This window comes from Henckelia pumila, chromosome 2, assembly GCF_033568475.1.
Source record: "Henckelia pumila isolate YLH828 chromosome 2, ASM3356847v2, whole genome shotgun sequence".
NCBI lineage: Eukaryota > Viridiplantae > Streptophyta > Magnoliopsida > Lamiales > Gesneriaceae > Henckelia > Henckelia pumila.
The window spans coordinates 154,021,978-154,094,066 of NC_133121.1; the positions used below are offsets into that span (position 1 = coordinate 154,021,978).

The following is a 72,089-nucleotide window of genomic DNA, read 5'->3' on the forward strand; positions in this document are numbered from 1 at the left end:
TGGAGAGGGAGAAAGCCTAACATTTCATATTTTCGGGCTTCGAATCAAAATTTTACATCCATAATAATGGTAAGGATAATCTCGGTAAGTTTGATGTCAAGTCCGACAAAGGTATTTTTCTAGGGTATTCTACTTCTAGCAAAGCCTATAGAGTTTTTAATAAACGTATTTTATTAGTAAAAGAATCCATGCACGTAGTCTTTGATGAATCTGTGTCTACTATTTCTTACACTAACATTGATGATGTAGAATTACTTGAAGAAGAGACGACTTCTTCAAGCCTAAATGATAAAGACACTATTGTTGAGGAAACTTCTTTTTCGAAGGAATGGACGCTTCACAAAGATCATCCTATGGATCTTATCATTGTAAGTCCTTCAAAGGTAGTAACCACTTGTTCATCTCTTAATAATATTTGCAATCTTCTTGCTTTTGTTTCTCATGTTGAACCTAAGTGTATTGATGATGCATTATTAGATGACTCTTGGATTATAGCTATGCAAGATGAAATAAATGAGTTTAAATGTAATGATGTTTGGTTTCTTGTTCCTAGGCCGCATGATAGATCGATTATTGGTACTAAATGAACCTTTAGGAATAAACTTGATGAGCATGGTACAATTACTAGAAATAAAGCTAGACTTGTAGCAAAAGGATATAGTCAAGAAGAAGACATTGATTATGATGAAACTTATGCGCATGTTGCTAGACTAGAATCCATTCGCATGCTAATTGCTTTTGCTTGTTCTAGAAATTTTAAGTTATTTCAAATGGATGCTAAAAGTGCTTTCTTGAATTATGAACTGAAAGAAGAGGTTTATATTGAACAACCTAATGACTTTGTTGATCATTTATTGTCTGATCATGTTTATAGACTAAACAAAGTATTGTATGGTTTGAAACAAGCTCCTAGAGCTTGGTATGATAAATTGTCTACTTTTATTTTTTCGCATGGTTTTTCGATAGGAAAAATTGATATTAACTTGTTTACCAAAAATATTAAAGATGATCTATTGATTGTGCAAATTTATGTTGATGATATAATTTTTGGTTCTACTAACGAAACTCTTTGTCAAGAATTCTCCAAGCTTATGCATGATCAATTTGAGATGAGCATGATGAGGGAACTTAATTATTTCCTCGGATTTCAAATCAAACAGTGCAAGGATGGTTTCTTCGTAAACCAAAGCAAATATATCAAGGAGATTCTGAAGAAGTTTGGCATGGAGAACTCAAAATCCTCATCCACACCGATGAGCACATCAATTAGACTCGACAAAGATGAAAGTGGTAAAAGTGTAGATCAATCTTCTTTTTGTAGTATGATTGGCTCCTTACTTTATGCTACTGCTAGTAGACCTGACATTATGTTTAGTGTTTTCTTGTGTGCACGATTTTAATCATGCCCAAAGAAATCACATTTGTTCGCCTTAAAACGCATTTTCAAATATCTTTCAAATACTCCAAATCTTGTCTTGTGGTATTTCAAAAATTCTTTCTTTGATTTAAAAGCTTACTACGATGCCTACTTTGGTGGATATAAGGTAGATAGAAAGAGCACTAGTGGAACTTGCTTTTTTTTAGGAAATTGTTTGGTTTTTTGGTTTTCAAAGAAGCAAAATTGTGTTGCGTTGTCAACGACCGAAGCCGAATATATGGCTGCCGGTAGTTTCTGTGCGCAAATTCTTTGGATGAAGTATCAATTGCTCGACTATGGCGTCTCTTTCTCAAAAATTCCTATTTTCAGTGATAACACCAGCGCCATATGTCTTACAAAGAATTCGATTCAACATTCACGTACCAAACATATTGACATTCGTCATAATTTTATTCGTGACCACATCGAACGAAATAAAGTTCAACTTCAATATGTTGACACGAAAAATCAAATTGCTGGTATTTTTACAAAACCACTAGATGAAAATACTTTTATTCGTTTGCGTGGTGAACTTGACATGATTGAGTTGTAATCTCTTGTGAACATAAATTAAATTTAATGTTATTTTTAGGGGGAGCTTAATATTAAATTTGAGCATTTTAATTTTGGATAATAAAAATTAATTGTATTTATTCAAATTTATAAAGCTCATATTTTATGTGTTTTACTTGTTAAGAGTCTTACTATTCATAAAACTAAGAGGAAAAATCCGAATTTTTCAAAACTAAGTCCGAACGTTGCTTCCGTTCCTAGAACGGATCGTCCGTTCTTTGCGAGAACGTTTCATACGTTCATAGAACGTTGCATCCGTTAGAAACTTTTCCCGCCTAATTTTAAAATTTTTTCATCAAAATTTACCGCGAATATTTCCCACTCAACCGAGAACGTTGCGTAGGTTTGGTGAACATTGCATACGTTCTCACTAAATCCCGCCTTATTTCAAAATTTCAATTCAAAATTGCCGTGATTTTCTCCCGCCTAGGCAGAACGTTGCATCTGATGGAGCAACGTTGTGTCCGTTCGGGATGCTGTCTATATATAAAAGCCGATCCCTTCAGAATTTTCACACCAAAATTCCTTCGTCTTTTTCCCTTTAGTTAGAAAATTTCCTCCCAAATGCCTCCTAGACGTGAAGGCGACCACGTCAATCTGAAGCGACGTGCTCGTGCTCGTGCTCGTGCTCGTACCCCATATCCATAATCCTAACCTACCGTTATCTCGATCTATATCTGCCGACTATCATGATAGGCAAATTCTCTCGGGTCGTATTCTTGATTGCACATATTTAGCGCAATCTCATCTTCGTGTGTTGGATTTTATTGATTTCCAACATTAGGAACATTTTTCCAGCCTTCTGATCCTGATTTTATTTATACCTCTATTATCCATGAGTTTTACGCCAATTTTGAACTTGAATTGGGCAGCGATGATATTTATGCTGTTAAAATTGTTCAAAATAGGTATATTCGTTTTTCTTCAGCCGATCTTTCTATTTGGTTCTCTCTTCCTAGAGATGGACGCAGTCAGTTTTTCTTGCTGAAATGGCCTAAAGACTGTCCTGATTTTATTCGAGCAGAAGCTCTATCTGTTATTCTTGGTCGACCAGCCCATGCTGGTGATGATCGAGCAACTCTTAAAATGCTCTGTTCAGATTTTCAAATAATCCAAAAACTTATCACTTCCTCTATCGTCCCTCGTGCTGGAGACCACTCCAAGTGCAAATTTTTGGATCTTTATGTTCTTTTTCATATTGTCTCTCAGCGATCTTTTAATCTTCCTCGTTTTGTCATCCTTGTTATGCACTATATTGCAAAGAATTCAAAGAAAGTTAGCCTACCTTTTGCTCGGTTTATTAACCGTATTTTGACTCATTTCGACATAGTTTTTGATGACTTGGATAGAACACCTATCACCGAGACACATACTCTTGATCATACCTTCATTCTTAAAATGGAGTTGTCATGGAATCCTATATTCTCTCGATGGGTGCATGATCCTAGTCATGATTTTGCTTGTTTTCATCCTGTTACTTATTTTCATATTCCTTTTTCATCCCTTTCTCCGTCTGTTCGAGAGCAAAGATTTCCTAGTGGTTATACTGACCCGGATATTCCTTTCTCTTCTACTTTTCCTTCATCTTCTTCACCTTTGGGTGATTTTGGTGATTTACCTTTTTCTCCACCTATGATGCCTCAGCCTCCGGCTATACCAGCTCCATCTTCCGATCGTCTTTTTGAGTATATTCAGCGGCTAGAACTCAATTTAGATCGCAACTTCTCCGTCATTCAGTCTATTCAGACATCTATCACAAACTTGTCTTCAGATATGCAAAACTCTTATGATGTTGTCAACGATAGACTCACTATGCTGGGAGATTCCTATTATAAAGACCCTTCGGATGGCGCTTCTTAATTTTATATCTTTGTTGTAATTAAATTGTATTTGAAATTTCTTTATTAATGAAATTTTTCTTACATTGTGATGTTTACTTATTAGATTTTTTATTATCACAAAAAGGGAGAGATTTAATTTGGTTAAATGTTTAATGAAACTACTAAAATATAAATGGGGAGAATAAAACTTGATTATGTGATAAAAAAAATTGGTTAAAATTGTAATTAACTTGATTTTAACTTAGGAGAACTTTTATGAGTATATTAATTTGTTTTAAAATATTGCATATTTATTTCCTATATAACCAAGTTTTGTGATTATCAAAAAGAAGGAGATTGTTACGCCTTAAACGCATACAAATCTCATAGACGAGATTAATGTTTTTAATGCGATAACTTATCTTGTTTTGATAATAACAAAACTAGGTTATTTTTACTAATCATTTACAATGAGACTTTGCAGATTAGATTTTCATTGACAGATAAAATCTTGGAAGTTTTTTTGAAGTCTTGTAATGCTCAAAGAACAAAAGCAATGAAGTCTATATCGGAAGCAACGTTCATGCCTAAAACAAATCACAAGAATCACGGAATTTGACGCCGAACGGACGCAACGAACTGGAGAACGGACGCAACGATCTCAGTCAGAAGCATGATCCAAAAATTAAGGAAGAAATTCGTTCGACCAAAGCTGCAGTACGCCGAACGGACGCAACGATCCGCCCAATGGACGCAACGATCTCAACCAAATTTGCACTATAAATAGAGGCATTCCGAGGTCATTTGGGATCAAGCAACTCATCTTCGAGTATCTCATCCTTCAATCAATCTTTCAAGCATTTGAAGATTATTTCAAGTCCCTCAAAATATATTTGTATCAAGTTGTAATAAACGCTTGAAAGTTGTTGTTGTATTCACTCGAGTGTGAAGCCCGAGTTGTTTCGAGTTGTGAGGCTATCCTTGGAGCGCTTAAGGCCAAGTGTATCGAGTTGTATCGACGCGGTGATTGTGTTGTTGTTGTACCGCTATCCTTGGAGCCATCAAGACCAAGACGTTTGAAGTGCTAGTGGATCCTTGGTTAATCTACCTTAACCAAGAAGGGAAGACGTGGACGATTTATCTTTGAACTTCAATAAACATATCCTATCTCTATTACTGTTTTATTTAATTTACACATTTATTTACCGCATTTATTTGATTTCTTTAAGTCTTTCGCTTGTGTACTTGTATAATCGCTTTAAATAGCTAAAGTTGCCAATAGAACCTAAATCCCCCTCCATTAGGTTCTAACAGTAGTTTTTATAAAACGAACAGTGTCCATAGTAGTGGCCAGGCGACGGAGCTCTAGCGAGGTGTCCAGGAGTCGTAGCAAGGCTGTTCCCAAGCTCTGGGGAATGCGACATCAACGGGATGACGATGGACGAAGGTATGGTTCTGGCTTCTTATAAGAAATAGGGAGTATGCTATAGTTTAATTCAGGCTTTTAGAGCATGATAGGTGATGTCTGACATGCTAGATAATACATGGTATTTATGTATTGTAGTACTGCAAGAGAGCTTCTAGGATCTGCCTTAGTAAAGTATAGAAGTATTATTCGAGATATCCAGATTGAGTATGCATGTATTATGTGATTGCATGTTTTATATGATACAGCATGTCATGACTGTATGTCGCATACATGAGCATATTGATCCTTTATCCTAGAGATATCCTGTAGTAGGGCGCTCACCCTACGATTTTGTGGATGGTTGGATACGTAAATCTTGTGTCAGGTCACCATTATGGTTGGACACTTGTACTAGTATCAGGTCACCATTATCCACTGTGTATATGAGCCACCTACTGAGGCGACGGCGCAACGTGCTATATACCCTGGGCTCGGTCTATGAGCTTGTTTCTTGACCTGGGTGTCTTGGTACCTAGTTCACTTGCATACATGCACGTATAATACCGTATACTTATACTCTTGTACTGAGCGTTTTATGCTCACTTCCGGTTATTTTATGTTGTCTGGATACCTCATTCAATGGGGCAGATTGCAGGTTAATCTCCTGAGGATGAGGAGATTAGGTGGTGAACAAGGCAAGAGTGCAAGGTTGACCACTAGATGGTTTTATTCTCGTATTTTATTCAATTTTTGCTTTTACTCTGCTTAAGATTTATTATTAAATTAAATGCATGCTTAAGTTCTGATTAGTAGGTGATCACGGTGCGGGTCACTACACTAGAGTGTAGGGGATCAAAAGTATATATATATATATATATATGTGTGTGTGTGTGTGTGTGTGTGTGTGTGACATAACACGTTATGGCACAAGGAAAAAATAAATATTTTTAATTTTTAAATTAAAGTTATCTATTTTTTAAATTGAAGTTATAGGAGATAAGAGGTAAGACGTAAATACATTTGTAAAATATGGTTAGCATTTGGACTCTAGTCTTTCTTGTGTGTCGATGTTAATTGAAAAACAAATTAATTATGTGTGGAAAGAGGCCAACTAACAGATTGAACCAATATCAAATGGCTTGACTGAATATGTGTGTGGGTGAGAGTGATTGACTGAAAGTAAAGAACATGGAGAATTTGTTTCTAGATGTTCGAAGACCGAAACTCCTACGTCATCCTTTCTTCCATCTCGGAAGATTTCACTCTAGAAGGCTTTGACTATTACAAGCACTTTGCAACAACATGATCCAAGACTAGGACTTACACTCAATTTTCTATCTCAAAACTCCTAGACTTAATTCAAGAACCGATTCCTCGACTGAATTCACTTATAAATGAAAGTTTGTGTATACAACAATTAAATGATCTATCACAAAGATTTTAAAACCGAATTAATTAGTAATCTTGTGGACTAGTTCAGTCATCTTCTTGTTTGGTTAACTGGTTGACTCCATTAGTTAAATACACGACTAATTAACTATTGAATATTCCAGTCATCTGGTTCAGTTGTCTTGGTTTAGTCATTTTTCTAGTTTAGCTTTGAACCAGTTTACCATTAATTTTATTTTTAGTTCTTCTGAGTTAGTTTGCCAAAAACCGAAACTTAGATAATTGATTTTCCAACACATATAACAGAACCTGGTTGGGGAGTTTTTGGAACTCAGGAAGGGTAGCATGATAGTGATCGAGTATGTGAAGAAATTTGAGACGGAACTGAAACATTTCATGGAGGGATTAAACCTTGATTAAACATGATGTTCGATTGAGTATAGGTGTTACTTACAATAAAGCATTGGATTCGGACTGACGTCTGAGAGAGACATTGTAGCGACCCAATCCGGATCCGCTATCTAATCAGAGTTAAAGCATAATTAAGTATGCAATTAAAATAATTTGTTGCAAAAGACTTAAATAAAAGCTGGTCGACGGAATACAATCGACTAAACAAATTTGATATACAACCCAATCGAATAATTATTCCTAAAGGCAAACAAAACCTATAGTTAAACCTATTTTCTTCACTGGTTGTTGGCCCCTCCAAGCTACCGTTCTAACTACCTGTACACCTACCCCGTCGAATGGGGTGTATAGACATACAGAAAATACTGGACGTGAGCAAATACGCTCAATACAGAAGCAATGATATATAAAATATATGCAACACATAAGTGACTTTAAAACAAGGGTAAATCAGTCTGCTCAGGGGCTCCATGAATATACAGTGTCGTGCTGGATAGCTAGTCCGCAGGGCACTCGTATATTCACCCATCAACTATAGCGTCTACTCCACCGTCGTTGTCTCTCCTAGTGATAAAAAAACCAGGGTCTGAGCCTCCCCAAAACCATACACGAATCCATAAGGAGTAACTCGTCACCGATGGAAACTGTCTTGACTCACATCTCACGGGATGCAGTCTAGTATGTATAAAAACATGCATGTACTAAAGCAGTAAAACATGGGAAACACATAGCACATACTCATGCAACACATATATCATATATCATGATGACCATCTCAGTCAGTACTTACGTACCTTACTAAAGACATTCTTAGCAGTCCCACTTTAGTTTCCAAGCCTAACATCAGCTCTACAATGCAAATACCCATGCATCATTAATTAATCTTTAAAAACCTTAATTAAGCTATTGCATACTCCTAAATATTTTTAAGAAGCAAAAGCTATACCTACGTATGTCGTCAGGCCGCTGATGGCGACTACCCAACCTCTTGGGCACACTCCTGCTGCCGCTCCGTAGCTCTGAGCACAGCTCCTCTACTCGAGCACTGCTCCGCTACTATGTCAGACACTGTCTGATTATACTAAAATATATATTATACTCCAACTCTAAATAAGAGTACCCGATATTGCCCTAAAAATAGAGTCATATGGGCGAAAGAGAGGATTCGGTGTGCTTGACAAATGAGCTCCTCGGCTCTTTTTATAGACAAGGGTTTGGACCGTCCGAACCCCCTTTCGGATCGTCCGATCTCTGAATGTCTTACACGTGTCCTTTGACAGCACTTTGGAGCGTCCGATCAAGACTTCGGATTGCCCGAACTCGTATATTACATCATCTGTGATGTCACCTACTCGAACACCTGTCTGGACTACTGTTCGGACCGTCTGATCCTGGATTTCAAATCGTCCGAACTCGAGTCTCAGCTAATAAAATTATTTTCCTTATCTTATCATATCTGATGGAGATCGGACCGTCCGATCCTTCTTCGGATTGTCCGAACTCCACCCTTCCGAACTTAGAACAGGCCCTCCGAACTCAACCACTTCAGATCATCCGATCCTAAGTTCAGAGCCTCCGATCCTGCCTAAGACTCGGAACCTTTCTGGCTATTTTCGAGTGTCCTGGGTCCATTTTTGAATTCCTTAGATCCTTTTGGAAATCCCTTAATCATGTTTTACTTAATCTAAACATGATCACTTGATTAATTATCCATTAATCAATAATTCTGGATACAGGTCACTACAGACATAATAGGTGTGGCCAAATATGGGAAAGTTAAGAGGCAGAGGTACCAAGGCCGTGACCAAGAGCGCTTGAACAAGAAAATACATGTGAATACGTGAGGATAACAACCACAGATGCAACAATAACAACAACAACAACAACACCCTCGGGAGCAATGAGCCGACGTCGCCCCTAAGACCGTGGATCAACCTTATTGTCAGCAGTGCGGGAAACCTCATGGGGGACAATGTTTGATAGGATCAAGGTATTGCGTAGGACCGAGCGCTTAACGTTTTACCAAAAGCTATAGTTGGTTGTAATTGTGTAACTCAAATATTTTAAACCGCACAGCAGCCCAATAGCCATGGTTCAATCGTTCTATCCAGGAAGGAAAATTATTGCACCCAACAATCTTTCTCCCAATAATTGCACTCCTTTATGACTCAACAAGTATAAAACATGAAGTAACGAAGGATACATAATACATGCACAACACTTTAAAATATTTGTACTCAAAATACTTTGAAACTTTTCTCGGAAAATGCTTGAAATTAAAAGAAGATAAGACTTGGAACTTTAAAGAAATCACATACAATGAACTCACTCAATTTTAACTCAAACTCACGCTTGAAACTATAACTTTACTCATGCCTTTAAACATAAACTAACTTTCAAATTTTCTCTATGAATTTAGATCCTCGATTGTGACCCTCTTTGTTTTGATCGATCAATAGCTATAGTACTATGCCGGCAAAGAAGCCAAAATTTCTCCCGGCCCCACATTGCCCTTCTATGGTAAGAAAACCATGATTTCTCTCGACCCCACCTTACACGTCTGGTTGGTAAAAAAACCATGATTTCTCTCGGTGCCTCCTTACACATCTAGTTGATAAGGAAACCAAGATTTCTCCCGGTCCCTCCTTACACGTCTGGTTGGTAAGGAAACCAAGATTTCTCCCGGCCCCTCCTTACACGTCTGGGTGGTAGGGAAACCAAGACGTCTCCCGGCCCCTCCCTACACATCTAACGTCACAATATACTTTCCTCATTCAAAAATTTTACTTTAACTCAACTTCAAACTTTTACTTTACTCAACAAGCATAAAGGTCTTTTACTCAACTTGCTTAAAACTTACTCAAATCAAATGAAAATTTCTTTGAAACCATTCACTCAAATATGCAACTTTAGAAGATGAAAACGTGATTTAAATCAAGGAAAAATAATGGTTAAGTGGCTGCCCCTAGGCTAAGCTAATCAACTACAACTCCCCTTTCACCTCAACCAAGGCTTATCACGAGCGTTCAAACCGAAAAACCCATAACTCGACCTTTCCTTAACTCAATTGACTTCCTCTTAAACTGACATCTTCTACACACCCTACACTAACCCAAGAAACAGACTCTAACCTCCGGAGTAAACCCGAGCAGCCTATTTCAATAGGGTTCCCAGACAGCCCTTAAACTCCATCGAAAATTTGCACTAACCACCTTAACTTAATTCACCCTTAACCTACTAAAACTTAACCGAATGGCTCCCAAATTGAACCGACACGACCACCACATCCTAGAATTGAGTTATGGCCAAGCCACACCCTTTCCAGACCTATTAATCCAACCACCAGGACCGAACTCTAGAGGCAAAACAAAGGGACGTCAAAAATATACACAAGTCCACTACTATCTTAATCACTTACGAACACTTCACCGAATGAATTTCCCAACTTTCAGCCTACAAACCGACTCTATTAACTACTCTTAGACCACATTGAATCCTCAAGCCAAATCCTCACACCCGAAGCCAGCTCAAAGTCAAATTCTTAGCCGATTTGCCCCAACCGGCAATCCTCTCCCACACGGCCACACTCCAGCCCTCAATCCTCTCACCTCCAGCCCTTCTAACCAACTCAGACCTCATCCAATACATCAATTAAACTCCAAAACAACTTGCCTAGGCAGCCACTTAAGCATTATTCAAACAAATTTCCAGAAATGAGCTCAAACAACAGATGGATAGGGGTTGAAATTTTTGAAACTTACAAGCAACATCAAGAACCTTTCAACACATTAGCTCATTTCAACACCAAAAACACACATGAATTTCGAAATATAGGCATGAACCCTACTGAAATTTTTGAAAATTTTGAAATATAGCAAAGCCCTTCCAAGTCTCAACTCAAAACACAACACATAATTCAATCCAACATCAAACATGCATGAGGGTTCGAATTTAACACATGAAACCTACTGATTTTTGAAGAAAAAAAAAATTCGAAACCTTTGAACATTAACACCAAACTCAAAATACATGAAGGAAATCAAAGCAAACACATAATATCTTTGCTTGGTGGCCAAAGAAAATGCTTATACTTGCCTCAACTTCAAAAACACACAAGAAAATGAGCAGAAAACTTCGAAAATGTTAAGCTCTAGCTTCCTTGGGACGAACTTCGGCTAGTGGGGAGGTGGCACGGTGGCGGCGACGGTGTAAAAACCTTAAAATTGCTACTTTAAATTACTTGAAGAAGTGCTACTAAGTGTTTTACAACTCTTGCTGAAAAGACCCCGAAACTGCTACTAATTTTTTTTTAATCCTTGCATGCAAGATTCGTAACATAAAAACTTAAATAATATACTCTCATAAATCTATGCATACACAAAACTCATGCATACGCAAAATATTTCAAAACCAATAAACTGTGAAAAGAGAAAATATTTAAACATATGCGAAAATAACTGCTTTAAATCTCAAAAAACCACTGAACATAAACTGAGCATCGGTCACGGGTGTACTAGCTGCACTGGATACTCATACGACTTCATAGCTAGTAGGGACCTCATCATCATCATCATACTCATAAATACCTGCACCATCTAAATCTAGTGAGCCTAGAGGCTCAGCATGCTCTATCCAGTAATAACAAATATGAAACCACATGCAAGCACATATCGTATAAAATATCGTGAATATATCATATACGTGCATGACCTTAAAATAATGCATCATAAGAAAATATGTCATCATCAGTCATACATACATCATAACTAATCATACATAACATAATTGAGCATGTCATAATCATAAAAACTGAGTATGGTCATATCCATGAATGTGACTAATAACTCACCTCTATGCCGATAGTAAACTACCTCTGTGCCAGTGGTAAAATCACCTCTATGCCGGTAGTAGAACTACCTCTGTGCTGGTGGTAAACCACCTCTGTGCCGCCACATCACTTTAATTTCCATAAAAATATTTTTCATGCTCAATTCTCAATCATAAACACATCATAAAAATATTTCATGTATGCATGTACTTAAAATTTATCATTATTTCTTTATTTCATGAAAATTTGCCCGCAAAATATATTTAATTATTTTTCATAAAATTCATACTTATATATATATATATATATATATATATATCTAAAAAAATACATGCACGAATTAAATATATATTTACGGACCATTTATTTCCATAGACTTGTTCGAGCTGCTGACCCCATTTACGTAAGCCCATAAATTGCTAGAATAACCCGTTATCAATTTAAAATGACTCATTAATTTAAAAATTGATTCATCAACTTAAGCTAGCTCATTAATAACTTAATCTAGCCCATTAACTCTTAATCTGGCCCGAATCATAACTTAGCCCAATTATACATTAAAGCTAACCAAGTTCATGATCCAATAGTTAATCACTTAAACACTAATAAAATTACTCGAACCCGGAATAAAAATAACCCGACCAATAAGGACCCTAATTCAAACTCAAACTCAAACTCATGGATCAGCAGGCTTGAACGAGTATATGGCAGAAATACATAATAACTTAAGTCATATGCATGCTTTCATGAGTTTGTTCTAAACCACATACCATGCACTCCCACATACCTTTAATGCATAAAACCTTGTACATCTGATTTAAATGGTGAGCAAAAATGGATAGAAATATGCCTTTGCGTTTCTAATTCACGAAAACTTAACCGGTTTCTTAGATCTTGACTCGGGAATCTCATAATTCTGGAAAGCTCAAATCCCTAACTGTTGATTTCTATCTCTTAATATCCTCAACTAGCTTTCGATCTGCGAAAAATTACATAATGGTCAAAAGTCAACATTAGTCAACTATGGTCAAACTTTGACCAAAAATTCATAAACTTTATTGCGTTCTCACCGCTTCACGGCTTTGAATCTCGACTCAAAACTTGGATATTTGGATCTATTACGTTGAGAGGATAAATAATGGTTAACTCATCGGAGGTCGCCGGAAAATGAGGAAGACGGCGGCGGCGCGACGGAGGCGATCCAAATGTGCTCCTAAAATTATGAAATTTTACAGGATTGTAGAGCTCGACGAGGCAATTCCAACGCCCTAGGACACGACCGGAATTGATCATCGAGGCGGCCGAGATATGAGAAAAACGTGGCAACTCCGGTGAACTTTAACAACTCCTATTAGCTCGATTTCTTCACCAAAAATACAACAATAAGCTAGGGAAATGTTCTACACATTACCTACTATCATTTAGCAATTAAAAAACTAACAAAAACAAGCTCGAATCGTGAAAATCTCGGCGAAGAAGACGATGAATAGTACCTTCTCCAAACTCGTATGTTCTTTGTCGATTTTCTGGCGATCCAACCGTTGGATTTTTGATTTATTTATATCAATAAATTCGTCTTGATCTTTCCTACAACCTGACCGTTCGGATCTTTGATCGAAGCTACGGTGAATGGCCGGAAAAATAAAACACTTGGACTGCTATAGTGAAACTGAATTCTGTGCAGAACCCTGTTCTAACTCGATTTCTCAACGATCCAACCGTCCGATCATCAATTTCTTTTTAGAGATAGTTTTGGCTTGATGTTGGCTACAACGTGACCGATTGGATCTTCGATCGGAGCTCCGGTGAACGATTGGTAATGGAAAACGTGGGACTGCTACAGTAAATTCGAAATTTTGGGAGAAAATTTTCTGATCTGTGTTTTCTTTATGGTGTTTTAGTGTGTGTTTTGCTATTTATAGCAACTCGATAATTTCTTGACCCGGACCAATTTATTTGATACTCAACTGGTAAAATTAGTCTCTAATCTGATATTTTTCCGGTACACACACTCAACATCTATTAATTCAAATTTCTGAAATTATTGACTTTGACCAGTCAGTTGGACTCATAATTTCTTAAATTAATTATTGAGTCAAAATTAGACTATGACCAATCAACTTTGTCAAATACTATTCTAAATTAAATTATCTGGTATAAATAATTATTTTTATTTCAATATCTCAATAATTATTTTAAAAATGCCAATATTCCAGATATCCAAAAATAGTCAAACTCATTGACTAATTGTCAAGTGTATTTTATGAATACACTCTATAACTCATTTGACAATAATAATTATTTTATCCACTCAATAATTATTTTAATTGCAAATTAATTCGATAATAAATTTTCGGGGCATTACAATTCTCCCCCCCTTAAATGGAATTTCGTCCTCGAAATACAGTCTCTGGATAACGCGTTCGCATATCAGCCTCGGCCTCCCACGTAGCCACTTCTGAATGATTTAGCCACCGGACCTTGACCAAGGAAAGAACTCGCGTCCTAAACCTCCACTCCTCACGTGCTAAGATCTGCATTGGCCGTTCCTCAAACAACAAGTCTGGTGTCAAATGCAGAGGTTCTTAGTCTAGTATGTGAAATGGATCTGAGATATACTTCCGCAACATCGATACGTGGAATACAGTGCACAGGTAGTAGTGATAGACAGTAGAATAACGTATCAATCATCTCCAGAATTTCGAAAGGACCAATTGAAAGAGTGGGTGCCCGGTGAGCCAACTTGTGGCTAAGGGCTTTGATGACTCTTTGTATAAACAATCTTTTGTTTAATATAATTTACACTTTTATTAAAGGCAATGACTTTATCTTTCTTCATATTGTTATATTGTGATATACTATTGTTGTTTTGATAAAGACCTTGAATATACTATAGTGTATGTAAGATGTGGTAGAACATGGGGATGTCTATCATGAAACACATCTTATAGTCACTGTATATTCTAAACTGTTCCTAGTCGATTGAGCCGTCCGATAATAAGGATAAGGATCGCTCGAGTTTGAGACTAGCATTTGCGATGCAGAGTACCACGTTTCATTGGTAAGGAACATAGAGATGTTCGAAGCATGCAAATGGATATTCATATGATGAATGATCGAACTACCCTATCCGGACTTTCCAAGTGGTTATCACTTATCGAGTGGATAAAGTCCGCGGTTTTGGTTGTACACCATTAGTCCTTACTACTTGAAACATCATTGAGACTCTATATGCTAGTACTGTGCTTTGACTCGTTTACCGACTCTATTGGGGTCATCAGGTGTCGGGATTGGGTACAGTTACAACACATATAGGAGTCGATGCTTTGTTGTCAAGGATTCACCACATACTTGCGAGTGTGGATATCCTATGCAATCTGAGGAGATATTAGTGTGACGAATCTCTGGCCAGAGTACATGATGTGTTTTAAGAAATGGTTTCTTAGTAGCACATGCGATGTCACTATTTGATCTTCAAGATGTATTGCATAGTTATCGAATCTCGAGCGACTCTCGATATACCAATGGTTGTTGATTCGATCGGGATATATGGATGAAGGGACCGTACTGTACGCTAACGAAAATCTATTGGTTCTTGCAGGCACTATCAGTGATACCTAGGGAATCATGGGGCGATGTTTCTAGGCGCTCTTACCATGATTCGATGGGCGAGTCGGAAATTGTTGTTCCGAGTCACAAGGAGTTGTGAGCCCACGGCTAGCTGTATCCCTGAACCATTGAGGGTCACACAGAGTAATGGATTTTTAATCCCCGTTGAGATAGTTAAATTTAAAAAGTTAAATTTAATGAACAAAGAAGTTGGACTTCTTAATTATGAGTAGAGGAGTAAGATTTCCTAAAATGACATAGGGATGGGAATTTTTGGAAATCACTGAATTCGGATTCAGAAAAATTTATCTTGACTTTAAAAGGTGCAGAAATGGTTTCTGTACACATTGGTGAAATCGGTTTATCAATCGGAGTCATGATGAATTTTATATTAATTTCTGAACATGCGGGCTTTGCTTGTCGGGCTTGAACTTATGACTAATGGGCCCTAAGCTGTTAGTGGCCTACATTATAAATAAGTTATTGCAGTACAGAAATTACACACAACAGGTCACAATTTAATCGTAAGGTTGATACCCATTATGGAATCGTTCCATATAAAAATTTTAAACTTCCGCTGCACCGGGTATCAATTCTGATTGATCTGATCGCCGCGTTCTTCAACAGAATAAACTTCAGAATGAGCTTTCCGCTCTTACAAAAACGCATCACGTCCTTCATAGGTGAATTCATCACAGAGACGTGGTCAACAATGGCAACTCGAGGTCTCTTTGTCGTCGGTCAGCATAAATCTTTTGATTCTAATGTCGAACTTAAATCTGATCAAAACATAACTTTCCAAGTCGGCTGAAAATTCGCTTTAAAATCTAATTCGGATCAGCAAAATCCTCAATATCTTCGGACACATTATTCAAACTCCAAAATTCAAAGAAAACGGTAGCCAAACGGCTGGTTGTCTCCTCATTTCGCCATATAAATATGACCACTCAACTCACTCTTCCTATCCTCAGTTATTTCCTCAAGATCTCGAAGAAGAAGATGGCATTTTCGATGTTTTGCATTATAACCATCTTGATAATCCTTCTCATGTACCTCCTATTTGCCGGTGAATATCCACCCCAACTTTTTTCTCTATTCTTGGATTTGCTTGTACGCATTGTTCTTCCCTTATATTGGGTTGTCATAATGAAAGAATTTTTCTAAGTTCAGTCAAATTCTCAGTTCTTGTCATGTAGTATGTTATAGATCCTTGTATGAATTCAGTGTTTCCGATAGTTTACCCTGATGCTACCCATGTAACATCCTCATGTTGTTTGATTTGATGTACGAGTAGACTAGTAATACCAGCTAAGTTATGTTTATATTGTGTTCAAAATGCAAACTTAACAACATCTTTCTCTGTGACTTGCAATAGATGGTATCCAAATAGCAAATCGATCTTGTCAAACCTTGAAACTCCGACAACTAATCAAATAAACCATCGATTCTAGTCACGACATAATTGTTCTTCACTATGACTGGATTCTTCATATAGCAATAGAACTCGTACTTGACTTTTCCACTTAGTAAAAATTATAGTCCGCATATGATAAATAATCAAAATCCTGAATCCGACAGTACAACTAGATCAACTCTCATTGTCTGCTCTTGTATCTCTAACTACATTCCACTGCGCACACATGTGGTAGAAAGAACCTCTCCAGAAAGCACGGTAACATTATAACATGTATTAGAAACCTCAAGTATAATGCATACTCTCCTAATAAACATATGTGATATGAACGAATGCTCAGTTCCAGATCATGCATCGGATAATTCGGCTCATGAATCTTCAGCTATCTCGACGCATAAGCAATCACTGTCACACTGCATAATTACGACGCCTAAACCCATCTTAGATGCATCTGTGTACACCACTAACTCCTCGTGTGCTACTGGAAATTGCCAACACTGACGTAGAAATGAGTGCCTCCTTAAGCTGATCAAAACTCCTCTGGCAATCAGAACTCCACACAAACTTTGCATTCTTCTTGGTCAAGGATATCAAGAGTACTGCAATAGATGAAAAGCCCTTAATGAACTTCCTGTAGCATCCTGCTAGACCCAAGAAACTGTGAATCTCTGACAACTGTCTCAACCTTAGGTGGATCCACTGCTATTCCGTTCTTAGAAACAATATGCCCAAGAAATGTCACCTGCTCGAGCCAAAATTCACACTTGCTGAACTTCACATACAGTGGATGCTCCGTCAGGATGTGCAAAGTTGTCTGCAAGTGCTGTCTATGCTCCTCCATGCTCATAGAGTAGATCAAGATCTCATCAATAAACACAATGATGAACTTGTCTAGATATGGCATCACCAAAAACTCATAATGCCCATCACGTGTCCAGAAAAAAGTTTTGGACACGTCAGAATCTTTGATCCTCAACTGATGGTATCCATGTCGCATATCAAACTTAGAGAATACCGAAGCTCCCTGCAACTGATAAAATAGATCCTCCAATCCTTGGCAGTGGACATTTGTTCTTCACTGTCACACGGTTGAGCTTTCGCTAATCAATGCAAAACCTCATACTGACATCCATCTCCTTCACGAAAAGCACTGGTGCACCCCATGGTGAGAAACTAGGGTGAATGAAGTCCTTCTCTATCAACTCCTGAATCTGCTGCTTCAATTATTTCCTCTCATTATGAGCAATACGATACAGTGCCCTAGAGATAAGCACAGTACCTGGTAGAAACACAATGTTGAATGCAACCTCTCCAACTGGGGAATTCTGGAAACATTCTCCTGAAAGTCGTCTGGAAAGTCGCATACAATTTCTATGTTCTCAGTAGAACTAGTAAAGAAACCCCTTTCAACTCCTAAGTAATAACTTCCTCGCACTTACATGAGAGATGATGTGCAGGGTACTGTTGCTCTGAGCTGCATAAAAAAAATAATTGGGTCTCCGCTCTTAGAATTCAGTGATACTGTCCTCTTCTGAAAGTCAACCGAAACCCTTTTGACTGTCATCCAGTCCATACCTAGAATAAGATCAAATCATGTCATCGATCGTACAACCAGATCAGCTTCCACGACATTCCTTTGTTGCTCTAACTCTAATCCACTGAGCACGCTGAAAGTGAATAGAATATCCCGAGAAGGTACGGTAACATCATAACCCGTATTAAATACCTCGGTTATAATGTCAACCATACTAATAAACTTTTGTGAGATAAGTGAATGCGTAGTTCCAGAATCTAGCATCGCAATTGTAGAAATACCTCTAACGTTAATCTTCCCTACACGCAGAAGATTTCTCAGCAGATAAAGACAATAGTTCTAGAGCAACTACTACGAACCAATTAGCATCTAAAGTCCGAACCTAAACATACTCGATTCCCAAATTTGGTTCGTCACTTACTAAAATTATAGTACTCATAAAATACATCATAAATCCTAAAAATCATGTCTTAAATATTTATATCCATAATGAACTTTACGTACAAATCTTGAGATCAACGCAACTTAGACCAAGCTTTCACCAAAGAAATTATTCTCGAAAACTATCAAACTTATAGGCAAATAAAAATTAAATCTCAAATTTTATATTGCATATGCAATATATAATAATAATCCCAAGTGGTTAATTCTCATTCTAAATTATAGTTTCCTCCGATCTATCGATCTCGCAGTCATCCTGACATCCTTCAAGTAAAAAATATTTCAAAGGCATACTGCAATTTTCATAAACTTCACACGCAACCGCTATGCATAACTAAGTATCTTAACTTAAAGTCCTTATAACATATTTCAGTGAAAACATAACTCATGTGTCTCATACGTAAAACATAACTTAAAGAATTTAAATCTTACAGACTGGCAGTGCGGCTTCTGAGCTCCACGTAGCAGGCTAGTCACCCTCCAAGGACCATGCTCTGATACCAATTGAAAAGACCCCAAAACTGCTACTATTTTTTTTTAATCCTTGCATGCAAGATCCGTAACATAAAAACTTAAATAATATACTCTCATAAATCCATGCATAAGAAAAACTCATGCATACGCAAAACATTTCAAAATCAATAAACTGTGAAAAGAGAAAATATTAAAACATGTGCGAAAATAACTGCTTTATATATCAAAAAACCACTGAACATAAACTGAGCATCGGTCACGGGTGTACTAGCTGCACTGGATACTCATACGCCTTCATTGCCAGTAGGGACCTCCTCATCATCATCATACTCATAAATACCTGCACCATCTAAATCTAGTGAGCCTAGAGGCTCAGCATGCTCTATCCAGTAATAACAAATATGAAACCACATGCAAGCACATATCGTATAAAATACCATGAATATATCATATACGTGCATGATCTTAAAATAATGCATCATAAGAAAATATGTCATCATCAGTCATACATACATCATAACTAATCATACATAGCATAATTGAGCATGTCATAATCATAAAAACTGAGTATGGTCATATCCATGAATGTGACTAATAACTGTGCCGACTGATCAGTCTAAAAGAACCAACGTACGTGGCGGTGAATAATCACCTCTATGCCGGTAGTAAAATACCTCTGTGTCAGTGGTAAAACCACCTCTATGCCGATAGTAGAACTACCTCTGTGCCGGTGGTAAACCACCTCTGTGCCGTCACATCACTTCAATTTCCATAAAAATATTTTTCATGCTCAATTCTCAATCATAAACACATCATAAAAATATTTCATGTATGCATGTACTTAAAATTTATCATTATTTCTTTATTTCATGAAAATTTACCCGCAAATATATATTTAATTATTTTTCATAAAATTCATACTTATATATATATATATATATATATATATATATATATATATATAAATACTTGCACGAATTAAATATATATTTACGGATCATTTATTTCCATAGATTTGTTCGAGCTGCTGACCCTCTTTACGTAAGCCCATAAATTGCTAGAATAGCCCGTTATCAATGTAAACTGACTCATTAATTTAAAAATTGATTCATCAACTTAAGCTAGCTCATTAATAACTTAATCTGGCCCATTAACTCTTAATCTGGCCCGAATCATAACTTAGCCAAATTATACATTAAAGCTAACCATGTCCATGATCCAATAGTTAATCACTTAAACACTAATTAAATTATTCAAACCCGAAATAAAAATAACCCGACCAATAAGGACCCTAACTCAAACTCAAACTCAAACTCATGGATCAATAGGCTTGAACAAGTACATAGCAGAAATACATAATAACTTAATTCATATGCATGCTTTCATGAGTTTGTTCTAAACCACATACAATGAACTCCCACATACCTTTAATGCATAAAACCTTGTACATATGATTTAAATGGTGAGCAAAAATGGATAGAAACATGCCTTTGCGTTTCTAACGCACGAAAACTTAACCGGTTTCTTAGATCTTGACTCGGGAATCTCATAATTCTAGAAAGCTCAAATCCCTAACTGTTGATTTCTGTCTCTTAATATCCTCACCTAGCTTTCGATCTGCAAAAAATCACATAATGGTCAAAAGTCAACCTTAGTCAACTATGGTCAAACTTTGACCAAAAATTTGCAAACTTTATTGCGTTCTCACCGCTTCATGGCTTTGAATCTCGACTCAAAACTTGGATATTTAGATCTATTACGTCGAGACGATAAAAAATGGTTAACTCGTCGGAGGCCGAAAAATGAGGAAGACGGCGGCTGCGGCGGCGGCGATCCAAACGTGCTCCAAAAATTATGAAATTTTACAGGATTGTAGAGCTCGACGAGGCGATTCCAACGCACTAGGCCACGGCCGGAATTGATCATCGAGGCAGCCGAGATCTGAGAAAAACATGGCAACTCCGGCGAACTTTAACAGCTCCGATTAGCTCGATTTCTTCACCAAAAATACTACAATAAGTTCGGAAAATGTTCTACACATCACCTACTATCATTTAGCAATTCAAAAACTAACAAAAACAAGCTCGAATCATGAAAATCTCGGCGAAGAAGACGATGAATAGTACCTTCGCTAAACTTGTCTGTTCTTCGTCGATTTTCCGGCGATCCAACCGTTGGATTTTCGATTTCTTTATACCAATAGATTCGTCTTGATCTTGTTTACAATCTGACCGTTTGGATCTTTGATTGGAGCTCCGGTGAATGGCCGGAAAAATAAAAAAATTGGACTGCTACAGTGAAAATAAATTCTGTGCAGAACCCGTCTGTTCTAACTCGATTTCCCGACGATCCAACCGTCTGATCGTCGATTTCTTTACAGTGATAGCTTTGTCTTGATGTTGGCTACAAAGTGACCGGTCGGAGCTTTGAACGTAGCTCCGGTGAACGATTGGCAATGGCAAACATGAGACTGCTACAGTAAATTCGAAATTTTGGGAGAAAATTTTATGATCTGTGTTTTCTTTATGGTGTTTTAGTGTGTGTTTTGCTATTTATAGCAAATTGATAATTTCTTGACCGGACCAATTTATTTGATACTCAACTGGTAAAATTAGTCTCTAATCTGATATTTTTCCGGTACACACACTCAACATCTATTAATTCAAATTTCTGAAATTATTGACTTTGACCAGTCAGTTTTTATTCATAATTTTTTAAATTAATTATTGAGTCAAACTTAGACTATGACCAATCAACTTTGTCAAATACTATTCTAAATTAAATTATTTGGTATAAATAATTATTTTTATTTCAATATCTCAATAATTATTTTAAAAATGCCAATATTCCAGATATCCAAAAATAGTCAAACTCATTGACTAATTGTCAAGTGTATTTTATGAATACACTCTATAACTCATTTGGCAATAATAATTATTTTATCCACTCAATAATTATTTAATTTTTAATTAATTCGATAATAAATTTTCGGGGCGTTACACTTGCACTACTTACACCATTCTCCTGAAAAATCCCTATGTTTGAAAAGTCAATAATTTGAAGGAAATAATTAAATTTCATTTGTCTGGGTTTTAAAATGCTAAATTTGAAAAATTTATAAAATAAACTCTAAAATATCATAAAAACAATTATGGTCACCCGAAAAGTTTTAAAACCGAATTTTATTTATTTTCCTCAGTTTCTCATAAATCTCAAATCTTGCGAAACTAAAAGTTACCGCAAAAATCCCCCGTCTCCTCTTGCCGGACCCGGAAACACTGAACTCAAGAATTCTATTTAAATCAATTATTAAACATTTTGATATCACCATGATAAATAAAATATTTAAATAATAAACAGAACGATTAAAATAATTTAAATAAAATAACTGAACATCTAAAAATCATTTAAATAAATACACAAGCGAAATTAAAAATCTTTAAAGCAAATTTGACAATCAAAAGCATTTAAATAAATAAGGTAGACATTTAAAATCATTTAAATAAATAAATAAGCTAGAAGTTTAAGTTATTTTAAATAAGTAAGTTGTACAACTAAAATCATTTAAATAAACAAGTTTAAACCTTTAAAATCATTAAAACAATTAAGTTGCATAATAAAAATCATTTAAATAAATAAACTTAAGCAATTAAAAGCATTAATTAAATAGTTAGTACAATAAAATTATTTAAATAAAGAATTGATATTTTTTATTAACTCATAATCAAATAAAGGATTTAAATAAAATAAACTTAAAAATAATAATCATAATATTTATTTAATTTTATGCATGCGACTTAGTAGATTGGATTTTAGGCTCTACAGAAACTTTCTAGCAAAAATGAACAAACAAGAGACATAACTTGCATGCGAAATGTGTCAAGGAAATAGTTGAGAAAAAGTGGATAGTTGAGGAATATAATAATTTATTATCATCACGTTAAAAAAAATACTCAAGTGCTTTCTGGAAGTTCTCTCAAATACTATCTAAACCCAAGGTCATGGTCATGTGAATATAATTTTAGTCAAACATAAAAAGCCATAAGTTTATTATGTTCACACTTGTGCATCGATCTAAGTACCTCGGCTTGAACAAACAAACTTCTTAAGCATAGAGTCATGGTCTTGAGTTTTGACTTCGAATAGCTCCGTGGTGCCTAAAATTTTTAATTTTTCTGAAACAAAATAAGATGCATTTTGATGAAATTGCTATGATCATTTTCAAAAAATGCAGGTCTCGGCAATTGTTTACCTTTTCTTTTACGGTATTCTTACATATTATTTTGTGCAAAAGATAATTCATAGATTAGATGGATATGTTGTTTCATCCATTATTTGACTTGAATTCTACATTAATTTCGTAATTCATAAGTTTTTGGATTTATTATTATCTTTAGGCCTGTTAAAAATGAGTCTAGTTTTAAAAAAATGATATCTCTTTTCCCCGTGTTGTGATTGTGGTTGGTGAGGAAAGTATAAACACATTTGCATTAAACTCCATTTGGCGCGTAATCTGAGAAAAGTCATAATTGTTATAAATATATTGTTATTATAGATGATTATCTTTATTTAAATAGATTTGGAGATTTGTGATCAAGATAAATATGTCAAGATAATATCTATAAAGATTTGTACCATGTAATCATTCCCTATAAATAAGGTGATTGAGTTCAATAATAATTGCACCTGAGTATTGACTCATATGAATTCTCTCTCATCTCATAAATTCTCTCTACTCGTCTCTTTTATTTCTATCATGATTTATAACACGTTATCAGCACAAAGTTGTAACCAACTGAGAATGAAAATAATTCTCGTTTTATTGATGCTATTGGAATAACACAACGTGTTGTCAATATTTTATTTTATGAGAGATATTCATTGGTGTTCTAGAAGTAGCACAATGAAAAAAATTGATATATTGGTGTTGTAATATCCAGAAAATTCATAAATCTATTCATGATTTATTAAAAGAATTTTAAATGAATTTTAAGTTATTGTATTTTATTATTCATGATTTAAAATTTATTATCAATTAAATATATTTTATGTGTTGTGTAAATAATTTTAAAGTTGATATTTTATGTGTTTAAATATATGTTTATTTATTTTGTTAAATGATTTTAATAGTTTGTGCACTTTAATTATGAAGTGTAGAGTTATGATTTAAATTATTTGATGTTAGGTATATACCTAATACATATTTATGCCTTACAAGATATGTAAATGTTTTCACGTTTGAATTAATTTTGGACAGAAGGAACGAGACTAACCTATGCACGAGATCATAAGAAATATTCTTACGAGTATTTTGAGTATAATATTGCCATAATTTTATTTTTAATCTCGAGTAGAGAATATCTCAATAATCTGATTTTAGGCGTGTTGAACTGACTATGTTTTATGTATCTAACACCACACATGTCGTATTAATTCCTATCATTTCCATCTATCTACCCTCTACCCCACCCCATTACTCTATTGTCTCACACACACTCTCTACCTCACGTAATTCCCCCCTTCCTCTATCATTTTCTTCATCTTCTTCTTTGGAGTCTTTTTCTCCTGCGGTTCTTCATCTTCCAAGGTAATCCAAGCTTCCAAGTCCACTCGTGCCAAGGCTAGCTCGTTGCCAAGAATCCGGATAAACTCCATATATGGTTAAGGCAAGTTTTTCAACAAGTATTTTAAGGTTTTGAAACCCATTCAAGATTATAATTATTTTAATATGAAAATGTATGTTTATGTGCATGTTTTAATGGTTTATGATTTTGAAGAAGCATGAAATTACGAGTATCAAGTTATGAAGTTTTGAAATTGTGAAGCGTGGTCGTTCTTGACAAGTTTTTGATAGATGTGTAGAAAATAATGATTCTTTTGAAGATTATGATGTTATTGGAAGTTTTAAAGGTGAGAAAATGATGTTTAATTGAAAGAAAATGAATTTTTGAGATTTTGAAGAAGTTAAGCAATATTTTTTATGGTATTTACGGTTTAAAAGTTTTGAAGCAAAATCATTTAATATTTTAGTGTTTTGAAGTTAGTTAATCCATTTTCAATTACAAAAAAATGAGTTTTGATGATTTATGAAGTTAGGATTTTGGGTAAAAAAAGTATATGTTTGAAGTTAAAGTGTTGAAGTTGTGTCTGGTGACACCGGAATACCGATACTTGTTATGATTTTGAGGATAAAAATTAGTATATTGATCCAAATGATATGAGGCCATTTTTATTTGGAAAATAACTTATTTATCTACAACTTTTGTGTTTTGAGTTTTATCAAAATCAGTTTGGAAGATTGGCCAAAATCGCTCCGAAGTGTGTCAAATGTTTTGAATTTCTGGCAGTGACACATCTCGGGAGAATCAGCATAACGCTTTACTGAAAAATCTATTTTAGGTGAGGTTTTCGGCATTCGAAAGCCAAGATCAAGATATACAACTTTTATGTTTACCACGTTTTCAGATTCTGAATTAAGAATAGAGTTTTGGAGCGAGCAAGATGAACCAGTTGCGCAGGTCAGGCGCGCCTGCGCCTAGAAGTTGAGCGGGCGCCCCTTTCATTCAAAATTTATGATTTTTATATTTTATTTTAGGGTCCTAAATTCATGATTATGATCTTCAAAGGCTTATAAAATTATATTTAAGAGTTTCTATGCAAAAAGTTTCAAGTTTTAAGTCAAGAACGACAAGAACGACTTACGTGGATCGATTACGTTATGTGATGCATGTACATGTCTAAGTTTCTTTCATGAAACCTATGTTCAATATGAAAGTATGATTTTTATCATTTATTACATGCACGAAGTTATCGAGTAAAGTTTTATGTTCATGAAACAAAAGTTAAGATGGAAATTATGATGTTTCAATGATGCTTCAGGATGGATGAAATGATATGTTGATGAAATGAAAATGATGAAGCATGAATGAATAATGCTATGTTGAATTATGGAGATATAATATGTTGATGCATGAAAATATTTTGATGTCTTATGTGTCTTTGTGGTGGCAATACGGGAACGGTGCTCCAGTTTGGGCTCCGGAGTAGCCCTCCCAAATACGGCTCAATGTACGGGTTAGGTCCTCCGGGATGAGCTTCGGTGGAGCCTCCGAAAAGGAATGAACGAATGTTATGAGGCTTAGTGCCATATGCTTGTTGATCAACAGAAACTACGAATGTGCCCATTATGATGGTTGCCACAATTTCACATAATTCATCACCCCAAAATGATAAGTTTTTATGTTATGTTCATGGTTAATGTTCACGGTTTGATGTTGTCTAAGTTGCATGATTTTATTTATTAGATGTTAAGTGCAAATGTTTATTTAAGAAGGAAATGGTAAAGTTTTGAGAATATGCATGAAGCCTATTTTCAAGATTTAAAGTTAAGTATGTTAATGTATATGTTCAAGTTCCTTGGATCTTTTAAGAGTTTTGAAGTTCATGTTCAAGATTTTAAGTTTAAAGTTCTATGATGTTTACGTTAAAATTCTTCAAGTTCAAGGTATCATGTTATGTATGCTCAAGTCATTTTAAGTTTAAATTATTTTGAAGCTATAATGAAATCGATATGTATATTTTAATCTTGCTGAGTCCTTTAGACTCACTATACTTGAATGGTGCAGATGGTTTAGCAGTTTTGATTTAAAAAAGCTTTGGCAACATGGCTGAAGAGTCCAAGAGGCGAAGACATTGCATGGCACAATAGTTCAAAAGCTCTGATTTATTTAAAAAGAAAATATTTACCTATGTTTATTTATGTTATGTTGTTACAATATTTTATTTACGATGTTCAAAAGTAATGGTTTAATTATTTTCTTTGTCAATCTTCTAAAGATGAGTTTTGAGGATCTCAAATGTTTCGTCTTTCAAATGTATTTTATATACATAGTTAATTAATTGAACTCACTTTCCCCTATCCTCTTAAAATGTTAGTAGCAGGTTTTGACGTGGCGTAATTTAGATGGACTTAAGTGTAGGATTGCATCCGTGTTTCATATAATGAATTTGTTGATTATTAGAGCGATGCACTCCCATCATAGTTTAAAAAGTTTTGAAAAATTTCCTCACTCTTTTTCCGCAACTCTTTTAAATAAATGTTTTAAAATACGGGACGTCACAGGTGTCTATGAAATATCATGAATATGTTGATGGCGGTAAAGTAGCACAATATGATTTACATTCAGAATTTGAAGAAATTCATGATCATGGTATAACATATTGAGAATTTTTTGAGATTAATGATTACGATTTTTATATATCGAAATAGATTCATGATTATGATAAAATATATTGATAATCTGAATAGATTAATGATAAAGATGTGATATATGATTTCGTATATTGAAAAACTGAAAAAATCATGATTGATATCTGATATGATATCAAATATCTATAAATATCATAGAAGAAATTGATCTCATGTCAAAATATATCAATATTAACATATTTATAAAAAGATTCAAGATTGTATCAATATTGAAATGTTGATAAAAAGATGCAAGATTTGATAATATTCATGAAGAATATTTTTATAAGATCCAAGATTTAGAAATATTCTCGAAGAACATAATTTAACGCCCTTTTGGTTGTTGAAGATCTTATGGATTAAGAAATTTAGTACAATTTCTCAAATAATATTTATATAATTTATATATGATCTAAAATTGTCAATATTTTTAAGGAAAAAATATATTAAAGATATATGTGAGATATATATCAAAAGATATGTACTTGATATCGATTCAAATCATATATTTGTTCTTAATGCTCTAGAAGAAACATGATCTATTATTTGTCACTATTGTTATGAATAGCGAATTGATGTTCAATGATGAACTGCATATGCTATTAATTGAAAATTATGAATGTGCGGTAGTAAGATCGCAACACTGTCAACCGCAAAAAAAATGTTGAACCCAATTATTTAGACCATCATCTATATTAGACAATGACGATGATGGATTGATGGTAGTTTATGCATGTTGATGTCAATTGCTTGATTTATGACTAACTTCAAGTCATTTTATTTATGCATTGAAATAAGTTATATTCTTGGTAAATTAAATTTTTATTTTTGTTTAAACTAAATTTTGAAAAACTCTAGCATGTGTTTTGATTCACATAAATTATTTTGATGATATAAAATAAGATCTACAAATTTTGTGAATCTATTTATTCTATTGGTCAATATATTGCATGAGATATTGATTATGTAATTTGGTGATAATTTTTCTGATTTGAGAATTTTTATATTTTAAGGATATATTGGGTTTTTAAATTTTTTTTCCATAAAATTTGATTATGGATTTTAAATTTCTCAATTTTGATTGTGAATATAAATTTTGAATTTTTTCAAAATCATTTGATTCATCTATCACATTTTAAATGAATGATAAAATATTTTTATCACATGTTATTATCTTATATGCAGGAACATAAATTTGATCTTACATGCAGGAACATAAATTTGATGTGAGATGACATTTGTGATAGATTGAATGTCATTGTTGAAGGTAAATATCTATTTGGTGCATACAAAAATTTGAAAAGGTACGTCTGATTTCTCAATTTTAATTCTTTTAATATAATTTCTTATTTATAGTATTTTGTTCAAGGAAAGACAATTATGAAAGTTGTCTAATTAATGTGTTACATTCTTTTAAGTGAATGTGACAATGTCAATGGACACAGTTGATACACTGTTGATTATTTTTTCAAATAATAATATCTTATCTCATGTGAAAAGAGATATGAATCATAAATGGCATAAAATATTGAGATATACGTCATATTCAAGTATTGTACTACAGCGGTATCTCGTATCACTATCGTACCTGAAGTACGTAAAAGATTTATTGATATCTATCAAGCAAGATATAAATTTTTTTTTGTAGACCGTTGATGTCTACCCAAATCATATGTTTCATCGTATGGTGATTTAATGTTTGAAAGATCTATAAGATCGCTTGATTGACGATGAAAAAAAAGATGATGTGCTTAATATTATAAAATAGTGATACACAATATTGACGTATATGAAATTTTGAATCTAGTAGATATTGATTTGGCTTAAATAGTATCTTATAAATCAATATTTATAGAAGAGCTAAAGAGCTCCAAAAGTCACATTGATACATATATTTTAAGAGTTTGTCATAATTGATTGGATTGAACATTCAAATTATATAACTAGTTGAAAAACTATTGATAGTGCACAAAGATGTTAATGAAGAAGCCAAAATTTCTTATTGGCTTATCGAATTTGATATCACTCATAAGCTCAAATTGGTAGAGAATCCACATATTATCTGAAATAAATAATGTGGGCCCACGAAGCACAACATGATGTTCGCGAAAATACGTATTGAGAAAAACTTCCAGAATATATAATCAAGACAAGCTTGATCAGAAAAGAGGATATGCATATCAATTTTATGATTATAAATACGTTGGTTTATTTGATCTATTTTCCTTCAATCAGCTATTAAACCATGAAAATAAATGTGTCATATTTGGGGATATTTGAAAGATATATTGTAAATATTATACCAAATGATTGTGCATAGAAAGTTATTAGTTGTGCGATAAATGCACACGATAATCTCTTGAGGGGATTGAAAATATGTTGGAAATAATATATGATGAATTATCTTGAGCAATGATTTTTATTGACGCAAATTCTCATTTAATTTGTTATTAATGTAAAACAATGTTTTCAACATCGAGATGGAGGAATTAGAAGCTACAAGAATATTTTTTAGATTGATCCTATTGAAATATAAAGTGAACATGATGTTTAAATCTCAAAATACATTATTTGATCTTGTGTATAAGATCATTTATACTGTTTAGCTTCATCTATGTTCAAGTTGAACAATGTATATAAATCGTCTTTAGTGACGAAGAACTTGTTTAAAGAAAATGAGTGAATATCTCAATGTAAAAGGAATAATGGAGGCTAGTCGTTATGAAAGAAATTGATGTCCTACAGGACCATATCTATTACTTGCAAGTAAATGAAAAAGAACGCTAGAAGCGTGAACGACCAATTATTTCAATGAATCTGACCAATTTGGATTATGTTATTCTTGAAGAATAACAAGTATATAAAATATGAGATTTCACAAATTATTTGGGATCGAAATTATTGATAACTATTAATGTGTTTTTTTTCTATTATGTAAAATAATAACTGTCAATGAAAAAAATGATTGACAAATGATATGTGACATATGAGCAAATATTAGCAAAGTTTCTCAAAATATTTCAAGTAGATTACGAGAAAATATTTGCACTTGTAATGGATGCACTAATTTGACGGTGATACATATAGAAACATCCTCGAAGGATTTGATGCTCAAAATATTGTTTTTGCCAACTTGGAGAAGAAGAAAAGATATTTGGTCTTGAAGTACCATATCTATGGCAAAATCAGCATTTGAATCAATTTTTGACAAATAAGTGCACAAGATTGAAATAAGACGAGTTAATAATTTCAAGTGATGCTTGCAAGAGAGAGAGCAATCAAAATTTTACTATTTTTTCCTTGTCTATGATTTTTCCCACGTGGTTTTTCATAACAAGGTTTTTAATGAGGCAATTAACAAGTATCAAGAGATTTCGTACTCTTTTTTCTTCATTAGGATATAGAAATATCCTCGAAGGATTTGATGCTCAAAATATTGTTTTTGCCAACTTGAAGAAGAAGAAAAGATATTTGGTCTTGAAGTACCATATCTATGGCAAAATCAGTGAATCAATTTTTGACAAATAAGTGCACACGATTGAAATAAGACGAGTTAATAATTTCAAGTGATGCTTGCAAGATGGGGAGCAATCAAAATTTTACTATTTTTTCCTTGTCTAGGATTTTTCCCACGTGATTTTTCATAACAATGTTTTTAAAGAGGCAATTAACAAGTATCAAGAGATGTCGTACTCTTTTTTCTTCATTAGGATTTTGTCGCATTGAATTTTTTCTGATAAGGTTTTAACGAGACACATCTATCGTCGGGAAGACATCCAAAGAAAGTATGTTATTGTACAACTTTTTCATTTGTTCAGATTTTTTTCACGGGGTTTTACTGTCAAGGTTTTAACGAGGCATCACTTGAGTCCCGATAAAGTTCCCAAACATCAATCTTGCCAGATGGAGATTTTGAAGAATTGGTTGCTTGTGCAAATAATCATCTAAGGAGGATTGTTATAAATATATTGTTATTATAGATGATTATCTTTATCTAGATAGATTTGGAAGATTTGTGATTAAGATAAATATGTCAAGATAATATCTGTAAAGATTTGTACCATGTAATCTTTTCATATAAATAAGGTGATTGGGTTCAATAATAATTGCACCTGAATATTGACTCATCTGAATTATCTCTCATTTCATAAATTCTCTCTACTCGTCTCTCTTATTTCTATCATGATTTATAACAATAATAATATTATTTCTGACAGTGTTTTCATAACCAGATCGATTAGGACCGGTCTACCTATATAAAATGGTTCAATCGGTCGGACCGTTTTAACCGGACGGTAGAACCGAAAACCGTTTATATAATATAATATAATATAATATAATAAATAATATATTTTGAATTTTAAAAACTCAAAAATATATATATAAATAGACAAAAATATATATATTTGTCATAGTTTGAAAGCTAAATAAATATTTAAAATATATTCAAAATATCAATTATAGTTATAAATTATTTAAATAATGAATTATTTAATTTAAAAAAACCAATAATTATTAAAATAAATTTTTTAATTAAGTAAAAATTCTAAATAATCATTTATATATAAAAAAATATTAAATTTAAAGTTTTAAAAATAAAAAATTTAATTTTTTTTAAAAATAAAAAAATTCGAAAAAACGGTTCAACCGGTTGAACTGGTTTTTCGGTTCTTGGAGGAGTTCCGGACCGGACCAGCGACCGGTTTTCGGTCGAACCGGCCGGTCCGGTCTTAAAAACACTTATCCCTAGCGATGGCGACGAAGGAGGCGAGCATGAAACAGTTATCGGAGCGATGGAGTGAGATATAGCAACAGGATAAGGATGATGCCCCATCGTCTGCTCATCCTATCAGACGTCGCCGTTTTTGACAACTCAAAGAGCAATGGTACCTTGTTCTTCTTCTAGGGCAGCGTCTTTGATTCCCAAAACTTTTTTGCCAGACCGATGCATTCAGCTTCTTGATACATTTACCAAAGAAAAATCACGTTTGGTGTGGTTATTGGGATCTTATGGGCCCTCTTCTCGAGACTTTCTTCAATTATTTCAACGACGAAAGCCATGGTTCGCCTCTGAAGCTTTTGTGGAATAGAATTTCTCAAGAGACCAAGTGTTGCACTCTGTGCATTCACCAACACCATCAAACACTAGAGATGTATGCCACTCAATATGACAAGAGTTGCGTCAATCCTCTTCTTGATGTGCTGCACATTCTTGATGAAGAGGATTGTAGATGTGACCGTTTCAAGAATTATCGTTGAGACAACATAATCACCTCGATTATATTGTTTTTTCCAAGCTACGGGACAATTCCTCCACTCCCAATGCATGCAATCAAGGCTGCCCAACATTCCAGGGAAGTTGTGCTTTTCTTCATGCGCATTTGAAGCAATCGTTGAGTGTCTGTATCATTGGGTCTTCTCAAATATCATGCTCCAAACACATCAATCAAAAATTGACATAAGTTTATCAAATAGTCCAATGCAGTTCTTTCACCCATTCGTACATACTCATCGAGAGAGTCAGCTGTTATGCATTTTTGAAGCGACAAATTTTGTCTTTCTACAGCGTCTCTCCTCCATCGAAAGTAGTCCGAATGATTTTTAAGAGCATCGACTATGCGAACGAATAACTCTCTGCACATTCGAAATCGCCTCCGGAATACTTCAACGTCAAACGTATGATTTTCTGAGAAATAATCTTTGACAAGTCGAGAATGCCCGTCCTCACGATCCCGATTCACTTATCTCCTTGAATTTCTAGATCGTGCATTCCTTTGGGTTGTTTGGAGTCTATGATCTTCCTCTTCAAGCAGCATAATCATCATTCGATCTACATCATCTTCCGTATCTTCCCACATCTCATTTCGCCAAAACTTATGAATGAGACGTTTTGTAGCACGCCGTGGATTTTTAGAAATTTTTATTATAAGTGTTGAAAATTTGAAAATATTGAATGAAAGAAATGAAAGTTTCACACCATATTTATAGAGTAAAAGTTTAAATTTTAAAATATCAGTTGCACGCAATTCAATGTAATAATATCTGTTGCACGCAATTCAGCGATATACTATATGTTACACAAAAACAATGTTATACTATTCGTTGCACTGTATTGATTTTTTTATCTAAATAATTTTTTATGGTTATTTAATTTTTACTTTATAATTATTTTAAAAAAATTGAATTAAATCATTACAATGATGTAGCAAATTAAAACACAACCTAATATATTACTAGTTGATAATAAAGAACAACATAATTAATTGCATTTGTATACAATCGACAAAGACCGATATAAAATTTAAAACACATAAACGTACACAAAAAACAGACACAAACGTAAATAACATATGAAAATAAACACACAACTGATACATCTACTGAATGTCAAGTGTCTTTGAAATTGCTTCAACTATTTTCAAACCAATGAAGCTGGTCTCTGTCATACCACTAGTATCATTCGTAAGTAATTCATAATCTTTTTGTTCCAATTCCAGTGCTTTCTGTTGCATCTCGGCGTATTTCTGGCTTAATTTCAGTTTCCTTTTTTTTTTTTTTTTTAAAATCTCAGCTTCCTTATTTCTTAGCTTGGCTTCCTTTATCGCCAATTTTTCTCTTAGATATTCCTGCATTTGTTCCCATTTCAATGAAAAATCTCCGTCATCCGTGACCTTGACTTTGTGCTTTCTTTTGGCCTTCTGTTGCCCTATTGGACGTGCTTGAATTTCAAATACGTTATCAGTATCGAGATTGGTTGAAGATGTATGTGCTCCTGACTCGAATGTTCTCGACTTTTTGTTAGCGTGATGCCCAAGTGATTGGGAAGCCCGTTTCTCGCACTCCATTACAATCTTCCACACATGTTCATATTTGAATGCCTTATTTTGTTTGACGTTTTCCACATATCATGTGGAACCGCTAAAACATTAACGTAACTTTGACCACTAGCCCGATTGTTGAGCAAATTGTTGTACCATCCCAAAAAATTATCAATATCAAGCATAACATGATAATAATGCGATTTTATCGCATTCCATTATCTCATTGGTGTTCCAACGGGTCGATTATCTTTATAGTATGTAGCGGTACTTTGCCAGAAATGCTTATTTTTTTGTGCGTTGCCAACTTATGGGTCGTTGGTAGTAGTACCTCAAGCTCTTGCAAGACATTTTTCTTCTTCAGTTGACCACATCACCTTAACTTTGTTACGAGGAACATTCTTTTCTTTTGCACCCGTATCATCATCACAAAAAACTTCTTTGATCGGTAATTGATGATACCATTCTAATATTATATTTGTACCCTAAAAAATGTCTTTTTCTTTTTATTGTTGTTGGGTAAAAGGGACAAAAACGGTTCCATATGCGTATATTACTCTACTATGTTCATCACACACTATCTTATCCCATTATCTTTATTAACAACGTTCATCACTCCATCTAAAAAATGTCTTTGTCTTTTCAAATCAATTATTTAAAACAAAATAAATATCTTTACTATTTTATTAAGTGTGCGTATCCTATTCTAACAGTTTTTTGTGTCATGGTCTATTTTCTCATATTTTTTCCTTTCGTACCTCTACACTCTCTCCAAGTCACTGATCTCACATTTTCTCTCAACTGCTCGCATCATCAATTCTTTTATCATATCTCTTCTCATTAATTAAAACTAAATTTCATTCATGACTAATTTTTTTATATATATTTGAAAAAAACAAAAAAAATAAATAAACACTTTAAAATTATCAAATTATTCAATATACAATACATTATATTTGTATATAATATTTTTCACCTCACCTCGGTTGCTAGTTATTATTAAGGTGATTGCTAGTTATTATTACTAGTCGCATCTGCACACGCGTTACGTGTGTGATTAAAATATAAATATTATTTATTGTGTATATATATATTGTATTTTTGTTTAAAATCAATTTAAATTTAAAAATAAAATCAATGCACACAAATAGATAAAATCATGGACAAATGAAGTTTAAAATATAAATAAAGATAGATATAAAGATAGAGATAGAGATTTTATGTTTTTTAAGGGTATTTTAGATATTTCGTCTTGGGCTTCACCGAATTAATTTTAATTAGTTTAGTAAATGGTGCTCTTTTTTAATAAGATAATAATAATTATATATATATATATATATATTTATATTAAAATATATTAAGATTAAGATGTTTAGGCCTGTTAAAAATGAGTCTAGTTTTGAAAAAAATGATAACTTTTTTCCGTGTGCTGTGATTGTGGTTGGTGAGGAAAGTATACACACATTTGCATTACACTCCATTTGGCGCGTAATTTGAGAAAAGCCCTAATAATATTATTCCTGGCGATGGCGATGGCGATGGCGACCAAGGAGGCGAGCAGGAAACAGTTATCGGAGCGATGGAGTGAGATCGAGCAACAGGATGAGGATGATTCTGCCCATCCTATCAGACGTCGCCGTCTTCGACAGCTCAAAGAGCAATGGTACCTTCTTCTTCTTCTTCCTCTTCTTCAACTAGGGCAGCGTCTTTGATTCCCAAAACTTTTTTGCCAGGTTTTCCGATGCATTCAGTTTCTTGATACATTTGCCAAAGGAAAATCACGTTTGGTGTGGTTATTGGGATCTTATGGGCCCTCTTCTGGAGACTTTCTTCAATTATTTCAACGACGAAAGCAATGGTTCGCCTCTGAAGCTTTTGTGGAATCGAATTTCTCAAGAGACCAAGTGTTGCACTCTGTGCATTCACCAACACCATCAAGCACTAGAGATGTATGCCACTCAATATGACAAGAGTTGCGTCAATCCTCTTCTTGATGTGCTGCACATTCTTGACGAAGAGCGGGTAACCCAGCACCTCAAAGATCTCAATGCTAGAATAGCGAGAGGAGAGTATGATCCTGCTCATGATTACGGGGAAGTTGTTTGTATCTTGTTTGAGGTATTTTTCCATGATTCGTCCTGGTTATGCCCTTTTCTTTTAAATTACTTCGGGCGATGGGAAACTCTAGAAGGAGTTAACAAAGTTGCTAGCAAATAGTACCGAGTACCAATTACGAGAAGGATTGTGGTGAAGGATACAGAAAACAATATCAGTAAATGACGGTTCAGACAACAAGTTTCTGCTGTCCCTTTTTCTATGAGTACCAAGAGACACTAACTTCTTTGATTGCTTTTTTGCCAAGAGCAAAATATACTTTTTTTCGAGTTTCGTGGTCAGTTGCTCTTTAGACCCTGTTATCAAAAGACAAAAATTATATTGTGGCTCATTCCTTTCTAATCAATTTAATGGTGTGTCATTGTCACAGATTTTTGCATTTCACAGAATTTTGATGTATCATTTCTAAATCTAAAAGTTCAGACATGTATCTTTTCAATCTACTTTATGAATAGGAAATGAAGCATCTAACTTCCACCATTATCAGTTTGCAGAATGGTGATTTTATGAATGAAAGGTTGTCAGCATATCCGACTATTCTGATTGGGATTTATTAGTGTATTTTAAAGTATTTTAAATTAAATAGAATAATAGATGCGTCAGTTGCTTCTACTGCAAGTGGAGTGGAGTTTTATGTGGCATTTTCAACTTGCTTGCCATAAGTATTTTGAGATAGAACTTGTTTGCTAAGTATCCTGAGATAGTTACAGACTTACAGTTCTCCTTGGTACATGCTCTGACACTTTAAGACCCACAGGTTAGCGGCAAAATTACAAAAATAACGAATTCTATCTGCTCTTTAATTATGTACTGATCCCAATTAAGCAGCTCTTACTAATTTATCCTAGTGGTATCAATATCAAGTTTCATGGATTCAAACTGAAATGTGTTTCTCCTCCACTTATCTTCTTATCTATTTTCGGGCGATGATTTTACTGTCGAATGGTACTTGTTTATGAGAGAAATTCTTGACGCTCTCAGTTGTACCGATTTTATTTTTTTGGTGAAATTGTGCATTATAAATTTGTTATCCAAACGTGTTCCACTTGTTGGGCTTGCATATATGAAATCAGGGTCTTCAGTCCATGATAAGGGAAAAATACTTGACAAATTTATGGTTCTTCCTTTTGATCAACTGAGATTGTATGTTTTATTTGCTCATGTTATAAGTTTTTGGACAACAGGTTTTGATGTTTCCCATCTTAATGGATGACCTGTCCTTGGCTACCGAGTTTCAAATTTTTATTGAAGCAGTCGATAATTCACATGAACTGAAATTAGATGGAAATCAACAGTATCCGGTACAATTTCATTGTGATCATTATCCTGTTTTCCTTAGGTTTCTTTTTTAGAATATACTTGTTAACTTCCTCTAGTATTCATGCGAAACTATCTAGCTTATTTTTTATTTGTTTATCAGGGAGTTTATGTGCTTCTTTTTCTTAAAAGTAGAAGAGCGCGATCAATAGGGCTTCGTCTGGCTGGACGTATGGGCAAATTGAGGTATGCTTTTGATGCCGTTGTTTGTAACGTATCATGGTTTTGATTTCTGCTGGCACATTTGCACTCCACTCAACACCTGCACTAGAACCCATGTGTTAAAGGTCATTGATGGATTTTGATTGCCTACCGAGCATGTATTCAGACAATATAATAGCTTAATTTGGTGGAATTGTTTCCATAGAGACCATTTATTTATTCAATGTTAGATTATTAATAAACTATAAATTAGTTTACTTAAAATAATGAAATTATAAACTACAATTGGCTTTAAAATATCAAACTAATTAACAAGAGACGATATATGGAAAGGGTTTTGATAATTAATTTTAAATGAACAAATTTAATCAATTCATATTATTAAACTACCATCCAATGCTAAAATTAAATAAATTAAAAAAAATCAACAAATTGAAACATAGGCAATTGATTCAACCATTCATCTGAATAATTTTCATTTAATTTCAAGTATTCCATGTATCATAAGTATGATGAGTCTGCTCGATGTTTGGACGGAGTTACTCGTTTTCCTTCAATTAATTATCCGTATGGTGTTCCAACTGAAAATGAAAATTATCTGTGTGGTGTTCTAACTAAAAAAAAAATTATTTATTTGGTCGATGGTGTTCAACTTAACTAATTAATGAACACCTATCAAGATCTTATGAACATAAAAGAACCAGGTATTTAGAATGGTGTACACATCAATAATGTCTTCAATGATTTAAATGACTTGATGTGGTTTGTGCATGGTGTTTACCTATCACATGGAACAAAATCAGAGCGTAATTATTAACGTCGATCGATCCCAATAAAGATCAAGAAAATAATGAAAAATGCGTGTAATTGAATCACAAAATCAATCAATATTCGCCAACAATCCCGAGTAAGCTCAAGTGATTCCCTAAAAGGAAATATATCCTAGAAGCTTAACTGATACTGTAAACTAAATAAATAAAATATAAATTGAGTGCAATTGATTTAAGATATAACCAAATTAGCCTACAATCTATGCAGAACAGTCGCGTTGAACAGGAGTGCATGGTATAGAACCATAGGTAGTTGCAAATTATATCTTGTTTGATTTATTCTTTTGTTTAATGCAGGAGATCAACAGATTTGGATCCATTGCAGCATTTGCTAAAGAAATGCATGTGCATATTGGAAGCAGAAAACACAGAATCAGCTATTGAGGCATCATCAAGGCCCAGGGTGCAACTAGATCGAATTACAGTATGGCTTGGAATGAAAGCTTTGTAGGGAGCAGTTGGTGACTCGATGTTTACTTTCTCATTGTTTTACTCCATCCTTTTTCTGTTTGTGGCTAATTATCTTGACTCACACTTTGAAGGGTTGGGTTCTTAGAACCTGCTGCTTTTGAAGAAGGGATTTTAGATCGCTATCCTGTTTTCCTCAGTATTGTGCTGAACAGCATTAGTGATGATTCATTGGAATGTTCGCATGCTGTTAACTGCATGAGACTACTATTTGAAAAGCTTGGTACCTAATTATTTTCCCTATTTGACATTTTTTTATATCCAAATTTTCGGCATTAAATGTTTAATGTCTTTGTCTCAGGGTGCAAACTGTGGTTGAGGGCTACATTGTCTCCTAGTGTCATGAGGAATACTCTTCTGGGTCAGTGTTTTCATACTCGAAATGAGAAAAGCCATAAAGAAATTTTTGATCTTTTCCAGCCATTTCTGCAGGCATGTTTGTGGCTTTACTTTGTTTGAAGTCTTTAAAAATTGTGTTTTACTGTGTCTTTTTACTTTTCATTCAATGTCTTGGTGAGCATATGGTGTGTTATGTTTTATTGCCTGTAAAGTTTGATCTTTTCCTTCTAGTCTCTCGAATCATTGCAAGATGGAGAACATGAAAAACAAAGAAGGCATTTCCTTTACTTTCTGCTGCATCAAGTACATGTGAGTAGTAATTTCAGCATGTTGATGAAGAAAAAAGCTTCTCAGGTTTCTGTTCAATCCTCTACATGATCTTAGCAAAAACAGGTTTACACGTCAGCAGGCTGTAGTGTGAATCTCTCTGCTTTTTCCCTTGTGTATATAGATAGCAGTTCTCATTGTTCTACGAGGATACAGTATGGACCCACCTTCCCCACCTTCTGAATGTGCTCACATGTGGTAAGCAGCTCTTAGCAGCGGGTTTATGAATGGTTCTTTAAATATGCAAACTAGCTGTGTAAATTTATCTGAGTCGGCTATTCCATTCCTGATCATTAATTTACACTGGTGATTTCGTTGGATAATCTTATGATGTTCATTTTATTCTCCTTTTCCTTATGCATTTCTCAGGGGTCCCTCCATTGTGTCTTCGCTGAAGGATTTATCGCTTCACAGTTCCCTTCGGCAACCTGCAATTGATCTTATTCAAACTGTTATCGTATCTGATGCTTCTGCCATTCTGTCCCTGCTTATGAGTGGTCAGTTCCATTCTGGTGATACACTAGTCATGCCTAATTATCGTGAGGATGATGGTGAAGAAGGTATTTTATCTGCTCTCGATATTAATGAGAGAGATGCTAGTTGTTGGAAAGAATTTACTCTCCAGTATAAAATGGTTTCACAAGTAGATGGGAGTTGGATGTGTGTACCAATGCTATGGTTTGATGTGTTTGCTGAAATAGATCCCTCGGTCCTTCCTTTATCATTCTCCAAGGCTGTTTTTTGGGCTTTATCTCGGTTTTCATTGGTAGAACCTGAGAATAGCGCAGTAATTACGCTTTCTCTTAAAAATTGGTTGGCGACCTGTGCTTTAGAAATTTCTTATTTGTTTGGGTGGAAGATACCCTCTGGCTGTGATGATGGTGGGGATGGAACAGAGTCAAAAAACTCTATCAGAATTTCAACTATGTGTCTGCCTTTGGTCAGGACTTTCAAGAGGTTAGTGTCTTAATTACTGAGATGAATTGTTGAAGCTAGTAGCATGAAAAACATACTTTGGTTAACACTTCCTATTTATTTACATTCTAAAGTGAGTCAGTTTATAGAGTTTACACAATTTAGGACTGTATTGCAGGTTAATGACTCACTACGTTGTTCGGATGGAGCAAGGTCAGCTTACGAAGCAGTGGACCTGGGAACCAATGATGAGCGATAGTTTGATTCTCTTGCTTGCTGATCCCAATGATGTAATTGTTGTTTTTCTTAATTCCTTGTGATGATTGACCTTCTTCTCTATATGGGTGACCTCTTTTATTTATATAAACTTTTTTTGTTCTGTTCATATAATGTCTGCATGGTTGATTAAGTCTAAAGTTGGAACCCAAATTTATCCAATTTTGCAGAGTGCTAGACAAGTTGCCAGACTTATCCTTGAACAACTTTCGGATGTGCGCGGTCTCACCAGTGGTCTCCAATTTCTTTGTTCTACTCCGTTGTCATTGTCAGCTCTCCTTTTGGGTTTGAGACATGCTCTGAAACTGGTAAGATGTTGCTGGGATAATATTCTTTTCTGTTCCGAATAAATACGTGTTGATGTTAAAGATCTCTTATAGTAATGGTTTGTGAATCATGCCGAGATAAAGTTCACACTGCTTTCAATTATCTATATGTCTATATCCATCTGAAATGTGAGGATTTTTTTGGAATTCTGCTTAATTTGATTTACTTAAAGTTATTGCTCATGCTATAGCCTTATGTTTATTGGCTCACACCAGTTTTCTGGTTTCTTGTTCTTTTCAAATTGTCCTTTCTCTCATGGATACATTTTGAGATATTTAATACACATAGAATGGTTACTTGTTTGACATACTCTGTAGTTTCTTGTGAGTCACAAACCACTAAGAAGCCACACAGTTTTAGCTCACTGATGTATTTCACTTCGAAATTTTTCAGGTCCAGTTGGATACTGTTCTGTTGAACTTTCAGACTTTACATCATCTCTTCTTCATCTTATCCAAATTGCTCAAAGAAGGGAATTCATCTGTACAGGCAGTATCTCAAAATCTTTCAGCTGTTTCAGATGCTTCAAAGCTCTCTATGCAAGGTGGATTTTTAAAGCAGCCCTTGTTACATTCTTCCACCGCTGACTGTGATGAATATCCATCAATTCTTAGTTCCACATTGTGGGAGCAATTTACCAGCTTACTATCACAAGTTGCCTGGCCTGCAATTGTGAAATGCTTGGATGGAGGCAAAACATTTATAGATCACACAGCATCTCAGGTCTTTGAACTACTATTTACAGAGCTCAACTTTTATGCTGTATTGATAATTTAATTGTTGTTGTGCATGGCCTTCGGTCTGTTATTGTTGCTATATGGATGTCCATGGTTTTTTGTTGCTCGAATCCATTCTCAGTACTTCATTGAAAAGTTTTTACTTCATATCCACTGCGTTGTATGATACTGAGGCATAAGTGGTTGAACATGAAACTTCATGACTACTTGGCCCAGTGATGAACATATCTTAAATAATTAATATCTTCACTTGTTTATTGCACAGCTGATGCATGCTGTAAAATTTTGGTTTATCAAAGCTTTAAGAACATATTTTTCTTACTTCTTTTTATTTTAGTACCTTCGATTCGGGATAGCCCCAATCGTGCTTTATCAAACAAAAATCTCTATTCAATTTTGCTGCATGCAGAGTGAGCTATACTAAATTTAATGTTTCAGATGATGTGCATCCGTCTTCTTGAAGTCCTTCCCGTTGTTTTTGAGATGTTTCCCAGAAATGATGGGACAATGGTGGAAACATTACATAATTTGAAGTGGCTCCATGATTTGGTTGATTGGGGAAAGTCATCACTTGCTGTCTTGGTTCGATACTGGAAACAAACATTGGCTTCTTTGCTTGGTCTAATTAAAGCTTCCTGCAGTAGTAAATCTGCTTCAGTAATCAACGACATCGAGAAGATTATTTTTTGTGGTATCCTTTTAGTTTACCTTGATCTTTCTCTTCCTTTATTTTTTATATTTTCAATATGGTTGAGAACACAATTTTTATGTCATTAAATCGAGTGCAGAAAAAATTTCCACTGACGAAGTGAGTAAGCAAGTGGCGTTCCTTTCTATTGCATTATTGGATGACTCTCGTTCAATGAAGAGCATTGATCTCAAATCAAAACATTCAGCATCTGTAGATCCATTGAACAGGAGAACCTGTTTAGTGGAGGATTCTGAAAATTTGATCGTTGATGAAGTGAATGCAAGTGTTCTAGATTCTGAAGCATTGATTAAGCAGGAGAAAGGCCATGCCATAATTCTTTCTGATGATGAGGAAGAAGTGGAGATTTCTGAGACTCACAGTCGGCCGAATCAAAGTACAATTCGTGATGATTTCTTTGGTGCTAGTGCTGCTGGAAGAGTAACGTGCTCTGACCTGAAGAAAAGTAATTTCAACAACCATGATTGTTCAATGGGTTCTCCGGAGACTTGTCTTCAACGAAGTTCTTCTCATACTACTAATCTTATTACTGGGAAAATGAGCTTAGAACCAATGGGAGGCAGGTTGTCGCCTGCATCACCTGTTAAATCTGAGCCATCAGATGGCGAAACAGAAGGAAATAAAATTTCCAATTCTTCCTTATCACGGGACAATCTGGATTTGAAGAATTCATCTGATGAATTTACCAACTCAAAGAAATTTGATTCAAATGCATCTAAACTATGTTCCAGTAACAAGGCCTTTTCTGATATGAGTTTTTCTTCTGCTAGCAAGGTTCAGCATGGATTGAAACAATCTTTTAAAACAAGTGACAAAGTCATAAAACAGGTGGTATGTGATACTGATGATGAGACATGGCAGTTTTCGTTTCTCAAACCATCAAAGGGTCTGCAAGTTCCGACTACAAAACCAAGTACTTCTGGCCCAAAACGGCAAGTCATCCAGCTTGCCTTACCTGTGGAGAACAAATCTGGCTTTAAAAGGCTGGGCGGTGAAGTGAAAAGATTTAATTCCCCTAGGCTTGATGACTGGTATAGACCCATCCTAAAATTGGATTTTTTTGTGGATGTTGGGTTGACATCCGGAAGTAACAAAGATTTTCAAAACAGTATCATACTGAAGAAAATCCCTGTTTGTTTCCAATCACCTGATGAATATGTTGAAATTTTTCGGCCATTGGTATTGGAAGAACTCAAAGCTCAACTGCAGAATTCCTTTCAAGAGGCGTCTTCTGCTGAAGAAATGCGTTGTGGATGTTTATCTGTGCTGTCAGTTGAGAGAATTGATGATTTTCATATTGTTCGCTTCGTACATGATGAAACCGATTCTACGGGATCTAAAACCTTGTTGGAAAATGATCTTATTTTACTTACAAAACAACCTCTGCAAAACTCTTCAGGAGATGTTCATGCTATAGGAAAGGTATTCCTTACCCAAAAAGATGTAAATTAAACAATTAGGTTCTTTTGTTGAGTAGGCATGTATGATCCGAGTGGTTACCTAATACAGAAAGCAAGCAAGACAAAGAGGGTTTCAATATGGTTTTCAATTTCACTAATATCATGACTTATGAAAGAACTTCAGTTTTCCAAGATTCAGTTTTGAGGATTAACAAAGTTGCCAAAGTTACGTGAGAGTAATTCAAACGAACCAAGTTTTAGCCCTTGCTTATGGCCATGACAGTCACAATTAAAACTAATCGTATTTTTCTAGTTTCTGAAATTCCTTTTGATTTTTACCACAAGATAAATTACAGAACACTTTTATCTGATGGATCATCAAATCGATGTTATTATGCTGTCCTTACTTTTTTGATATATAAGTTCAGGCAATCTTTAATTTTTATAATTTGATCCGAATTGCAGATTCCTATTTTTCTTTTTTTTTCCCCATCTGAATTTTAATGATATTTTTTTATGCTTATTGATATGTTAACTATGAGGTTGACTAATTCTCTTAAATTGTATTGTTGAAATGGTTGGTCTGCATTTTATTGATGCTTTGTGAGTCGTTTACACAGGTTGAGAGGCGTGACAGAGAAAGTAAAAGAAGGTTGAATATTATAGCCATCAGACTCTATATGCAAGGATGCCCTCGCCTCAACCGAGCCAGGAAGCTTCTTACTGAAAGAAGCAAGTGGTATGTGAGTCACATCATGAACATCACCCCTCAACTTCGAGAATTCCAGGCACTGTCATCGATAAGGGAAATACCTTTGCTTCCAGTTATCTTGAATCCTGTTAACCAACCTTGTTGTCAATATGAATCAAGAACTGGAAATTTCAGTAAATTGTCTCAACCAATGCAGCAAATTATTAGGTCGTCATATAATAGCAGTCAGCTGCGGGCTATTGGTGTTGCTATCGGTCCATTTGACAAAGACTTTGAGTTAACTCTTATACAGGGTCCTCCTGGTGCGAATTTTGTATTTCCCCATTTTTTTAAATCAAATTGTTTTGCTATTTGTTTATGTATCAACCGGTTCATGCATTGATACTTCCATCAGGAACTGGAAAGACCCGTACAATTGTGGCCATCATTAGTGGCTTGCTTGCTTTCGCTCAGGTGAAAGATGTCAAAAGGTTGAGAAATTACGACCAAGTTTGTGTCGGAAGCTCTAGCACTAACCAAAGGATCAGCCAGTCTGCTGCTATTGCGAGATCCTGGCAGGATGCTGCATTGGCTAGACAATTAAATGAGGAAGCAGAAAAGAATAATAAAATTATGAGTAGCTGCAGTAGAGGTCGGATTCTCATTTGTGCCCAGTCCAATGCTGCAGTGGACGAGCTAGTTGCAAGAATATCCTGTGAAGGTCTTTATGGTCGTGATGGACTAATGTACAAGCCATATCTTGTGAGAGTTGGTAATGCGAAAACAGTCCATCCGAACTCGTTACCATTCTTTCTTGATACACTAGTTGAAAACCGTCTGAAGGAAGAAAAAGGCAACCAGAATGATGAAAAACAGAGTGGAACTAGTACCGAATCTTTACTGATCTTACGTAGTAATCTGGAGAAGTTAGTAGACAACATAAGGTACTACGAAGCAAAGCGGGCTAGCTTGCAGGAAGGACATTCGGACTCAAAAAATCTGGTGGAAGGAGGGGACCCAGATACGGTGGAGTTGTCTGATGCAGAACTAAAAGAAAAGCTTAGAAAATTGTATGAAAAGAAGAAAACATTATATGCAGATCTTGCCGACGTTCAGGCAAGAGAGAGGAAAGCCAGTGACGAAATCAGAACCCTGAGACATAAATTTCGAACAGCAATCTTAAAGGAAGCTGAAATTGTGGTGACTACACTAAGTGGCTGTGGTGGAGATTTATATGGAGTGTGCTCAGAATCCATATCTGGCCATAGCTTCAATTATTCATTTGAGAGTTCTTTATTTGATGCTGTTGTGATTGATGAAGCTGCTCAAGTACTAGAGTCTCTCTCCTTCTTGTCTTATCTTCGTTCTCTGTGTTGATTTGTCTTTTATCTACCATTAAAGCTCATTTTATCTTTCTTTTACTACCTTTTGAAATTCTGCTCCAAATTTTTTTAATCAAGGCCCTGGAACCTGCCTCTCTGATTCCTCTTCAGCTCCTAAAGTCGAAGGGAACCAAGTGCATCATGGTAAGCGGTTGATCAAGTATGTGTTTCATCTTTGTTCAAGAATGCTAGGTATCACTAATGTAGGAATCTTTTTCAAAAGGTTGGTGATCCGAAGCAGCTTCCTGCTACTGTCATCTCTACTGTCGCCAACAAATACCTGTTTCAATGCAGCATGTTTGAAAGATTGCAGAGGGCTGGCCATCCAGTGATCATGCTGACCCAACAGGTAGTTTGATTTGACATGATACTTTCATACAAGAAAACCTTTTTCCTTTTTCTACATGCTCTTGAAATTCATATTTATTCAGAACTTACTACCTTCTAGACTTCTTGATTACGACATTATGTAACATTCTCTTTATCTTTGTGCTTCATTTGATTCATCTGTACCTTTTCTTGTTGGTGATTAAGAAGATGAAGTGTATTATCTTTAAGGAAAACAATGGCTGATCTTTTTGGCAACGGGATCACCTTTTATGTCGAGCTGTGAGATTTGTGAATGCCCTGACGCGGTCCTTGACTCCTTGTCACACGACAGAAGAGTTGCTATATGATGTTCATGGTAAACGCTTACTGGCTAAATCTGTGGTGGTGTTCTCAAAATGACAATTTAAATACCCTCATAGCTGATTCAGACTGAGAAATACCGATGGTGGATGTGATTGTGGCCCGTCATCTATTCCTTGGCTATACCCGAGTTTAATTCGTACTGGCGGGCTTGTGTTTATTGAAACTTCGTAAATTACAGGAATCTGGACTTATAAATTCTTGTGGGTGAGGAGACTTGGAGATACAGTTCCATTACCTTAAACCTACCATAAAAACATGTTATTCTTTGTTTAGGCCATTTCACATTGTGTACAACAGGATGTCCTTCATTGAGTTCTTTTTTCTTGTTTCTTATAGTCATTTATCCTTTACAGATTGGTGTTCTACTATTTACTCAATATTTTTTAAAAATAAGTATCTGTGAAACTAGCAGTATAGGATGCATCCGGAGATATGCCTCTTTCCTTCTTCACATTTTTATGATGGCAAGCTGCTAAACGGAGATCAGATGTTTGGCAAAGCTGCATCCTTTCATGAAACTTTGGGCCTGGGACCCTATGTCTTGTTTGATATTCTTGATGGGCGGGAGGCACGTGGTAAAAATGCAGCTGCATTGTCTATTTACAACGAGTGTGAATCTGATGCTGCAGTTGAAGTGTTGCGATATTTTAAGAAGAGGTATTTTCTCTTCACGTGATCCTTACCAGTGACCAGTAAAAATAAGACCTTGGTTATCTTTGACAGGTATCCCTCGGAATTTCTTGCCAGAAAAATTGGAGTCATCACTCCTTACAAGTGTCAGCTGTCACTTTTGCGTTCACGGTTCTCAAGTGCATTTGGATCTTCTGTCACAGCTGAAATTGAATTCAATACTGTTGATGGTTTTCAAGGCCGAGAGGTGGATATCCTGCTACTTTCTACTGTTAGAGCTGCTGGATCCTCCTCTGAAACAACTGGGATTGGCTCTAGCAGCCTTGGATTTGTTGCTGATGTCAGAAGGATGAATGTTGCTTTGACAAGGGCGAAACTTTCATTATGGATTTTTGGCAACACAAGAACATTGCAGACAAACCCTAGTTGGGCAGCTCTTGTGGACGATGCAAGACAGAGAAATTTGATTGTATCAGGAAGAAGGCCGTATAGTTTGATGTTTAGGTCCACTATGGAGACAAGGTCAAATTCAGGAAAGCTTACGAGTATTTCTGATCAGTTGGAACAAGTTGAAAGCTCCAGAACTGTAAGCGGATATGTGAATACAAAGAAGAAGATTATGAAGCATTCCGCTGAAAGGAAGAGAAAATATAATGATACTGTATCAGATATTACCTATTCTATAGGTGAAGATGTTTCTCACGCAGCAAAAGATGCTGCTAAGAAAAAAAAAAAAAGAGTCAGAGATGGAATGAACGTCCCACTGGAAAAGTTTGTCACGACTGTTGTAGTTCAAGATAGCGATAACAAAGTATTGAAGGATGCAAAGTCGATTGTGGTAGAATACAAGGAGAGCACTGATAAAACTAATGACAAGCAAATTAACGTGGTGAAGGCAAGAGACGGTGACGATACAAATTCTGGGAAGTTAAGTACAAGTCACAAGCAACTGAAACCTGCATCTGACGAAATGTGTGTAGAACCAATTAAGCACCATAAGCAACAGCAGAAGGTGAAAGCAGGCACATCACATTCTGAGATTAGCTTCAAGGAGCAGGATGAGAAAGGGGCTTCTGATCGGGTCAAAATATTAACAGATTCATTCACAAAAAGGAAACAACAGCGCGAGGCTGTTGATGCTCTCTTGTCATCAGCTCTTGTATCTTCAAAGAAATCAGACTCTATGCGGAAGGAGTATTCGAAGAGGACTACTACAACTTCCAAGGATAATCTTGTTGGGCCACGGAAACCAAGAAAAGGTTAGGAAATTAGCCCACCACGTTCATGATTGTGGCCAAATGAGCTTTGAATCTATTTCTCAGAAGTACCAGCCCGATCAATCTCTTGGCATGCATGAAGTCAAATTTGTTGATCATGCTTCATAGCTCAAGGACTCTTTCTTGAAAGACTAACAAATATAGTTCATTGTTTTCTGGTTTCTACGATCGTTATCTATGATATCACATACTACTTTTTTTTAAACCAACTAGTAGCAAGTATGTGTATTGCACCTAGGCACCGAACCTAGGTGCGTTATGAATTATTGTAAATTTTGCGGATGAATGTAGATATAATTTTTCCATCATTTATTCAATAACAAATATTATTCCACAGTTTATCTATTATTTTAAGAAACTATAGTTTCTTCAATATTTTTCTTGTTTGATTTTCGAATCATTTAGTTTCTATTGCATCTTTTATTATTATTATTATTATTATTATTATTATTATTATTATTATTATTATTTTTTTTTTTTTTTTCCTTCGATTAAATTCAGTAATCCTACGATCATATCTGATTTTTATATTTCTTTGTCATCATCGGTTTTGATGTTGATTAATCTTTTTTTACTTGCATATAATTTCCCGTGGTTTTCTTATTTTGTTTACATTTGAGCCGTTCACGTTTCCAGTCTTCCTTCATTTTTGTTTCCTATTGTTTTTTTTGAAGACTCGGTTTTTTCATATCTTCCACCACAATTGGCGAGAAGTTATTGCTCCAAGAACCAATTTTCTAATTTGAAATGAAATTTGTGTGGTTTGGTTTTCTAACGTTCTTTTTGTGTTTAGACATATCTTTTTCTCTGGAAATGAACTAAACTTAAATAAGTTTTCAACTCTCTTTCGGACACATACTGATCATTCATAATCTTCAAAAGTTTTCAGATCAATCTTGCACTCACACAACTCATTAATTTAATTTCCCAACTTATTTAATGTTACACCAAAAAAGCTGTTAATTTCATATTATCATCTTTCACAAAACAAATAACAAGCACTACAAACTCAATCCATTGTCATCCCTATATATGATATCATATTCTCCATGTTAGCAAAGAACTCCAACAATTACTGGGGATGTCAATGAGTCCAGGTTGTACCCGAGCTCGCGATGGACCCGTCCCATGGGAAGGGTTTGGGCTCACCAAATGGGTTTTGGGGCGGGCCTTGGGTCTATTTTTTCAGATGGGGGAGGGTATGGAGCGGGTAATGAGTCTCCCCTATATAATACATATAAATCCTCATAGGTTTTTAATTCCTCAAAGATTATTCCTAGCCATTCACTCCCATTAGCGGTCAATCATCTCTCACTCCCATCTTTTAATTCCTAAAAAAATCTTCTTAAAATCTTCTTGATTTTAATTCAACTACCACAGGCCACCACCTGCCCGCCTGCCGACCTACCCTTTGACATCTGCCTGTCCTCCGAGGACTGCCTAAGCTTCGACTACCACCTATGGCCAGATCTGTTTTTTATTTTTAAAAAATCGCGGGTCTCGTTGGTCTCACGGGTCCAACCCACATAATTTCAGATTCGAGGTGGGAAGGGATCAAAGCACATTTAAACGGGGTGGGTGGGTAATAGGTCCATGTTTTCCTAACGGGGTGGGTCTCGGGTTTGACCCAACCCGCCTCATTGACATCACTAACAATTACCTTTATCTTATAGTTTTTACAATAGTATTAAACTGAAGTTTTCAAGAAAAATACCATATTAACTTTACTTATTCAAGTGTGTGCAGAAATCATTGGGGCAGGGCTCATTCTACCCGATAAAAAATCTAAGACAGTAAAGACATCTATCATACCTGAGAGGTTTTCCACCCTAGCCTACCCAATTTTTCCAGGTGACATCATTGGCGCCATTTGTGGAAACTCAGATCTATAGACGCATACATTGTTTCCACTCGAAAATTAGCTCAGAGGAATCCATCCGACCGGGAAACCACGGATTCAAGGGTCCCCTGAGGAAATTCACCCCCTAAAGACCCCCAAACAACTCTCATTATCTCTCCCGAGCAACTGGTCCAATGGGATTGATGCTAATGTTCAGAGAGTTGTAGGGGAAAGATTGTTAAGGAAACTTCATGATTCGAGGCCAAAGTTTTGCTAATGATTTATCTTCTGAAATCATGGAACATTTTGTGAATCAAGGCTGATTACATTCACAAGATTATAGCATATTTCTTTATAGAATATCTTGTAGTTTTTGGAAACTTATCATATATATATGATGTACAATTCAATGGAATAAAACATCCGAGAATTATTTTTCCTTTCAAATTCTTTCATGGTATCAGAGACATCTTCTTGCAAGCTGTGATATCATACAAAAAAAAAAAATGGCTAACTCGTCCAAAACCAAAGAGCCAGAATTGAGCATCCAAGCATTCCATCAATGCTCCAGTTTAGTGTCTGCCAAATTGACCTCCGTCAATTATTTATTATGGCGTTCCCAGATCATCCCTTTAATTCGCAGTTTAGGAATACTTCATCATCTCCATTCTGATGAAAAACCATCTGCTGAACTTGAAGATGACAAAGGAAATAAGAAATCAAATCCAGAGTATCCTTCATGGGTTGTGAACGATGGTCTTCTTCTCTCTTGGCTTCTCGGTACAATGAGAGAAGATACTCTCGGCCTAAACCTCGATGCTGAAACGGCATACGACTTATGGTCTTCTCTTGAAGAACATTTGCTGCCAGTAACAATTGAGAAGGAGGGACATCTAAAAAATCTGTTAATGACACTAAAGAAAGGTTCACAATCTGTGGAACAATACTTGAAGGAGTTCAAATCAATCTGTGACACGCTCGCTGCAATAAAAAATCCTGTTGGTGATCTAGACAAAGTTTTTCAATTTGCCAGAGGATTGGGGCCAAGGTATGAGAACTTTCGTTTGGCAATGCTCACGAAATCACCATACCCTTCTTTTAGTCAGTTTGTGCTAGCACTCCAAGGACACGAACAGGCCTTGAATGCTCAAAAGGAAAAAGAGAAGGTTTTTCTTGAACACGCTCAAGCTTATTTTGGGCAACGTGGACGAGGACGAAATGGAAGAGGTGGTAGAGGCCATTTCAACTCAAAAGGCAGGGGCTTTACTCCAGCAGGTCGATATAATCCACAAGACGGACGAAACAACAACCAAAGGCAAGTGGGACATTTCAATAATGTTCCAACCAAGAATAAATACCCAACTGGACCACCACCAATGCAACGACCAAATGATGAAAAAGAAGCATGCCAAATTTGTGGTAGATCCAACCATAGTGCTATTGATTGTTGGCATCGATTTGATTATTCTTATCAATCTGATGATGTTCCACAAGCTCTTGCAGCCATGGCTATAAATGGCTCAAATGATGAAACTTTTTATGTTGACTCCTGTGCCACGTCTCACATGACTAATGATCCAGGTAAACTCTCATTTTTAAGGCCTTATAAAGGAAATGATGTCATTTATGTTGGAAATGGAGAAAGTTTGCCTATCACTCATACAGGGGATGTTTGTGTCAAATCCGGAGTGGGCTGTTTGAATCTTAAAGATGTTCTAGTTGTCCCAGAATTGAAGAAAAATTTATTGTCTGTTGGTAAGCTTACATCTGATAATTTATGCACTCTTGAATTCACTGCATCTGATTTTGTTGTTAAGGATCGATTCCAAAAGACAGTAGCGAGAGGGCATAAAAAGGGACAACTCTATGCTTTGGAAGAAACTTCTCATGAGGCTTTAAGTGCAATAAGGAAAGACGGCTCTTCTGCAAACATATGGCATCAACGGCTTGGACACCCTAGTTCAAAGATTTTATCTGTTTTGAAAGATAAGAAAATTATTGATATTACTCATTGGATAGCCAAGCCTACTATTTGTATTAGTTGTCAACTGGGAAAGAGTTGTAAATTGCCATTCCAAAACTCAAATAAAATTTCAAAAAATCCTCTTGAGAAGATTCATTGTGATTTATGGGGTCCGGCACCTTTATCATCTAATCAAAATTGTCGCTATTATGTAATCTTTGTGGACGACGTTTCGAGATTCACTTGGCTTTATCCTTTGAAGAAAAAATCTGAATTTTTTGACTGCTTCGTAAAGTTCAAAAAATTGGTAGAAAATCAATTTGATAGAAAACTCAAAGTTTTTCAATGTGATGGTGGTGGTGAATTTAACTCTCACCACTTTCTGACTCTTCTCAGTAATTGTGGAATTGAGCTTCATGTTTCATGTCCTGGAACTCCAGAACAAAACGGAATTGCCGAACGTAAACATCGACATATTGTCTAAATGGGATTAACAATGATTTTTCATGCCAATATGCCTCTGTCACTTTGGGTTGAAGCTTTTCTCACAGCAGTTTACTTGATTAATCGACTGCCATCTCAAGTATTACAAAATGACAACCCCTACTACACAATTTACAAGCATCCGAATTATAGCAGCTTGCGGGTGTTAGGATGCCAATGCTTCCCTTCACTTCGATATCGAGGCGGCTCAAAGTTTTGTAAGAAAACTTATCCTTGTGTCTTTGTTGGTTACAGCCCCATTCACAAAGGTTATCGTTGCTTGGAACCACTGACTCGACAAGTTTTTATCTCACGGCATGTTATTTTTAATGAGGAAGTGTTCCCATACAGGCCTTCCAACACTTCTCCTGCTCCTTCTGGGCTTATTTTATCTGAATTTCCATCTGCCGATGAATGGGTTGGAGCTAAAGCAGCAGAAATTTCAGAGGACCTTGGTCCAAAATCTGTTTCAAATGTTACTTTGCCTCAACATAATATAGATTGTTGTGATCCTATTTTTCTTGCAGGCCCATCTCCACTTGTTGATTCATCTGTCCCAAATAACAAGTCTAATTGCCTTGAAAACTTTGCCCAGGAGCATCGAGAGGACAACATAAATACGTTTGAAGTCCTGTGTTCAACCTCTCACTGCAATATTCTGTCTTCTCCATCAAGCTCACATGATGATCAGCCTGCTGAACTTCCTTCATCACCAAGTGATACGATATCTCTACGGCCGCAACGTAATCGCCATTTGCTACACCATTTGACAGACTATGTTCTTATGGCTTCAGATACGGCTTCTGAACCAAAAACTCTCAAAAGTGCATTGAAAGATCCAAAGTGGCTTGCTGCTATGAATGAAGAATTGCAAGCTTTACATTCCAATGAGACATGGCAGCTTGTTCCTCGGCCACCACATGTCAATGTTGTTGGCTCAAAGTGGGTGTACCACCTCAAGTATCATGAAGATGGTTCGATTGATCGTTTCAAAGCTAGATTGGTTGCAAAGGGGTTTACTCAAATGGCCGGAATTGATTATACCGAAACTTTTAGCCCTGTGGTGAAACCAACTACAATTCGACTTGTTATTGCTCTTTCTATCTCTCTCAAATGGGATTTGCGACAACTTGATGTGAAAAATGCATTTTTGCACGGACATCTTAAGGAGACGGTGTATATGGAGCAACCTCCTGGTTTTCAAGATCAACATTATCCAAATCATGTTTGTTTGTTGAAGAAATCTATATATGGACTCAAACAAGCCCCACGAGCCTGGTTTGATCGTTTGTCATGATTTCTTCTCCATCTTGGATTTAATTGCAGCAACTCCGATTCTTCTTTGTTCATCTTACAATCTGCCAAGATTACAGTTATCTTTCTTATTTATGTTGATGACGTTCTTGTTTCTGGGAATGATAGTTTATTTATTCAAACACTAGTTGATCAATTGGCACGCGAGTTTGCTATAAAGGATTTAGGTCCTTTACATTACTTTTTTGGTACCGAGGTCAAACACTTCTCTGGTGGTTTGTTTTTGTCACAAACAAAGTATATTAAAGATTTACTTCATCGTACAAGGATGCTTGAGAGCTCACCCACTTCAACCCCAATGGTGCTCAATGCTCCATCCACCTCCCATGATGCTGAACCAATAGATGCCTATACATACAGAAGTATTGTCGGTGCACTCCAATATCTTACCTTCACCAGGCCGGACATTATTCATTCTGTCAACCGGGTTTGTCAAAGTTTCAGCAATCCGACAATGGCTGACTTTAAAGCTGTCAAACGCATATTGCGGTACCTTAAGGGAACCCAATCACTTGGCATTCGGTACCTTTCTCAAAGCCCGATCTCTCTATATGGATTTAGTGATGCTGATTGGGGTGGTTGTCCAACAACAAGAAGAAGCACAACAGGTTTTTGTGTGTTTGTTGGTGCAAATTGTATTTCTTGGTGTTCCAAGAAGCAACCAACTGTTTCACGCTCAAGTTCGAAGGCAGAATACCGTTCGATGGAATTTACTACGGCAGAATTAACTTGGTTAGTCTCACTACTGCGCGACATTGGTGTCTCTCTTCCTCAGCCACCCCAGTTATTTTGTGATAATGTTAGTGCTCTTCATATGTCCGTAAATCCTATATTTCATGCTCGAACCAAACACATTGAAATTGATTATCATTTTGTTCGGGAAAAGGTCGCGATGGGAACTTTGGTTACTAGATATATTGCTTCTTCGTCTCAGCCAGCAGATATTTTTACCAAACCTTTGCCGAAGGATTCATTCTCCACCTTTCGTATCAAACTGGGTGTTTCACTCCCTCCACATCCCAGTTTGAGGGGGGATGTTAAGGAAACTTCATGATTCGAGGCCAAAGTTTTGCTAATGATTTATCTTCTAAAATCATGGAACATTTTGTGAATCAAGGCTGATTACATTCACAAGATTATAGCATATTTCTTTATTGAATATCTTGTAGTTTTTGGAAACTTATCATATATATATGATGTACAATTCAATGGAATAAAACATCTGAGAATTATTTTTCCTTTCAAATTCTTTCAAAGATTACCTCCTAAGAGAAAATAGGTGAATGAAGAGGAGAAATCCCACGGTGAGTCCCACCTGGAGGAAAATCTAAGAAAGGGGTGGAGAACTCCCGTGTGGGGTCAAAAGTGGTTACAGTATCAAAAGAGTTGGAAGACCTGAGGAATAAGGTGAAATAATAAGAGGGAAACACTTGGCCTTCCTAGAATTCATCGACAGTTTTGAAAGGATGCCCTTTCTCATCTCTGATAGTGAGCGATCCCTTGCCTGTTCAGTACAAGTTGGCAAAGATCAGGGATTATGATGGGAGCACCAACCCAAAGGAGAACCTGTCCAAGTTCGAAAATGTGGCCATTCTTCCCTGTTATGATGATAGGATCAAATTCAAGGCCTTCTTGACCACTCTGATAGGCTCACCCCTAGCGTTGGTTTTACAGGCTTGAGCCCCAGAGCATTAATTTGAGGAAGGAGTATTTTCTTAAATCACTTACACAATAGAAAGAAATTCAAGAAGACTTCTTTCAGCCTGTTTGAAATCAAGAAATTCGGGGATGAGTCGTTACAGGCATACATTCGCCATTTCAATAAGGATTCCCTGGAGGGGTCGTGGTGTTCCCTAGAAACCAAGACTACAGCCTTCACACAGAGGATTTGAAAGGGAGAGTTTACGGTCCCTAGTAAAGAAATTGCCTTGGTATTTTGAGGATCCATTGTCTGAGCAGAGAAATATATTAATATGGAGGAAGCACAGAGGCATAAGAGAGAGGGCCTGAAGAAGGAGGGAGGAAGAGGTGACAGGGCCCGACCGACAGAAGAGCGAGGACAAGAAGGAAATTCTCTCGGGCGATTCTCTTAATATACCCCCTTAACAGCCTCGAGGGATCGGATCATACAATTCTGTGACGAAAGGGTTGACGGTTGACCCTAAGGCCTCACAAGAATCATAAACCAAGAAAAAATGTATGGTTCGAAAAATCTATAAATCCACTAATAAGTATTAAATGAATTTTGAGTGATTTTATTTTATTTAATTATGATTTAAAATTTATGTTTAATTAAATGATTTTATGTGATATATTCATGATTTAAAAGTCGTGTTTAAAAGATTTCGTAATATGTATATTGCATGAGATTTTATGTTTCAAAGTTGAGTTTTAAGTATTAAAATATATGTTTAAATGTTGTGTTAAATGATTTAATGCTATGTAAATTACCTCATGTTTAATAGTTGCAAGTTAGTTTTAATGTATTTCAGATATGAGTTTAATCCCGGTGACGAAGGAATCGATACTATTTTACAAACGAGATTTAAGGATTTTAAAGAGGTAAATGACCATTATGAAGCTTTTGATAAAAAAGTGATTTATGTTATTTAAATTTTCAGTTATTTTTATTGCAAATTATTTAAAGTTGGGCTTGACAGCCAATTTTTAAAGTATTTGAAGGAGAGTTTAAAATTCAGTATTTTTATTTAATGGGTTGGTTCAGCCCATTAGCTTTATAAAATAGGATTTGGCGTCCAGTGAGGGAAAAACTATTCTTCCCTAGCTGCCAACCCCCATCCCATTCTCCCCCAATCTTCAAGTTGCACCTATAGAGAAAGATCTTTCAATGATCCGTTCGTGACAAGGTTAGATCGAGTTCCTGAGGTACCGATTACTTCCTACCAAGAAGAAAGGATAGTTTTTTAAACGCTTGTGAAGCCACCAATCGAGAATATATGTATTTTGATATGAAAAATGTGTATTTTGATGTGTATGTAATGTATATTGCACTGATTTTAAGAAATTTTCAAGAGCATGATGTAGTACTGTGAAACGTGAATCATGAAGTTTTGTGTAATATTTTTAATGTTTGATGAGAAAATAATTTTAAGATACTTAGATAAGAGATGTTTGGTGTGATTAGCGTTTTTATGAGAAAAGGGATCAAAAGAGGCGTATATTCTAGAGTTTTTAGTGTGTGTTACGAATTTACGATGTATGTGTTTTTGGTTGAAAGCTTTTGAAGATGGTTGTTTTTGGTTGAATCTTTTTTGAGTTTTTTGAAGTTTTTCATGTGTATGATCAAAATTTTCAATTTGTGAGTGAGTTTGATTGAAATGGAATCGAAAAAGATCAAATTAGGGATAAAAATCATGAAAATTTCATATTTTTTTTTGTAGCAGGCAGGACTTAGGTGCCGTCCAGAGGTTCCTAGGCACTGCCAGGGCCGAAGTCCTGGCACCTAGGCACCACCCAGGGGCTCCTCAGCGCTAGGGGTTGCCCCGAAACCTCTTTTAAATGTATTTTTGATGTTTTAAAGCTATTTTTAAAGGGTTTTTAAGGCGTTGGAACTATTTTTAAATGTTTTCATGGAAAGATGTTCAAGTTTTGAAGTTAGGAAGAAAAGAACGACTTACGTGGATTAGTTTAGTTATGTAATGTATTATATGTTAGTATGTTCTCACGAAAGCTACGTTCCTTATAAAAAGCATGAAATATTGTGAAATTTTAATAGACGTGTTTATATTTATTTTAATGCTATGATTTTCAAGCATGAAAGAATTCAAAGAGCATGACATATCAAGTTTCAAGATATTTTCAAGGTTCATGATGACATGATGATTTTACGATGTTTTTAAGTATGTTTCATGAACGATAAGAAGTTTTATGATTTAAATGTTTTATGATGAGAATGATGAAGTTGTGAGAAAGTTTATGACGATGATGTTTATGACGAGGAAGCACGACGAAGTTTATGATTATGATGATGTTTCGATGAATCATGATAAAATATTTTGATGTTGTATGTGTCCTTTTGGTAGCAGTACTGGATTGGAATTCCGGAATGAGCTTCGAGAAGGCATTTCCAAACAATGACATATTAATGTGCATATATGTAGTAACCCGATTTTGATTAATTTAATCTACTGCCTAAAACATGTTTAAATAGTCAACACATTATTAAAGGGTCCTCAATTGGGTTTAAGGAGTTGGGAATCGGATTCAGAATGATAAAAATGGTTCCGAGGTTTTCATGTCTTGGATCAGTTCGGAAGATCCAAAGAGCAGTTTGGAAGCACCGAACTTGATCGAAAGCCTTGTGTAGATCGGATGTACCAAGTCCGAACTGCAGATCGGAAGCTCCGATCTCCTTGCGTTCAGACAGGATATGAATTTTGATTTGATGATTGGACTTGAGAGAGATCGGAAGCTCCGAACTAGAGTTCGGAAGCTCCAAACTGTGTCGGCAACAATGTGTTTTCCAATCAGAGACACGCGTTCGGTGTAAGGAGTTCTGAATGATGATTGGAAGTTTCTAAGTGCATTAAGAAGCTCCGAATGAGAGATCGGATGTTTTGATCGTGGTATATATATAGAGGGTCAAGGAAGCCATTTCAATTGCTCATTTTCCTATTTTCTCTCTAGTTTCTAGTTAGTTTTAAGGTTTTTTGGGCATCATATTCAAGGGCAAGGCGGTGACGAAGCGCTACCGGGATAATGACAATGTTGTGCCTTGAATTTAGGGCAACGTCATCAAAGGGCTGACTACGGGCACAAATATATTGCAAGACTCTAAATATCTTCAGCGAGTATGCTACTAGTCTAGTTAAGGATTTTAGAATGGTATAAGTGATATGTATACATTTGATTATTGGCTTGGAATACTAGGTTGTTCACTTAGACTTGACCTATAGAGGTACATAAGTACTGACTGAGATATCCAAATGAGTATGCATTCTTATGTTTTGAATTTTATCTGCCATGATATGCATGTATTTACTGTTCATATGACGCATGATCATTTATCATGTTCAGCCGTATCTCCTTCGAGATAGCCATAGTATAGCAGGGCCGCTCAGCCCTAGTTGTGAAAGATTGGGCATCATGAGTCACATGGCCGACGAGCACGAAGGGCGTGATGTTTTCAGGATATTTCCAAATCCATATCCGGTTGTTATACTAGTGACCAGAGGGGTAATTCCGAGTGACACTAGATACTTTGGCGTCTTCAGTCTGAGCATGAGTTTTTCCTTGATCCAGTCACCCTGTCCACATCATTTTTCATGCACATATGGGTTTGTATACTCGTATTTATTGTACTGGACATTAGCGCTCACGTCCTTGTGTTTCATCTTGGACACCCCATTCCGCGGGGCAGGCCTCAGGTTGGATGACACATAAAGGAGTGAGCCTCGAGGTGAGGAGAAAAACCATTGAGATTCCTGGATTTCTGGTTTAGTGGATTTTATTTTGGTTTGGTTTGATACACAGTTATTCGATTTGGTTGTACCCTAAGCAATATTTTAAACTGTTATTCCAGTTTGGTCAGAACATCAGCCTCTGTATTTTCTTCCTTGAGGATTTGCTGCATACTCCAGTTAGTGAAGATCTCTGACAGTCCCTGGATATCCCTAGTATTTCATCAACCTTTATTCTCGAGTGGTATATGATCCTTCACCTTTTTAGTAACCAACTGTGAGTTTGACATAGATGATAACCTAACTGGCCCCTGCTTCCTTCCCAAGCTTCTTTCATCCCTACCATAACAGACTCATACTTAGCTTCGTTGTTCAAGGCTCGAAAATACAATCTTGCTGCCATCTTGATTTTATCCCTGGATAGGGAGATTAGGATGAATCCCACAACGCTACCTCCTCTGACAGTTGCACTGTCAGCAAATATTCTCCATATCTAGTCTTGCTCGAGATGATACATCTCAGTTAAAAAATATGGACTTGATAGTGGCTTGGGGCTGGTAATCAATGTCATATTCTCCCAACTCCACTGTCCACTTTCCCAGTCATCTCGAGATAATAGGATGAGTCATGATTCTCCCGAGTAGGCTATTGGCGAGTACAATATTTGGATTAGACAATAATTAAGAACTCAAATTTCTGGTTGTAATTACTGGGGATAGGTCCACCTTTACCTCAACATATCGCAGGTAGGACCCACTGAGGGCATGACTGACATAATAGATAAGCTTTTGATCTGACCCATCTTCTCGAACCAGTACTGAGCTGAGGACATGCTCAGTTGCAGATGGGTATATCCAAAGTTTCTCCCCTAGCTTGGTCTTCACCAAGACTAGGAGACTAGCTAGGTGACTCTTTAAATATTGGAAGGCCTACTCACACTTCACATCCCACCCAAATTTATGGGCCTTCCTTAGTATTTGTGTAGTAGCCCGGTTCTATTTTACAAGATTAAGTGATTTTAAACATGTTAGAAAATGACATATAATTATAAAAGTGTCAAAACATGTTTAAGGAGTCATTATTTGGTGAAAATAAGTGAAAAATCAGATCCAAAACGTCCAAAAATGGTAGAAAGGGTCCCGGGGGTCTCAGAGAGTCCAGAAGATGAGTTCGGAAGGTCCGAAGCAGTTCATAGCGTCCGGACCCAAACGGACCGTCCGATACCAGAACGGACCGTCCGATTTCAACCGTGAACCAAGTGTCAAAATTCTACATATACGTGGAATTCATGCACAGACCGGAGCTTTCAAACCCAGAACATACTGTCCGATCCTTGGCCTATAAATATGCGTCCAAAGCTCAGATTTAGATGCAAAATCAGATGGTTTTTGAACCTTAGTATATATTTGAGTGTTTTGGGTTATATTCTCGAGGGTCGAGCACTAGAGAGGTGCTACGGGGTTTGTAGCGGAGCAGTGCTTGGGTCAGGGCCTTCGACATCATCGGGCTGAGGATTGACGCAAGTATAAGTCTAGACTCTGATTAGATTTTGGGAGTAGCTATTAGATTAGTTAAGACTTTTAGAATAAGGTTATAATGCATGAGTATTTTGCATTGTAGTGCGGACTATAGGCTTGGATCTTAGAGCTGGTGTAACTGCCCAGTAAAACTAAGATACGTAAGTATAGACTGAGATAACCAGTTGAATATACATGTTTATGTGTTTCATAATAATGTGTTGCATTACTATTTGTAATGATATGCATGATATATTGTTCATGATTTGTATGCGACATTTGCATACCATGTTGAACCTGTTATCCTTTTGAGATAACCAGTTGTTCTAGGATCGCTCAGCCCTAGGGTTGCTATTATTATACGATCGGGTACCATGTGACACCCACTGGACCGACGGGACAGCGTGTGCGGTTTACCCAGGACGGTGATAGTCCAAGATCGAGTTCAGTATGTGTGGCACCCACTGAATCTTCGGAGCAGCGTGCGCATACTGTAGGCGCCTATTGTACTGAGCATGATTTCAGATATGATCCCAATTTACCCAGAGCATTCATAGTTCATGTTGCATGCATCATATAGACCTGTATATAAGTATATTCGATACTTTATGTACTAGGCGTTAGCGTTCACGTCCCTGATTTTATCTCGGACACCCCATTCAACGGGGCAGGTTTGCAAGTGGACCAGGAGCGAGAACAGTAGTTGGTCAGTGACCACGGTTTGGTAGCAGGAGCCTTTAGAATAGTTATATATTAAGATTTTTATTTGGTATTTATTTCGATTTGGTTGTATTTAAGATTTATTTATCTTGGGTTTTATTTCTTCCCACTGTAATTTATTTGATTGTTCTTGATTAAGTTTAAATGCATGCTTAAGCTTTTGATTAGTAGGTGATCACGGTGCGGGTCACTATATTTATGGTATCAGAGCATGCATAGTAATCTTGGGATCTAGATTGTTGGAATTGGGTCGTGTAGATGGCGGGTCATGATGAAGAGAGTAGCCACGGCAGCGTAGGCGGACGCTGGGGTGATCAGGACGATCGAGAGCATCTTCGGGGCCGTCATCACCATCTCCATGATGATCACAGGTGTTTCAGCATGCATAGGTTTATGCAGATGGGTCCGAAACCCTTAGTCGAAAGAGAGTCACCGGAGGATGCGGGAAACTGGCTATGGCGTATGGAGGTTTGTTTCTGAGAGTTCCGATGCACCGAGGAGCAGCGGATGGAGACTCTTGATTTCCTGGTAGAAGGACGAGCTCGAAAGTGGTGGGATTCTGCATCTCCACCTTTTATTGCAGCCCAAGGAGTTGCTATCTGGGATGAGTTCCGCACAACTTTCCACAAGCTGTATTTTCCTCCTGATCTCCGACAGGCGAAGGCAAGCGAGTTGCTGGGATTGCGACAGGGATCGATGTCGATCGATGAGTACCAGCTGAAGTTTTTCAAGTTGCTGCCTTATTGTCCCCAGATTGCTGATAGCACGGAGACAAAGTATATTCTGTTCCTTCAGGGACTTAATCCAGAGATCCATGGTCGAGTTGCTGTGGAAGATGACATGACTTACGAGGGATTAGTAAGTCGATGTCACCAAGCTGAGGAAAGCATCCGCCATAATAGATCCTTCCTTTACTCTAGTCCTGTGAGTTCTTTGGGTCCACGTGCTCAGTCGTTCAAGAAGTCTGATTCTACTTCATCTTCCTCAGGATCCGGTGATGTGATGCGCTTTGGCAGGAAGAATCAGGTCCCTTGCACACATTGTGGTGGGATTCATCCTGCTAACAGGTGCCGGAAGGTTTCAGGAGCATGTTTATGATATGGAGAGATTGACCACCTAAAGAAGGATTGTCCACAGGCTATTGGGGGAGGCTACCTGAGTCCTGATATTTTGCACAGTTATAGAAAAAGGGGTATAATTACCAAAATGAATGTTTTTATGAATTTGATATTGGTACTAGATTAGTGCCAAGGGGATTGTTTTTCATCGTCTGACACCGTTAGAGATAGGTATAAAGAATTTGGTATGGGGTTTCCTTTTTGTGGCAGTGCTTAAGCACTAAGGAAACCACTTGAGAACTAGAAAGATGGATGTGTTCAGAACATCCTAAGTTGTTGATTATTTCTTGAGATCAAGATTGTATCTTGTAAAATATTCTGATATAATAAGAATATGTGGATTCTTATTAAGTTTAGTTCAGACTTAAGATTGATTTCAAAGACACAATCTCTTAAGTGGGGGAGAATGTAGTAGCCCGATTCTATTTTACAAGATTAAGTGATTTTAAACATGCTAGAAAATTCCATATAATTTTTTAAAAGTGTCAAAACATGTTTAAGGAGTCATTATTTTGTGAAAATAAGTGAAAAATCAGATCCGGGACGTCCAAAAATGGTAGGAAGGGTCTCGGGGGTCTCAGACAGTCCAGAAGCAGCCAAACGAGTTCGGAAGGTCAGTTCAGAGCATCAGGACCCAAACAGACCGTCCGATCCCAGAATGGACCGTCCGATCTCAACCGTGAACCAAGTGTCAAAATTATACCTACACGTGTAATTCATGAGCAGATCGGAGCATCTGAACCCAAAACGAACCGTCGATCCCTGACCTATAAATATGCGTCCAAAGCTAAGATTTAGATGCAAAATCAGATGGTTTTCGAACCTTAGTATATATTTTAATGTTTTGGGTTATATTCTTGAGGGTCGAGCACTAGCGAGGTGCTATGAGGTTTGTAGCGGAGCTGTGCTTGGGTCAGGACCTTCGACATCAACGGGCTGATGATGGACACATGCATAAGTCTAGACTCTAATTAGATTTTGAGATTAGCTATTAGCTTAGTTAAGACTTTTAGAATAAGGTTATAATACATGAGTATTTTGCATTGTAGTGCGGACCATAGACTTGTATCCTAGAGCTGGTGTAGCTTGCCTAGTAAAACTAAGGTACGTAAGTACAGACTGAGATAGCCAGCTGAATATACATGTTTATGTGTTGCATTATTATTTGTCATGATATGCATGATATATTGTTCATGATTTGTATGCGGAATTTGCATACCATGTTGAGCCCGTTATCCTTTTGAGATAGCTAGTTGTTCTAGGGTCGCTCAGCTCTAGGGTTGCTATTATTATACAATCGGGTACCGTGTGACACCCACTGGACCGACGGGGTAGCCTGTGCGGTTTACCCAGGACAGTGATAGTCTAAGATCGAGTTCAGTATGTGTGGCACCCAATGAATCTTTGAAGCAGTGTGCGCATACTAGAGGTGCCTATTGTATTGAGCATGATTTCAGATATGATCCCAGTTTACCCAGAGCATTCATAGTTCATGTTTCATGAATCATATAAACCTGTATATAAGTATATTAAATACTTTACGTACTGGGCGTTAGCGCTCAAGACCCTGCTTTTTATCTCGGACACCCCATTCAACGGGGCAGGTTTGCAGGTGGACCAGGAGCGAGAGCATTAGTTGGTCGGTGACCAGGGTTTGGTAGCAGGAGCCTTCAGAATAGCTATAGATTAAGATTTTTATTTGGTATTTATTTCGATTTTTTTGTATTTAAGATTTATTTATCTTGGGTTGTATTTCTTTCCGCTGTAATTTATCTGATTGTTCTTGATTAAGTTTAAATGCATGCTTAAGCTCTTGATTAGTAGGTGATCACGGTGCGAGTCACTACATTTTGGAACAGAGGGTAGCTATGATGCTTCGATCTAGATATGAATTGAGACAAGACAGTTATCCTCCCCTTTAGGTGTTGTACATATCTGACAGAGATCGGGGAATCCATCTCCGTAATGTCTTTCATTTTTTCTGGATTGACTTCTATCCCTCTCTCGATTACCATGAACCCAAGAAATTTCCCACTCTTGACTCCGAAGGTGAATTTGAGTGGGTTCAATTTCACCCCATATCGTCTTAGAATGGAAAATGTTTCCTTCAGTTTTGAGATAAATCATGCCCAGGTCCGAGATTTGACCAGGATGTCATCCACATAAACTTCAATGTTCCTCCCAACCTGCTTCTGGAAGATTTTGTCCATTAGTCTCTGGTAGGTAGCTCTTGCATTCTTCAACCTAAAGAGCATGACCACGTAACGGAATGTTCCCTCCGATTTGATGAAACTAACCTTTTCCTAGTCCTCTCTAGCCAGGGGATTTGATAATACCCCTTGTAAGCACCCATGAAACATAGGAACTCATACTTTGAGATGGAATTCATTAGTTGATCACGTGGTAGGGGATAAGAATCCTTTGGGCATGCTTTATTCAGCTCCTCAAGTCTACACACATCCTCCACTTTCTAGCAGATTTCGGCACCAAGACCACATTCGAGATTCAGGTATGGAACTGGATCTCCCGGATCTGGTCGGTGCGTACCAACTCTTATACTTGTTCCGTTATTACTTTGTCTTTCTCTAGCCCAAAATGTGTCTTATTTTGCTTTAATGGTCGGGAACCTGAGATAATGCTCAAATTATGCTCAGTTGCATGGGCCGGGATCCTGAACAATTTGGAAGAAGTCCCTGCGAAGATGTCCGCATTCTTCTTCAATCATGTTACTAGGGGTGCAGGCTGAGAAAGTAATTGAGAAAGAAAAACTACAAACACCCAATCTTGGTACAAACTTCGTACAAGCAATACAAATCCCTCTTCTTTTAATTCATATAATTTAGTTAAAAACTATCTCTTATTGGAATCCTTGTTCGAGATAGATCAGAATGGAACATAAAAATTAGCCATAGAAAGAGATTAAAACAGAATATGGAGGTCGCGGCCATGAAGAATGGCGAGTGCTGGTGAGAGAGACGACCGCAAAACTGCAGAAATGTGTCCGACGTGGGTGATGCGTCAAATCTACTTCATTGCTACGGAGTTTGGAGTCAGAAATAGAGAAAGGGTATTGCTTCCATTGAATGAGTGGAAGTGAAAGAAGTGGAGTGGATTGAGTCACGATTTCATAAGTTTGAAACCCTAACCGCCATGAGAGAATGAAGAAGTACGAAGATGAAGACGAGTGAAAGAAGAGTACCAATGCCCAAAGCCCAAATGTTACATATGCTGAATCTATTATATTTATACACAAATACACAATTAAATTATTAAATCTCGTATTATTAAATAATTTTTTAAAAAATAAAAAAAATAAGTCCGGTTACCCGATACCTGATTGGTTACCGAAAAATTACCCGACATCAAAATTTCGGTAATTTTTTTAAAATACCCGAATCTATCGATTTTTATTCGATCAGGCGGGTCGGGTACCCGAAACCCAACACCTAAACACCCACCCCTACATGTTACCAACTCTGCCCGAGCGACCAGATCAAGATTTTATGCTAAATTAGTAGTTTTTGTAGGCTGACTTCCTGACCCTCCTCCATCATCAACTCAACTTCTTCAATTGAATGCATCCATTCCCTCATGTCATCACATTCTCTCTTTTCCCTATTATTTTTAACTCGATCAGCCTTAGCATAGAACTTCTGGGAAGAGGGCTGGTTTCCCTGGACTTTCTCCACTTTGTCCCCCATAGAGAACTTGATCATCTGGTGATAAGTAGAGACAATGGCCATGAAAGCACTCATGGCCGGCCTGCCCAAGATGACATTATATTGTGAAGGAGCATTTAGCACCGTGAACAGTGTCATGACTACGTTTATTAAATTCTCTGCCCCAATTGTCAATGTTAACACGATTTCCCTTTAGGATATTGTAGCGCCTAAAATCCAATTCATTAAATCGCATGCATAAAAGTAAATAAATATTATGACTATTATTTTTAAGTTTACTTGATTTAAATCCTTTATTTGATTATGAGTTAATAAAAATATTAATTCTTTATTTAAATAATTTTATTGTACTAACTATTTAATTAATATTTTTAATTGTTTAAGTTTATTTATTTAAATAATTTTTATTGTGTAACCTAATTGTTTTAATGATTTTAAAGGTTTAAGCTTGCTAATTTAAATGGTTTTAGCTGTACAAATTAATTATTTAAAATAACTTAAACTTCCCGTTTATTTATTTATTTAAATTATTTTAAATGTCTAGATTATTTATTAAACGCTTTTGATTGTCCAATTTGTTTTAAAGATTTTTAATCCCGTTTGTGTATTTATTTAAATGACATATGTTTAATTATTTTAGTTAAATTATTTTAATCGTTTTATTTATTATTTAAATATTTTATTTATCTTGGTGACATCAAAATGTTTAATCTTTGATTTAAATAATATTCTTGAGTTCTTGAGTTCAGTTGTTCCGGGCCCGACGTAAGGAGACGGTGGATTCTTGGCGGTAACCTTTATTTTCACAGATTTGGAATTTATGAGGATCTGAGTAAAATAGATAAAATTTTGATTTAAGGATTTTTCGTATGACCAAAATCGCTTTTATTGCATTTTTGAGCTTATTTTTAAAAATTTTCAAAATTTAGCAATTTTGAACCCGGACAAGTGAAATTAAATTATTTTCCTCAATTCTTGAATTTTCCAACATAGGAATTTTAAGAGACTAAGTGTGAGCATTGTTAAAGTTTTAAAACAACTAATAGCACTTTTACAAGTTAATAGAGTAGCACTTTTAAGACTTTTACACACACACACACACAAAAAATTAAATACTCACACTTTTAATTCACAAACCCTAATACACAAAAATTAGAAATTCTTTCCCCCATTTTTCCCACCCTAGCCGCCATTTCCCTCCCCTTCTTCACTCAAACCGTCGGCCAACCCTCCACCACCACCAGCCGCCGCCACTGCCGTCGTCACGCCTCCTCACCGACCGGAGCTCACGCCCAAGAAGCCTAGACATCCAATATTCCTTCGAATTTACAACACCTTTTTTGTGTATTTTTGGTGCTAAGGTAAGTATAAAACAATCTTTTGACCACCAAGTGAATATATTATGTTGTGTGAGTGTTTTGTGTTTTACGAATTTTTGTCCATGTATTTCGAATTTTTCATGCAAAATCAGTAGGGCTCATGTTAGAATTTCAAAAATATGTGTGTTCTTGGTGTTTAATGAGTTATGCTATGTGTGTTAGATGATTCTTGAAGAGGGCTAGTAGCATTTCGAAATTTCAGCCCCTACATGTGTTGTTTGAGCTTGCATTTCAAAATTTTGCCCAAAAATCAGAAGAGTTCATGCAAAGTTTTCGAAATTACATGTGTTCTTGATGTTAAAATTAGCTTGCGGCAGGGGACGATGACTATCAAAGAGTACCAGCAGAAGTTCATCGAGCTTCTCCCTTATTGTTCACAGTTTTTCGGTAGCTCTACGGCGCAGTATACTCTATTCCTTCAGCGTCTTAACCCTGAGATTCATCGGATGGTTGCCGTGGGTGGTGATCTGACTTATTAGGAGTTGGTGAGCCGTTGTCACCAAGCAGAGGACAACATTCGAAGAAACAGGTCCATGGGTTCTTCTTCTTCCAGACCGACTAGTTCTTTGGGTCCGAGGGGTCAGTCTTTCAAGAAGCAGGGAGGCAGTTCTTCTTCATCTTCCGGATCTGGCGGAGTTCATCGATTCGGTAGCCAGGGTATGAGCCGTTGTCGTCAGTGTAGGCGTAAGCATCCACCAGGCCCGTGTCCTCGATCGAATGGAGCGTGTTTTCAGTGTGGACAAGAGGGACATATGAAGAGAGATTGCCCTACTTTTATGGGAGGAGCTAGTGGCTCTGGAGGATCCAAGGCGTCAGTACAGCAGCCGCATCAGCAATATCAACAGCAACCTTCTCATCAGCAGCGCCAATAGTCGCAGCCATCGCAGCGACAGACTTTTTCTCGAGGTCATTCTTCCTTACGGCCACATGTTCAGGGGCAGGCCTTTGCACTGAACCAGGAGCAGGCAGAGGCTGATAGCGACCAGATGATCGCAGGTACTTGTGTTTTATGCGGATATCCTGCATGTGTTCTTATTGACACTGGTGCATCTCACTCTTTTATTTCGGCACGATTTTCTAAGAGGCATAGTCTACCCTACATTCCATTAGAAGTATTGCTAGTTGTTTCGACTCCTATGGGTCAAGAGGTTTTGGCTAAGAGTCTAGTTATGGGTTGCATTTTGGATTTTGAGGGACATCAGTTGAGCGCTAACCTGATGATCTTATCCATGGAGGATTTCGACTGTATCATTGGTATAGATCTTCTGACTACCTACAGGGCGATAGTGGATTGCTATCAGAGGTTTTTGAAGTTTCGTCCGGAGGATGGCGATACGTGGTACTTATATGGTAAGGGAGCGCGACCCCCGATGCCAGTGGTTTTCGCTCTGAAAGCCCGGCGTGATTTAGAGTCTGGAGGGGAAGGCTACATTATCTATGCCATCGATTCATCTTTGGATGGACCAGACATCCAGGAGATACCAATGGTTCGTGATTTCCCAGATGTGTTTCCAGAGGAAATTCCAGGTTTACCACCAGGGAGGGAGATCGAGTTCGGCATTGAGTTAATTCCAGGGACAACACCGATTTCCAGAGCTCCTTACCATTTAGCACCTTCAGAGATGAAAGAATTGCAGAAGCAGCTTCAGGATCTTCTTGATAAGGGCTACATTCGGCCGAGTGTTTCTCCATGGGGAGCCCCAGTGCTATTTGTTAAGAAGAAAGATGGGTCGATGCGTCTTTGCATAGACTGTCGACAGCTCAATCAGAAGATCGTGAAGAACAAGTACCCTCTTCCAAGGATTGAGGATTTGTTTGATCAGCTTCGGGGTACTTTTGTCTATTCGAAGATTGATTTGCGGTTCGGTTATCATCAGTTGCGGGTTAGAGAGGAGGATATCTCCCAGACAACATTTCATACACGGTATGGTCCCTATGAGTTCTTAATGATGCCGTTTGGTTTGACGAATGCTCCATCAGACTTCATGGATTTGATGAACAGAGTATTTTGCGAATTTTGGATGAGTTCGTGGTAATGTTCATCGACGATATCCTAGTGTATTCTCGCAGCGTTGACGAGCATGTTTTTCATCTCCGTACAGCATTGCAGATACTGAAAGAGAGGCAGTTGTATGCTAAGTTGAGCAAGTGTGACTTCTGGATTGACCGAGTTGTTTTTCTTGGTCATGTGATCTCACGAGACGGTGTTGATCCTAGTAATATGGAAGCCATTTGAACTGGTCGCGTCCGACGACAGTTGCAGAGATTCGTAGTTTTCTTGGGATGACAGGCTACTACCCTAGATTCATGGAGAAATTTTATCAGATTGCTAAGCCTTTGATACAGCTTACGAGGAAGGATGTGCCTTTTGTTTGGACGTCGGAGTACGAGGAGAGTTTTCACGAGTTACGAAGCCGTCTGACTACAGCTCCAGTGTTGGCTCTACCATCTGGATCAGGGGACTTTGTAGTTCACACTGATGCTTATCTCCAGGGCCTGGGATGTGTGTTATCGCAGAGAGGTCATGTGATTTCCTACGCCTCTAGGCAATTGAAGACTATTGAGGAGAATTATCATGTAAACGATTTGGAGCTTGCAGCCACTGTCTTTGCTCTTAAGATATGGAGTCATTATTTGTACGGTGAGAGATTCGAGATCTTCACCGACCACAAGAGCTTGAAATATCTGTTCACTCAGGCAGAGTTGAACATGCGACAACGTCGATGGATGGACTTATTGAAAGACTACAATTGTGAGATCAAGTACCATCCAGGCAATTCTAATCCAGTTGCGGATGCTCTTAGCCGCAAAATTTATATGAGTTCGCTTCGTACCAGCTCCGTTGCACGAATGGTAGAGGAATGTTGTTCCTTGGGCTTTAATTTCGACACAAGAAGGAACAACAGGGAGTTCGCGTTTCTTCTGTACTTGCAGAACCAACATTATATACGCGTATACGTGAGTCGCAGACCCTGATCCGAAGAAGCAGAAGTTAGCACGATTGGCTCAGGATGGGAATACTTCTGGGTTTCATTTTCAGAATGATGGTCTGTTGTGTCTCTCTGGACGTGTGGTAGTTTCTGATGATTCAAAATACGAGAGGAGATTTTGTCTCAGGCTCACCATAGTAGAATCTCTGTGCATCCAGGTAGTATGAAAATGTACCAAAATCTACATACGAGGTTCTGGTGGAACGGAATGAAGTGCAGTATTTATCAGTTCGTGTAACGATGCCTTGTGTGTCAACATGTCAAGGCAGAATTTCGACGACCAGTGGTTTGCTTTAGAGTTTGGAAATTCCTGAGTGGAAGTGGGAGTATGTGACGATGGATTTTGTCACCCACTTGCCTATGTCTTCTAGGAATTGTGATGATATTTGGGTTGTCATTGATCGTTTGTCTAAGTCCGTGCATTTCTTGCCTTACAACCGGGACTTTACTTTCGATCGGATGGCACGTCTGTACGTGAAAAAGGTTGTTTGTCTGCATGGGATTCCGTTGAGTATTGTCAGCGACAGAGATCCGAGGTTTACCTCTAGGTTTTGGGGTAGCTTCCAACGAGCTCTTGGCACTACTCTGAGTCTGAGTACGGCCTATCATCCGGAGATAGATGGACAGACCGAGCGTACTATTTGTACTCTCGAGGACATGCTTCGAGCGACAGTCATGGATTTTGG

At 36.5% G+C, this 72,089-nt stretch overlaps 2 protein-coding genes across 7 annotated transcripts; both read left to right on the top strand.

Annotated features, from left to right (window-relative positions):
- Positions 1-35,827: 35,827 nt before the first annotated feature.
- On the top strand, positions 35,828-49,307 carry LOC140883965 (uncharacterized). Of its 6 annotated transcripts, none has more exons than XR_012150497.1 (21): positions 35,828-36,047; positions 36,118-36,502; positions 37,684-37,800; positions 37,920-38,002; positions 39,106-39,255; positions 39,351-39,499; positions 39,578-39,708; positions 39,847-39,969; positions 40,067-40,140; positions 40,312-40,899; positions 41,036-41,147; positions 41,304-41,441; positions 41,854-42,183; positions 42,636-42,888; positions 42,986-44,328; positions 44,927-45,320; positions 45,413-46,326; positions 46,458-46,523; positions 46,603-46,728; positions 46,914-47,064; positions 47,485-47,502. XR_012150497.1 is itself a non-coding variant. In XM_073290593.1 (21 exons), exons 1-21 carry the CDS (start codon positions 35,911-35,913, stop codon positions 48,964-48,966), a joined length of 7,029 nt encoding a protein of 2,342 aa, XP_073146694.1. In that variant the 5' UTR covers positions 35,828-35,910; the 3' UTR covers positions 48,967-49,307. The 6 variants fall into 6 exon arrangements, 5 of the variants coding, with proteins under 5 accessions (XP_073146694.1, XP_073146696.1, XP_073146697.1 ...); XM_073290593.1 differs by lacking the exon at positions 46,914-47,064 and adding an exon at positions 47,796-49,307 and having other exon boundaries at positions 47,485-47,729; XM_073290595.1 differs by having other exon boundaries at positions 46,914-47,491.
- A 13,436-nt stretch (positions 49,308-62,743) lies between these two features.
- LOC140878737 (uncharacterized) lies at positions 62,744-63,578 on the top strand. Its single transcript, XM_073282352.1, has 2 exons — positions 62,744-63,313; positions 63,477-63,578. The coding sequence occupies exons 1-2, from the start codon at positions 62,744-62,746 to the stop codon at positions 63,576-63,578; spliced, it is 672 nt and encodes a 223-aa protein (XP_073138453.1).
- The last annotated feature ends 8,511 nt before the right edge of the window (positions 63,579-72,089 follow it).

Bases quoted from the DNA above. Each gene is read 5' to 3' on its own strand.
- LOC140878737 (XM_073282352.1), top strand. From the start codon at position 62,744: ATGGAGACTCTTGATTTCCTGGTAGAAGGACGAGCTCGAAAGTGGTGG. The intron at 63,314-63,476 runs GTTTCAGGAGCA...TATTGGTACTAG, and splicing joins CTGCTAACAGGTGCCGGAAG to ATTAGTGCCAAGGGGATTGT.
- LOC140883965 (XM_073290593.1), top strand. From the start codon at position 35,911: ATGGCGATGGCGATGGCGACCAAGGAGGCGAGCAGGAAACAGTTATCG. The intron at 36,048-36,117 runs GTACCTTCTTCT...CTTTTTTGCCAG, and splicing joins CGACAGCTCAAAGAGCAATG to GTTTTCCGATGCATTCAGTT. The intron at 36,503-37,683 runs GTATTTTTCCAT...TTTGGACAACAG, and splicing joins TTGTTTGTATCTTGTTTGAG to GTTTTGATGTTTCCCATCTT.